This window comes from Chelon labrosus (genome assembly GCF_963514085.1).
Source record: "Chelon labrosus genome assembly, chromosome: 6".
In the NCBI taxonomy this organism is placed as follows: Eukaryota; Metazoa; Chordata; class Actinopteri; order Mugiliformes; family Mugilidae; genus Chelon; species Chelon labrosus.
Window position 1 is genome coordinate 22,474,857 of NC_140342.1, and position 72,089 is coordinate 22,546,945.

The window sequence follows — 72,089 nt, forward strand, 5'->3', positions numbered from 1 at the left end:
GCTAAACATACACTTCATACACATAAACCTCACTTATATTTTTGAGCAATGTCATATGACTGATTAAAGCCCAACTGAAATAGTTTTGCTTCACCTGTGTACATCTGCTCTGTGAAAGACTTCGACTCAAGTCATCCACACTTCCTGAAGTGCACAACCTGCACAGCTAAAATGTCGGTGTCTTTATTAAAGTATGTAAGCTAAGTGGACTCCTAATGAATTAACCTGTTTCCTCCAGCCTAGAGTAGCCTGACTTGATCTAAATACGAGTTTAGGGAGAGGGATAATCTTAAATATCTTTTCTATGTGCTGAAGTTACTGGACAACGAATTTCCCTTGGGATAAATAAATTAACTATCTATACATCTGTTTAACTTGATGTGTCTTTTTTTATGAGTTTAACTTATGAGGTTATCATGACTGTAGCCTGTTTTGCTCGTGAAGTGTAATAGTGGATCATCTCACCATTGTAGTTTGACAAACTAGAGGCCTGCAAACAGCATCTTTCATAGGGTAACCACGAAGCTAAAACACTTCTGCTCTCACTGACTGTTAACGCCTGTAGAATATATTAAACAGGAACCTCTTTTTTTTTTTCCATTCACTCTGATGACCTGACTTGTGCGCTTCCTTAAACTGGATCACAAGTGTTGAAATGGCACATGTATTTTTCTTATTGGCTGTTTTCGTGCTGTATTCAAGTCAAAGTCAAGGTAAAATCTTATTTTTGTACTAATAGTTGATGTTTTGTATTTTTTTTATTTATCTTTTTGTATTTTAAAATCTGCTTTACTATATTTCTGTACTATAGCGTGCAGAGGAGGAAGGAGGCTCAGTAAATGTTGAAATGTGAAAATTATGTAATATTAGATATTAAAGTACTATATGTCCATAGTACATTGTATCCTGTACCTTGAGAGACAGGAGACATGTTTCTGTTGGAGTTTGTCTTGTCTAAGAATTTAATATAAAATAACAGAGTGTAACCATTTCCCTGGTTCACGGCTTAAAATGGAGCCACAACAAATTTAGTTTTTCATGACAAAATTAAAGTTAGAACTTTATAACCATTATCACTTCATCTCCTGACTTACTGGCAGTACTATCATACACCTTAAATATTACATAGGTTTTATATAAAGCATTTTTGTGTGTGTGTCTGTGTCAGGCTGCATCCTGCTGGGGATGGCTGCTGCCATCAAGGAGTGTCATTGCTATGGGGTGGGGGTGCCTGGTCTGGTCTAGGTGGGTGGTACATGTCTAAGTAACATCCACATGAATGAATGCCAGGTCCAGAAGTTTCACAGCAGAACACTGAATTGTCACAAGATGGTCAATGTTATTCACTTCTCCTGTCAGTGGTCATAATGTTTTGCCTAATCGATATAAATAGTATTAGATTTTCTTCAAACAGTACTTTTCTTACACTTTTTTCTTTCCAATACTGTAATCAACATGTTGAGACAGTTTTAACTATGAGCTTACATTCCTTCACATTTATCTCTATAAAAATATATAATATATAATTAGGCTCAGGGCCACCACATTAAATAGTAAAACATCACTTCGGCGCTGCGTGAAGTGGCAGCCTGTCACGTATCTAATTCTTTATACAGAGTTATATTGTAATGAAGGAAGTACACAGACAGTCTACAATGTTCTTAGACATTTTAGCAATACACACCTGAAACATACAGATGAACCATGCTCTTCTATTTGTATTATATTGTAGTATGATTGCTGTTACTTAGAGACTCAATGCCGTAGAATTTTAATTTTAAACAACTTCCTTTTTTAATTTATTTTCCCAACCAGGGCCCTCAGTATGTCGTGTTATAACACTGTCATAAATAACAAGGCTTTACAATGTAACGAGCCAACCATACATGCAGTACTCACATGTCTGCTGTAAAGCAGAAGTTGAACAAACTGACATGGTTCCTGTTTGTTTGCATGTTTCTTTGTGGCTGACACATCAGTGGTTGTTGATGCTGAAGAGGTTTTCACTGAACTATTTCAGCTAAAAAAAGATAAACTGACAAAACTCTATAAAGAAGATTTTGATTATAATAAAGACATGGGATAATAATACACAGTACACTGAGACAACTTTAAGTTTGTCTTAGTCATTAAATTGCATAAATTTGAAGACTGAAGACTGTAGAAAGTCCAGAGGAGGTTTCCAGAAGAGAAAGAATGGACAGATGGAAAAAGTTAATTATATAAAGACTTTTACTGACCTCTTCATTTCACTGTCACTTGTTATAAATTCACACTGAGTCAAAGCAGGTAAAGACATTTTCAGCTAAAAATCATAATCATTAGCAAATCCAGATGACCTAAATGTACATAATCATTTTAACTGATCAAAATTCTGTTGGAAATTAGGTAGAGGAATACAGTATTTGTGATTGATCTTTAATTTCATTATCATGTATCTACTGTTTTACAGGGTCCAGTGCTGTGACTCCTGTGTTTGTGAAGAGAGGAGATGATGTACTTCTGGAAGTCATGGATAATGATCCAAAGGAATTTATACTTCTTGTCTGGAAATTTAATACAAGCAATGTTTTAGTAGCATATTCACCTGGTGGAAGACCAAGAGTTTATGAAGGTTACACTGGAAGGGTTGAGTTCTCTGTGGAAAATTACTCAGTGAAATTGAAGAATCTACAAGATGCAGACAGTGGAGTTTATACAGCACGAATGACAGGGAGTCAAGATGAACAAACATTAGCTGAATACAACGTCACAGTTCAAGGTAGGTTTCTTAACATTTCAGACACTGACAGAGAACATATGCTGTCATGTTTCTAAACCTCCTCATACAGTATCTTTGGTAAGATTAGTAGTTTTGCCTTTCAAGTTTGGCTGTTCTTATTAGGGTTCAATTGAGCAACTGAGATGCAAAAAAAGACACGTGTTCTCTAATTTTGTTTCCTAAAAATATAAATTTATATTAAACTCATTTTAAATTTAAATAAAGGTATCTGTCAAGACATTTAGACACAGAACCTGTCAGTAAATTGTCCACTGTCACTGTGTTTTGTTTGGGTTTTCTCCAAAAATATTCAGTCTTGTAATATAATACCCACTTGTAGTGAGTACAGACTTAAACTGTTCACCTCTGGACAAAAGATCTATGTTTCTGTTCATCACCACAGAGTAACTGGGAAAACAGTTTACTGTTTAAATCTAATTTCTAGGACATAGTTGGTTAAAGGTTTAATCCTCCAAGACACGATGCTACACTAGTACACGCTAAACTATGTTGAGTGACTGAAACCAGGCATCATTTTCGGATCTGTTTTTTGTTTTTCTGTACAGACTGTGAAACCAGCCGCCACCATATTTATGCCATTGTCTGTACTGTGATAGTTGTTGGCCTTATAGTTGCTGCATGTTGTTATCATCATAAGAGAGGAAAAAGTAAGTCCAAATATTTATTATATCTTGAATTACAAACTAGAAAGATGAGTCTGTTTTATCTCCTGCCTTACTCATTAATAATGCTGAACCCTTCTGCACAACGTATTCATGATAGTTGTGATCACCTACATTATAAAACATCACATATGGAGACTTTATACTGTGTTTGTGTGAGATTAGAATTATTATTTATACATACATACATTCATCTTCTGTGACCGCTTGGTCTTGTTAAGGGTCGCGGGGTCTGCTGGAGCCTATCCCAGCCATCATCAGGCGAGAGGCGGGGTACACCCTGGACAGGTCTCCAGTCTATCACAGGGCTAGCACAGAGAGACAGACACCCATTCACACATACAGCCAATTTAGAATCACCATTTAACCCAGCCAGCATGTCTTTGGACGGTGGGAGGAAGCTGGAGTACCTGGAGAGAACCCACGCAGACACAGGGAGAACATGCAAACTCCACAAAGAAAGGCCCAGAACCTGGGACCTCTCGCTGTGAGGCATCAGTGCTAACCACCTCCCCACTGTGCCACCCAGAATTATTTATACATGCAAGAAATTTGGACTCAATGTAGGAACAGCTTAAGAAAAAAAAAATACAGTAAAGTCACAGAAACGGCTGCAGTCTGAACAGAAAAAATACATATAAACCTAATCACCATTCATTTAATTTCTTCATCTCTGTCCAGCAGATGTCAGAAACAACACAGAAACTACAGTGTATGCAGTTCCTGAGGTAAGTGTCAGGTTTTATTGGCCAATTTTTACAGTTGAGCTTTGAGCATCTGTTGGATAATCCTCTGTACACAAGTCACTGATGAATTCCTGATTTTTCTGATTAGGTGGTCTGTTTGTTGTTTGTGGACATGACTTCTAATCAAATTGACCTCAGGTCCATAGACTGTATATTAAAGATGGATGACAGGACAGCTCCTCTAAAGTAAAGCCAAAGCAAGTAGTGCTCCCCTTGGTGGCTGGCTGCAGTATAGGACATAAGCTCCACCTCCTCCATGTTAGTGGATGGGACTTGGGCCAAACTAAAACACTTAAGTGCCCTTCAAATGAATGTTTTTCAAGAATGGTTTCTGTCATTTTGTGCATTTTTCTGATTTATTTTAGTTAATTATTTGATACTATCAAAACAGGATGTGACATTGTGATGACTACCAGTTGTCATCTTGTAATCATCGACCTTCAAGAAGTGTTTCCGTAGGACCACGAGAGCAGTCATTATAAGCACTCATTGTCTTTTATTGTCATGGTCACAGAAAAGTTTAATTTCTGAAGGATACAGATGATTGAACCCTTGCTGAATATGTCGACTATCTTTTTTTTTTTTTCTTTTTCAAGGTTGAAACCACCCAAAATCTGAATCAGCGTTCAGCAGGTGATGATTTCACCTACAGCTTGGTTGGGCCTCATACTGGACCCAAAGGATCCACTAAGACTAAAGACAAGAGTCCACCAGAGAGCCCATATGCAACAATAGAAAGGCCTTTCATGTCCTGAGAGAAATCATCAGGATATACTCTATATATTCTACATACTGGTGTTAACATAACCTTTGCCCTGACATGATCTGGGCTTCATAGTATTGTACATACAGTAGATGTTAAAGTTAGACTGATGCATCAAACCAAAGAAAAGAGTAGCAAACAGGATCATCACTGTAGTGAACAACTTTCAAAATGATTTCAAAAACAATGAAGGAATATGTTATGTTTACAATAATTAACAAAATGATTGTTCCACTTTGTGCACAAAACTGTTTACAGTACATGGATGTGGGTTTGAATTAACAAATCACATTTGATATTTTATATATTTTGTTTTTCATATTATTTAAGATACTTGAAGTTAAGCTCAAAGCTAAAGTTACTGCTACCAAAGATTATGTTTGAACTAAAAATAATATTTTAACACATACAATTTAAATTTAATTATGTTGTGATTTATAAGCACATTTTAACATGTAGTTGTGTTGAAATCTATTAAATGGAAGGTCCATAGTTCAAATTCAAGCTCCTCATAAACGTCCGTTAAATAAACTGATCTATACATTTCAAAGAACAAAAAGAATAAAGGAATGTGTTGTGTTGAGCACAACTGGACAAAATAAATGTCCTGAATTGTACAGAAAATAATTTACAGTATATAGATGTGGGCTTGAAGCCAACGCACTGTAAGATAGTAATATGCTGCAGTATTCTCATTTCCTATCACATTTCATATTTTACACCTTTTCATGGTATTTAAGATACTCAATGTTTGTGTGTCAACTTATATCGGTTATTTATACTGCTGCAAAAGAACATACAGCATATTTACCACATGCTGTTTTTTACTGTTGCACAGTTTTATTCCGAAGGTTGAATTAATTTATGATGTATGTGGAAGCTAGAGGAAAGATTTCTGTGATATTTGTAAGGAGATGGTGATGTGATATTCCGTGGAAATCTATTAAAAGACTGCCGAACCAGAAATTAAAGTTTTTAGAATCAAATCCATGCTTCTTATGAAGCAATGTTGTTGTCCTGATAGCAATGAACAAAGTGATGCTCCTACATGTGGATGAGGGTTAGAAAGCCTTGTACTGTTATTGTAATCAGAAGCAATGTATGTGCTGCTGTATTCTTATCATCTACTATATTTCAAGTGTTTTTTTTTTTGTTTAGTTTTTCATATTTTTTAAGATACTCGAAGTTTAGGTTACACCTAGCACGACTGCATTCAAAGAATATTGTATTTGAACAAAACTATTTTTCAGCGCAGTATTTTTCTAAAGACTGGATACTCCACTTAAAATTCAAGTTATTAGCTAGATAGACAACTTTATTGATCCCTTTGGGAGGTTCCCGCAGGGAAATTGACATCTCCATCGCACTGTCAGACATACATGTATACGAATTGGATAGAAAAACGGTGAATAAACCCCAAATATATAAATATTGTGACTGTACATACGTGGTTTGTTATTGCATAAATATTGCAATTGCACATGGTTTGTTTATTGCACATTCTTAGAGAGAAAAATACCAACTGCACATTATTATTGCACCCTATTATTGCAGATTATTCAGAAAGGTCAGAGAGTCAGAAAATCAGGAAATAAGGAAACTGGCTGCCCCCCAGAGTCAAATACTATGTAATGTTTATAAATATGTTATGCAATGTTGTTGCTGTAAAGGTTGAAAGTATTGCTTTGAGTTAAACTCGTGAATGTTCTTCATTAAAGTGTCATTAAACACTTTTGGAGAACATATTTTGTGGTGCCTTCACTGACTGTGTTGCTATAGATATATCATTGATTCCAAGCTGACAATGTAACACATGATGAACCTGACTTTTATTTTCTATAAAGTCACAGAATTACCAAAAATAAAAGCTGGATGCATAGCTGTAATACGTGTCTACTACGTAGCATGACATCTAATCCTGGATTATTTCCCTTTAACGTGGCTCTGCTCATCATGCTAACTTTGCACCTTCAACCTCTCTTGTAGAAATGTAGCTGTCACTTTGTGCTGCTTTCTTGTGACTTGCTTTGAACCAAAGAAGTGGCTATGATCCATCTGTTCTCAGGGAACAACAAGGTAAATTAATAATGACAAATATATTTTCCCAGCAAGATGTGTTAGATTTATTTATAGGTGGTCAACAGAGCTGCCAAGTTCAACTCCAGATCCTTCACAACCAACAGCTGACATGATAATTATTAATATCTGTGGAGTTACCATCAGCTTCTCAATCATGTGAGGTTGAGCTGCCACAAATATACTGTACAGTAGTTACTGTAGTTTATTATGAGACAAAGCTTTACTTTTCATGTCAGTTATTATCTTTAATTACGTTTAATTACAGTAGATACACTGATCAGGCATAACATTATGACCACCTTCCTAATATTGTGTAGGTCTCCCTTGTGCCTTTAAAACAGTTGTGAGTCATCAAAGAATGGACATGGGCCTTCTAAGGGTGTCCTGTGGCGTCTGGCGAAAGGATGTTGTCAGTGGGGGTCTTTGAGGGGAGGGGCCTCTGTGGATCATGCCACAGATACTTGATCAGTTTGGGATCTAATGAATTTGGAAGCCAGGCCAACACCTTGTGCTGTTCTTCATGTTTTGTTTTTTTAGTTGTTCCTACAGTGTTTTTGTGTGTGTGTCTGTGTCAGGCTGCATCCTGCTGGGGATGGCTGCTGCCATCAAGGAGTGTCATTGCTATGGGGTGGGGGTGCCTGGTCTGGTCTAGGTGGGTGGTACATGTTTAAGTAACATCCACACGAATGAATGCCAGGTCCAAAAGTCTCCCAACAGAACACTGAATGGTCACAAGATGGTCAATGTTATTAATTTCTCCTGTCAGTGGTTTTAATGTTGTGGCTGATCGGTGTATTCAAAAGTACTTGTGTAGAAGCTAAGCCAGTGCTTTGAGAAAATTGTCCACTGTCACTGTGTTTTGTTTGTGTTTTCTCCAAAAATATTCAGTCTTGTAATATAATACCCACTTGTAGTGAGTTCAGACTTAAACTGTTCACCTCTGGACAAAATCTATATTTCTGTTCATCACCACAGAGTAACTGGGAAAACAGTTTACTGTTTAAATCTAATTTCTAGGACATAGTTGGTTAAAGGTTTAATCCTCCAAGACACGATGCTACACTAGTACATGCTAAACTATGTTGAGTGACTGAAACCAGGCATCATTTTCTAATCTTTTTTTTTTCTGTACAGACTCTGAAACCAACCTCCTCCATGTTATTGCCATCGTCTGTGCAACAGTGATAGCTGTTGTTGTCATCTTTATAATTCTTGCTGCATGTTATTATCATCGTAAGAGAGTAAAAAGTAAGTCCAAATGTTTATAATATCTTGAATTACAAACTAGAAAGATGAGTCTGTTTTACCTCCTGCCTTACTCATTAATAATGCTGAACCCTTCTGTATATAGTATTCATGATAGTTTACAGCTGTTCTTTAGAAACAGCAAATGTTCAGACAAGCACCTGTGTTTTAGAGTCTCTAGTCTATGTGCTGCTTTAAGCTCATTCATTCTCAGAATCCTTCACTTGTGATCACCTACATTATAAAACATCACATATGGAGACTTTATAGTGTGTGTCTGTGTGAGATTAGAATTATTTATACTTGCAAGAAATTTGGACTCAATGTAGAAACAGCTTAAGAAATGTGAGGCAATTATTACAGTTGAGCTTTGAGCATCTGTTGGATAATCCTCTGTACACAAGTCACTGATGAATTCCTGATTTTTCTGATTAGGTGGTCTGTTTATTTTTAAAGACTGTATATTAAAGATGGATGACAGGACAGCTCCTCTAAAGTAAAGCCAAAGTAAGTAGAGCTCCCCTTGGTGGCTGGCTGCAGTATAGCTCATAAGCTCCAACTCCTCCGTGATGCCGTGTTAGTGGATGGGACTTGGGCCAAACACTTATTTATTTGAAGTAGCCTGCTGCACATTATTATTGCACCCTATTATTGCAGATTATTCAGAAAGGTCAGAGAGTCAAGAAATCAGGAAATCAGGAAACTGGCTGCCCCCACATTCAAATACTATGTAATGTTTATAAATATGCCATGCAATGTTGTTGCTGTAAAGCTTCAATTCAGTAATACACGGGATAAGATTTTACAATCCCTTGTGCCAAGATCTCAGGCAAAACACATTTAGAGGCCCTGTTCAACTCAGAAACCCTACCAAACCTACGGTCATGTGATATGACGATTAACCTACAATCTACATGAACTAAGTAAACGCTGCTGGCTTGTAAGCCCACAGAGCTGCAGAGGATAATTAAAACATTGTGAAACATAAGCTAACATAACGCTGCTGGCTTGTATGGCCCGCTCAGCAGCTAACCATAGCTACCAAGCAACATGAAGACATCAGGAACCTGGCCTAAACAACAGCAGTATGCAGCATGTCATTGGGGTTTTCAAGTGGGCACCTCCCTTCACCGATGTTTCGTTAAGTTAGGCCCACGACACCTCGAGAAGGCTTAACAGTGAATTCCAGCATCCTGGAGTCACCCCCCTCCACACTGCCACTGCACAACCCTGTTTCCCTCACCATTCAGTGTCTATCAACAACTAATATTTCAATCATTAGCCTAGTCCTTTTATGAACCACGAGCCAAACAAACAAATCTACCATGGTTCGCCCCGTTGATGCGGACTGAACCACGTAGCAAGCAAACAAATCTACCGTGATTCGCCCCGTTGATGCGGACTGAACCACAAACCAAACCGAGTTGTCCATTTAAATAACCAGTTGTCCATTTAAATCCACCCTCATCTCCCAGGCTCCTCCTACTCTTAGCTGTTCCGTGTTGTGCCTGATGCCTGCTGGTCCAGCCTTTTCTCCCTCCCGTACAAACTTAATGCATCTATTCTCTCTGTTAATTTACATGTACATGTACATTCACCCGTTTTTCCTCAGTTGCAGCTGCTAAACATTTCAGTACCTGATTTATGACGCCAGGTATAACATCCTTGGGAAAGACTAACCTTACAACCTGTCAGAATATGGCTAAGTGTGCAGACACAAGTGCACAGTGGGCAGGCAGCATCCTCAGCTACCCATTGGTTTAGGTTCTGGGGAGTTGGCAGCACATGATAAGTAGCCCCTGTCTCCACACTCTCCCAGTTCACCCACTGACCCTGCTTAGCCTGCGACACTGCCTTCGAGCATCTAACTGCTTCCTCTTGTTTCTGTACCTCTTCCACTACCATCTTTCTCTTTCTACTGCTGATGCCTTGCTCCACAGAGGTTTCCCTGCACACAGCCCTAGGCCTCCACGCCCTTGCTGTACATGACCTATGATATCCCTATGCTTAAGAGCTGCCTGTGCTTGCTGCACTGCCTCTTTTGGGTTCCGCTTCCTCCCTGTCTTAACAGTGGGCACTGCACTCCTAACCACTGGATCCTTCAACTGAGTGAGAGTCATTTCCAGTCTAACTTTAGCACACTTAAACTCCTCTGTTAGGCTGGTAACTGGGAGCTCCAGAATGCCTTTCCCATATAAGGCTGTACCGCTTAAGCAGCGTGGGACACCGAGCCACTTTCTGATAGATGAATTAATCATTCTTTCCAACTTTTCTACCTTTGAGAGGGCAACCTCATACACTGTCACACTGCATGAAAAGTGGGATTTTCGTCAGTATGTGGCACTGTAGATTGTCATGAAAGTTCAGGTTAATGGCAGGTCACGGCAATTTGCAGGCAATGCCAAAAACTGCCATGAATGGTCGGAAATTGACGTGGGTCATCCCCCATGACCCCCCTCCTCCTAATTCTAGGAGAGGGAGGCCACTTCAAATGCAAATCAGGGTTGCAGGGGGAGTTTTACCCCAGGTGACATTTTTCTAAAAGGTAAGAAAATCTCTGGTACAAATAGATCAGGCTCAGTATAGCCTAATTATAGTCTCTTAAATTTTAGCTTAAATTGATTTATTTAATGAAAGTATGCTAGATTACTGTATATGTCATTAGCAATGGCAAATGTTACACAACAGAAAAAAGAAAATGATACACAACAGAATTTATTTGAACAATGAGTTTTAATCAGCCTTTGCCACAAAGGTAAAATGTGCATTCCATGCAAACAACATTAGAATCAGAATGAGGTCTGCAGAGATCAGTCTCCTAGATCTCAACCACTGTGCATAGTGGCATGACTACAGTGACCTTTTCTTTGGTCTTACTTAGGGGGTGCGCGAGATGAAAAATGCAATGGCGGAGAAGAAGTTGTTATCTTCTCCTACGCACCGTATATGCGCAACTAACAGAGCCAGCTGCGCTGCACTTGAAAATCGTCAGATGGATCCTCATTTTTTATATCTGTTCCTGAGCCTATGCTCTTTGTTATTTATGTTGTGGGTCTTGTGTAACTTTATTACAATTTAGTTAAAATTACTGGCGTTCTAATTTTATTTCCAAAACCGCTGTGTTATGATGACGTCGTTGTGTTATCTCCACGGTCATTTACAGTTGCTGCAATTTTTTGTTCAATTCGGCTGAAAATATTATCCATATTTCCCCCAACTTATCTGCTTTCTGCCTCTGAGCCAGTCCTCATTGTCTTTGCTCTTAAAAGTGGAAGCTTGTGCGTAACTTTGTTTCATTATATTGTTATACCAAATCTGCTTACTACTCTGGTCTAATCAGCTCTAATGAAGGAAACTCCAAGACACTGTTCTCCCTGCTCAACAAAATTCTCCAACCCCCTGACTCTCTACCCACCCACATGTACTCAACTGATACCTGCAACTCCCTGTCACTCTTTTTCAACGAGAAAATCCACAAAATCCACCATCATTTAAACTCCAACTCTTCACTACTCTCCTCCCCTGAACTTTTTCCCCATTGTCATCTATTCTCCAGTTTCAAACTCCCGTCCGCTTCCGAAATCACAGACCTCATCCGGAAATCCAAGCCATCCACGTGCCAACTGGATCCCCTCCCCACAACTCTGGTCAAATCCTGCCTCTCCTTTCTGCTCCCCCTCATTACTGCCATCATCCACTCCTCACTTACCACTGGAATCGTTCCCCCACTCTTCAAGGTTGCTGCTGTCACCCCTGTACTGAAAAAGCTTGGCTCAGATCCTAATGACTACAATAACCTCCGCCCCATCTCCAATCTACCTTTCATATCCAAAATCCTTGAAAAAACTGTTGCCACTCAACTTCACTCCCACCTATCTCACAACCGCCTATATGAACAATTCCAGTCTGGTTTCCGCCCCCGCCACAGCACAGAAACCGCTCTCTTAAAGATCACTAACGACCTCCTCATGGAAGCTGATTCCGGTTTACTGACCATTCTCATCCTCCTTGATCTGACTGCAGCCTTCGACACCATCTCTCACACTATCCTCCTCAACAGATTATCCTCCATTGGCATCTCTCACACCCCCCTAGACTGGTTTCACTCCTATCTCTCAGGCCGTACCCAGTTCATCCAACTCAAGTCCTTCAGATCCCAGCCCTCTCCTGTTACTTCAGGTGTGCCCCAGGGCTCTGTCCTGGGGCCCCTCCTCTTCATCACCTACCTCCTCCCCCTTGGCAATATCTTCTGCAAATTCAATATTCACTTCCACTGCTTCGCGGATGACACCCAGCTCTACCTATCCACTAAACCAACTTCCACCCTCCCTCCCTCCTCCCTCATCACCTGTTTATCTGAAATAAAATCCTGGTTCACCTCAAACTTTCTAAAACTAAACAGTGATAAAACAGAACTCCTCCTCATAGGCACCAAATCCACACTTTCCAAAGCTGACAGTTTTTCCCTCACAATCGACAATTCCTTAATCTCCCCCTCCCCCCAAGTTAAGAGTCTGGGTGTCATCCTCGACAGCTCACTGTCATTTCAATCTCACATCAATAACGTTACCCGGTCTGCATATTTCCACCTACGCAATATAAATCGGCTCCGCCCCTCTCTCAGCCCCCATACCACTTCCATCCTTATCCACAGCCTTGTCACCTCCCGCCTCGACTACTGCAACTCTCTCCTTTTCGGCCTCCCCCACAAATCCCTCCATAAGCTCCAAATGGTCCAGAACTCAGCCGCTCGCATCATCACCAAAACCCCCTCATTTCACCACATTACCCCTGTGCTTCAGCATCTCCACTGGCTCCCAGTCAAATCCCGCATCAACTTCAAGATCCTTCTCCACACCTTCAAGGCCATCCATAACCTCGCCCCCCCTTATCTCCCGGATCTCCTCCATATTGTCACCCCCTCCCGCTCCCTCAGATCCTCCTCCTCTATCCACCTCTCTGTCCCCTCGGCTCGCCTCAGTACCATGGGGAGCAGAGCCTTCAGTTGCTCTGCTCCCCAACTCTGGAACTCACTCCCACCGGACATCAGAAACATTGACTCCTTCCCTCTCTTTAAATCCAGACTCAAAACCCACCTGTTCCAGATAGCCTATCCACCTTGATTGCACTGTTCCATTTGTTTATTCTGTCTTGTTTTGTGTCTTTATGTTTTTGTACAGTGACCTTGCGAGTCTTGAAAGGCGCTTATAAATAAAATGTATTATTATTATTATTATTATTATAAGAGTAGCGTGGCTCCTTTAAGGGGGTAGTGCAGTGCGCATGTGCGACCGTAACGTGTGTGTGTGGGTGGTAGAGCGAGAGTAGAGCGAGTGCGCCGGTGAATGGAAGTAACAGCGAGACTGGTTAGCACAGCTATTAGGGAATTTAGCAATAAATGTACAGTTTATGTCATAGTTGTTTGTGAATAAAGGCTGTCGCTTCCTGACCAATGGCTGGACGGCGTCTCGCGTTCAACTCGCCTTCAACTCCTCTTGGACGCGATCAACAACTTCCAGGCAGTCCGCAGACTGACGAGAAGAAACTGCTGGTTGCTATCAGTGGATTATCTCGTCAACTTCATCGAGTTGCTGCCGAGATGAATGAGCAGTTAACTCAACTCAGCGATACGGTAAACTCCAGGTTGCTGTCCATAGAGGATAAGTTGGCTGCTCTGGAGTCGAAACACTGTGCGGGAGGAACTCTAGGAAGAGAAGACGGGTGCACAATCCCAAGACTGCGGTAAGAATATGTTCGATGACTGCTAGCTAAGCTAAAAGTATCCTAGCCTAAAACCAAAGCTAAGAGTAGCCTATAGTAGCCTTGCAAAAGAACAAGTGAGCAGAACCAGTGAAAGTTGCTTTATTAAAGTGTATTTTTCTGTCTTGTAATTTACAGGAAGCAGTAGGCTACGCCGTCTTCACAACTCAGAGACCAATCGCATGCGCTACGAACCGGAGCAAGGGTAAGATTTAAGCTTAAATAATATGCTTATTAACTTACTGTTAACTTACTCTTAATTTACTGTTTCCCCTTCCTTGTTTAATGTTACTGTGGCTTACGTTTGATTTTTATTCATACCACTCTCATTTAATTGTTTTCCAGCCGCCTGTAAGACCTACTACGAGACAGTAGGGCCTACGCAGGAACTTCAAATATAACCAGCATGAATTTGCATCGCAGGCGGAGGCTGCGAAGAGTTCAGCTCGGGGTCGGTCGAGAAGAAAGAGGGTAAGACTTTTTTTGGTGACTATTTTTCTGGTGCATTGATAGATGTGTTGTGTTGATATGCAGTGCATCGCACAGTACTGATTGTCTTAATTGATTGTTTTTTACAGCTGTTGGAAGCGAGACAGAGTGTGCTAGCAGAGGACGAGGTTGAACTCTGGAAGTCCGCCACCGTAGACCTGATGTCTGATGAGGAAGACGGCGTTGTTGGCGGGGTGTCTGGATGGATTGTAAGAGATCCGTCCTTTTGCAGCCCGGAGCTCTCTGAACTCTGTGCCACGCCGCAGTCCCGTTTAGAGGCGACTCCGAAGTACAGAGTCACGCACCATAGGCGTCCGCAAAACGGGCCTCCCTCAGAGAGAACGCCGCCAGCAAACAGCCAGTTAACAGAGCTGTAACTTTTGGGCTGCTCTGAGCTACCCATATGTTGTGTGGGCACCTCACTTTGTACATAGTTGTGTGTTTGTTTTGATAAAGCTCTTCCTTTAATAAAGCTCTTTTTTTGCTTAAACATGTTCTTGGCAAATGTTATTTTCCTCAATAAATTCATTCATGTCCTTGATGGTAATAATAGTGTAGTAGCCTAGGATAACAATGACATGAATATACAGCATAATAACATATCATATAAATAAATTAATAAATAAATATATATAATATATTAATTATTTTATTATTGAGGTTTACATTTATTATGAGCCGGTGTGACCAATGTGACAGATCTGCCAACCAATCACGAGTGATTTTACTCGTTTGAAAGTTGTGGTTTCATCCAATACTGTGTAAGGACGTTCAAGCCTGGCCTGACCAGGCGCGGTTTCGCTACCAATCATGAGTGATTTTACTTGTTTGAAAGTAGTGGTTTCATCCAATACTGACTAAGGATACTCAAGCCAGACCTGGCCAGGCACGGTTTCGCTGCATTCATATGCTAATTAGAACCATTAGCGAGATCTCACGCGTCATGGTATGTTAACGACAATTTGTGGCACAGACAAACGCGACGTTCGCGGGTTGCAAATTGTCATTAACTGCCGAAAATTAGGGAGATCTCCGGGCGTTTACGGGGACGAAAATCACACTTTTCACCCAGTGTAGTAGCCACATTAACCGGGGCAGTAAACCAAATTGCATCACCACAATTTTAACTTCCCTGGTAGCCCTGACCGGTCTATGCTTGAAATGCCTTGAATCGTTTCCTGCCTCAACCCTTCAAACTGCGCCTCATCACTGAGACTTGCATCATACCATCTTCCCAAACTCTTCACTGGCTTCTCCGGCACTGTGGGAGCTACCTCGTCATTTATAACTTCTTATCTACTACCTTTCCTTTAACAATTGAAATACTCCTAGATTTAATAGGCTTCACTTTCATCCTAGCCCACTGCAGGTTGCTGTTTAGCTTATCCAGCAATCTTCTGGCACAAGGCGCGGTTGACGTTGCTGTCGTCATGTCGTCCATGAAGGCCCTAATTGGGGGGAGGCGAAGCCCTCCTTGCAGCCTTTCTCCACCTTCCACCCATTTGGAAGCCCTAATAATGACCTCCACTGCCATTGCAAAGGCTAGTGGAGAGATTGTACATCCTGCCATGACTCTCTTGCTTTGCTAACTGAATTTGGTGCCAAATCATACAGGTGTACTCTAAGCATCCAGAGAAGCCGGGGATCCCAGCTTTTTGGACCGACGTATCAATTAGTCTGTTTTTCACTAAGTAACTGGACAACCTCTGTGCCACAACACTGAAGAAAATCTTCCCCTCAACATTAAGTAGACTAATTGGTCTAAACTGGCTTATTTCCAATGAGTCCCTCTCTTTGGGAATAAAAATCCCCCCTGCCCTGCGCCATGACTTGGGAATAACCTGTTTCTTCCATACTACCTTCATCAATTTCCACAGGAACCTCAGCACATCTGGTGCACTCTTATACAGCCGGTAGGGGACCCCATTAGGTCCTGGGGCTGAAGAAGCTCTTGCACGTCTTACCACATATTGAACCTCTTTCCACCTTAGTGGGCTGTCATCACACTGGTTAACTATTTCACCAATAGGTGGAATATCAGAGGGTAGTTCCAACTTTCTAAACCTGTCCATATCTTTATGCACCTCCTCCAAATACTCCTCAAGCTTCTTTTCCTTGCTATCAATGCGGGGTCCCTGTGTTCCCTCCGCCAAACACTTTTCCCTCCCTTGAATCAGAATCAGAATCAGCATCAGAATAGACTTTATTGCCAAGCATGATCGTACATACAATAAAGTCTATTCTGATTGATGGATTCTGAGGCCCTTTACTGTTGTTATCTTTTGCCAGCCACACACACAACCTGCTGCTTCTTTCCACCTCCATCTGAACGAGTGGCTTCCAATAATGTGCCTTGCCTACTCAGTGTCAAATTCATTCCTGGGTCAAAAGCCGTGTCAGTCAAAACTGAGTCATCTTCCACCCCTGCTCTCGCTGACTCTAGGGGTAAACAAATCTACCGTGATAGGCCCCGTTGATGCGGACTGAACCACGTAGCAAACAAACAACCTTTTGCCAACACCGTCCGTTCACCTGTCAGTCAGCCAGAGTTACGTGAGTCACGTAGATGACTGCACAGATTATTTTTATTTTTTTTTTTATTTTTCACATAACCCAATTAATTACATGTAGGTATATGGGTCTATGTTAATTTTAGGAATGACATACAATTTATTTGGAAGCAGTTTGTGTTGTGTGGTCTGGGATCAGTCTATCCCTCGCCCCCCTCCCCCTTGCCAACCTCTGCAGTCGCAAGTTGATCCCCCGCCCCCCTCCTCCTTACCTCTGTGTCTCCATCCACCTGTGCGGATCAGCACAGTGCAGTGGATCAGCACTGTGCTGATCTTCTGTCTTCAGTGTTCACGGATATCTTCAACATCTTCCTGAAGTCGTGTCACGAGCCAGCTTACTTCAAGGTCTCCACCACCATCCCAGTCCCCAAAAAGCCAAGGACCACTGGACTCCATGACAATCACCCTGTTGCCCTGACATCGGTTGTGATGAAGTCTTTTGAGCGCCTTGTGCTTTCACACCTTAAGGACTTAACAGACCCAGTTCGCCTACAGATCAAACAGATCTGTGGATGATACCATCAACCTGTCCCTCCACCTCATCCTCCAGCACCTGGACTCCCCCAGATCATATGCCAGGGTCCTGTTTGTGGATTTCAGCTTGGCCTTCAACACGGTCGTTCCGTCTCTACTACAGGACAAACTCTCCCAGCTGACCGTGCCTGACTCCATCTGCAGGTGGATCACTGACTTCCTGTCTGACAGGAGGCAGCATGTGAGGCTGGGAAAACACGTCTCAGACCCCCGTACCACCAGCACGGATTCCCCTCAAGGCTGTGTCCTTTCACCTCTGCTCTTCTCCCTGTACACAAACAGCTGCACCTCCAGTCACGAGTCTTTTAAGCTCCTGAAATTTGCAGATGACACCTCCCTCATTAGGCTCATCTCAGGTGGAGATGAGAGCACCTACAGACTAGAGATTGACCGCCTGGTGACTTGGTGCAGCTGCCACAACCTGGAGCTGAACGCCTCCAAGACAGTTGAGATGATCGTGGACTACAGGAAGAACACAGCCCCACTCCTCCCCATCATCCTGTCTGATTCTACAATCAACACTGTGGACTCCTTCCATTTCCTGGGCGCCATCAACTCCCAGGACCTCAAATGGGACCTGAACATCAGTGCCCTAATTAAAAAAGCACAGCAGAGGATGTACTTCCTACAGTAGCTGAAGAAATTCAACCAGACAGTGATGGTTCACTTTTACACTGCCATCATTGAGTCCATCCTCTCCAACTCCATCACCATCTGGTATCTGAAGTTTACTGTACACTTCCAGGACTCTGAAGAATGCAGCTAAGATTGTGGCTGATCCCTCTCACCCTGGACACGGACTATTTAACAGACTCCCCTCTGGCAGACGGCTGCGATCCATCGAGTGTAGGCCCACTCGCATGGCAAACAGTTTTTTCCCATCCGCAGTGCGTCTGCTGAACAATGCCAAGCCCCACCCATGAACACATCAAACCCACTACCATCCCTGTGTAAATGTTCTGGTTGTTGTATATACTGTGTATATATTTTTTGTATTTTTGTATATTTGAGAGCCCAGTTTCTATATTTATATATCTATATTTCATTTTTTTATTTTTATTATTATTTTATTTTTTATGCGTAATGAGTGCAACAACGCCAAAGCAAATGCCTTGTATGTACAAACATGCTGGCAATACAGTCTTTTCTGATTCTGATTCTGATGGTGAAATGTATTCACGAAAATTCAAAACTAGTCCCACTGCCTTTGTTTTAGATATACTGTGATCTTCACAGACACATTGTTCTTCTGTGTACTGTATCTCTCAATGGTGTGGGTATTCCATGTTATGTGTAACTGTTAAATGTTTCATAATGTTAGCACTTCACATGAGCACATATTGTACATTGGCACATTAGGAAGTCATGTGTAAAACATGTAATACTGCTAAAGACACTTAAACAATGAAAATCACTGGATGTTCATCAACTAGAGCACTTCTAAAACAGATGATTCCTTTCTACAAAGCTAACTGTAAGCTAATTGTAATAGTATGTCTATGTCTAAGTACAATTAATTCGTTTTTAGTTATAATGGCTGTTTGAGGACCCAACGACTGGATATAGTTGTTTCTTTGTTTGATCTCTTTTTTCCATTATCACTTTTTAAACCTTAACCCATCATAGTGCACTGGTTCAAAACTCTCATATCATATTTTTATTTCCTCAGTTCCAGTGTCTCAAGTTGTGACCTCCATCAGCTCACATCCCTGTAATCTCGATGTGACCTGTAGTTCATTCAGCTCTGACATCAGCAAAACTGTCACTTGTGACCAACAAACCTGCACTCAGGAGGAAGAAGAGAGCTTGGAAGCCACAAAATATTCTTCCTCTCTCAATGTTACCCTGCAGCAAGGTTCCATCATCTGTAACCACAGCAATACAATCAGCTGGAAACAGGACAAGAAGGAGATCAAATCCTGCTGTAGGACAGGTAAGACGATGTAAAGAAAAGATGTAAAGATGTAAAATGTGCTCATTTTAAAGACCTTGGCATATATAGAATTATAGTGTAGGTGGGATATAATGTTTTCCATTAAGCATTGTAGTTTTTCCAAATGTCCCATTTGCTTTTCAGAGCATTTGGAACAGTTCTCATATGGTGCTTTTTTTTGGCAAATGTACTGCCTTTGCTAGCTAGTATGTTTGTGAGAAGTTTTCGGACACTCAGTGTCGTGAGTTTGCATGCAATGCTTTGGGGACAAAAAAAAGAAAAAGATTTGCTGCTGTTCTCCTGAAAAAAGCTTAAAATCTTAAAAATCTGTTTCCATGTGCGGAAGCCACACTGAACACTGAATTCCCCTCAGGATAAATAAATTATCTATTTATATATCTGCTTTACTTGACGTATAAAGGATTGTTTTTTTCCATGTATGTATTTCCATTGTAGTTTGACAAACTATAGGCCCGCAAACAGCATCTTTCATAGGGTAACGACAAAGCTAAAACACTTCTTCCGTCACTCACTGTCACGGCTGTAGGATATAATTCAACAGGAAGCTACATCTTTTCATTCACTCTCATGAACTGATTCGAGCACTTCCTTAAACTGGATCGCATGTCTTGAAATGGCACATATATTCTTCTTCTTGGCTGTTTTCGTGTTGTATTCAAGTCAAATTCAAGGTAAAATCTTATTTTTCTACTAATAGTTGATGTTTTGCATCTTTTTAATTTTAAAATCTGCTTTTCATACTATAGCATGCAGAGGAGGAAGAAGGCCCAGTAAATGTTGAAACAGATATTAAAGTACTACATGTGGGTGGCACAGTGGAGAGGTCAGAGGTGGTTAGCACTGATGCCTCACAGCGAGAAGGTCACCGGTTTGAATCCATGGGCCGGCTGGCCTTTCTGTGTGGAGTTTGCATGTTCTCCCTGTGTCTGCGTCGGTACTCCAGCTTCCTCCCATCATCCAAAAACATGCTCATTAGGTTAATTGGTGATTCTAAATTGGCCGTAGGTGTGCATGTAAGTGTGAATGGTTGTCTGTCTCTCTGTGTTAGCCCTGCAATGGACTGGCGATCTGTCCAGGGTGTACCCCCGCCTCTCACCCGATGACAGCTGGGATAGGCCCCAGCAGACCCCCGCGACCCTTAACAGGAATAAGCGGGTATAGAAGATGAATGAATGAATGAAAGTACTATATGTCCATAGTACATTGTAACCTTAACTGTTTCTTGGGAGAGAGAATTTCTGTTTGAGTTTGTCTTGCCTAAGAATTTAACATAAAATTACAGGGTGTGTAACCATTTCCTGGATTCACGGCATAAAATGGCGCCACAACAAATTAATTTTTTTATGACAAAGTTAAAGTTAGAACTTTATAACCATTGTCACTTCATCTCCTGACTTACTGGCAGTATCATACACCTAAAACAATACGTAGGTTTTAGCCTATAGATTTTCTAGTAAAATCAGTAAAACATGTCGAGCAATTACATCCGATCTTTCAGGCATGATATCTTTAACGTATATAAAACATCCTGTATCAGACGGTCTCTGCTTGACTGAACTTCCTCAAAATAAGAGTTTAAAATTGAACAGAATACCAGTGGGAAAAGACTATGTTCAGTGCTACTTTATGATAAAATACAGTTTGAAATTAAATCCTACAATTCCTTTTATATGTACAGCATACACTTGAAACCAGATGTTTACATACACTGTGTTAAAAGACACATAAACATTTTTTCCTCACTGTCTGAAGTTAAATCAGACTAAACCTCTCCTGTTTTAGGTCAGTTAGGATTACTAAAATTATTTCTAGTTGCTAAATGCCACAATAAAGAGAGAATTTCTTAGAGAATTTTTTATTACTTTCTTCAAAGTCAGAAGTTTACATACACAAAGATTACTATGTCTTTAAACAATGAAGGAAAGCCCTGATGATGATGTCATGGCTTTGGAAGCTTCTGATAGGTTAACAGACAACATCTGAGTTAATTGGAAGCACACCTGTGGATGTATTTTAAGGCTACACCTCAAACACACTGCTTCCTTGTTTGACATCATGGGAAAATCAAAAGAAATCAGCCAAGATATCAGGAAGAGAATTGCGGAGCTCCACAAGACTGGTTCATCCTTGGGGACAATGTCCAGCCACCATGCCGCTCAGGAAGGAGACAGGTTCTGTGTCCCAGAGATGAACGTGTTTTGGTCCGAAACATGTGAATCAACCCCAGAATGAAAGCTAAAGACCTTGTCAAGATGCTGGCTGAAGCTGGTAAGAGAGTGTCATTCTCCACAGTGAAAGGAGTCCTGTACCGACATGGACTGAAAGGCCACTCAGCGAGGAAGAAGCCATTACTCCAAAAGCAATATAAAAAAGCCAGATTACAGTTTGCAAATGCACACAGGGACAAAGGCCTTACTTTCTGGAGACATGTCCTGTGGTCTGATGAAACTAAAGTGGAACTGTTTGGCCATGATGACCATCGTGTGGGCAGATCTGAAAAGGCTTGTGCGAGCGAGGTGGCCTACAACCCTGACTCAATTACACAAGTTCTGTCAGGATCAATGGACCAGAATTCCAGCAGACTATTGCGAGAAGCTTGTGGAAGGATACCCAAAGCATTTGACCCAAGTCATACAGTTTAAAGGCAATGCTACCAAATACTAAGGAAATGTATGTAAACTTCTGACTTTGAAGAAAGAAATAAAAAATTCTCTAAGAAATTTTCTCTCATTATTGTGGCATTTAGCAAATGGAAATAATTTTAGTAATCCTAACTGACCTAAAACAGGAGAGGTTTAGTCTGATCTAACTTCAGACAGTGAGGAAAAAAGGTTTATGCGTCTTTTAACACAGTGTATGTAAACATCTGTAAAATATAACAGCCTAAGATGAGTTCATCTTCTAGTGATCTAGAAAACTCAAGTGAGATCAGAACTAATATGAGAATTACTATAGTTCATAAACAAAATGATATACAATGCTGTGTATATATAACATGTTTAATGTGTAGATTGTATAAATAAAAGACATCATCGAGAAGCAGGAGAGAAGCTCCTAGAAACCAGGTGTGAGCTCTTTGATGCTGTGAACTGCTACTATTGACTAAATAGCTCTCATACACTGATAGCATTATGACCACCTTCCTAATATCGTGCAGATCTCCCTTGTTCCTCCAAAACAGTTGTGACTCATCAGAGAATGGACATGGTCCTTCTGAGGGTGTCCTGTGGTGTCTGGAAACACAATGTTGTTAGTGGGGGTCTTTGAGGGGAGGGGCCTCTGTGGATCATCCCACAGATACTTGATCAGTTTGGGATCTAGTGAATTTGGAGGCCAGGTCAACACCTTGTGGTGTTCTTCGTGTTTTTTTTGTTTTTTTTTTAGTTGTTCCTAAAGTGTTTTTTTTGTGTGTGTGTGTTTGTGTCAGGCTGCATCCTGATGGGGATGGCTGCTGCCATCAAGGAGTGTCATTGCTATGGGGTGGGGGTGCCTGGTCTGGTCTAGGTGGGTGCTACATGTCTAAGTAACATCCACATGAATGAATGTCAGGTCCAAAAGTTCACCAGCAGAACATTGAATTGTCACAACATGGTCAATGTTATTCACTTCTCCTGTCAGTGGTCATAATGTTTTGCCTGATCGATATAAATAGTATTAGATTTCCTTTGAACTATACTTTTCTTACACTTGTACTATAATCAACATGTTTGGACAGTTTTACCATATCAGCTTACATTCCTTCACATTTAACACTATAAAAATATATAATATATAATTAAGCTTGGGGCTACCACAGTAATTAGTAAAAACATCACGTATCCAAATCTTTATACAGAGTTATATTATAATGAAGTAAGTACACAGACAGTCTACAATGTTCTTAGACATTTTAGCCATACAAACTATGCTCTTCTATTTGTATTATATCGTAGTATGATTGCTGTTAGTCAGAGACTCAGGGCTGTAGAATTTTATTTTTTATCAACTTCCTTTTTTTAATTTCGTTTTCCATCACCCTCAGTATGTCATGGTATAACAGTGTCATAAATAACAAGGCTATGCAAGGCTATTATGAGCCAACCATACATGCAGTACTCACATGTCTGCTGTAAAGCAGAAGTTGGACAAACTGACATGGTTACTGTTTGTTTGCATGTTTGTATGTTTCTTTGTGACTGACACATAATTTAAAGATAAACAAGTCGTATATCTGTGAGCTCTGTTTTAAGAAATGGTGGAACCAAAAGGAAGAAAATAAAAGCAACAGACACATCAGTGGTTGTTGATGCTGAAGAGGTTTTCACTGAACTATTTCAGCTAAAAAAATAAATCGACTCTATGAAGAAGATTCTGATAACAAAAGAAACGTGATAATAACACACTGCAAGATAATAACACATAGTGCACTGAGACAAATTTAAGTTTGTCTTAGTCATTCGATCTTTTTTTTTTTTTTCCTGTGGTGACTTGTAGAAAGGGAGTGAAAGACTCAGAGACAGAAAAGACTGTAGAAAGTCCAGAGGTTTTCAGAAGAGAAAGAATGGACAGATGGAAAAGACTCATTATATAATTTCATGAATGACAATTTCATCAATGAGAATCCACCTGTTAGTAAATTCAGATGACCTAAATGTACATAATCATTTTTTACTGATCAGAATTCTTTTGGAAATTAGGTAGAGGAATACAGTATTTGTGATTGATCTTTATTTTCATTATTATGTATCTACTGTTTTACAGGGTCCAGTGCTGTGACTCCTGTGTTTGTGAAGAGAGGAGATGATGAACTTCTGGAAGTCATGGATAATGCTCCAAAGGAATTTCTACTTCTTGTCTGGAAATTTAATACAAGCAATGTTTTAGTAGCATATTCACCTGGTGGAAGACCAAGAGTTTATGAAGGTTACACTGGAAGGGTTGAGTTCTCTGTGGAAAATTACTTAGTGAAACTGAAGAATCTACAAGATGCAGACAGTGGAGTTTATACAGCACGAATGACAGGGGCTAAAGAACAAACAATAGCTGAATACATGGTCACAGTTCAAGGTAGGTTTCTTAACGTTTCAGACACTGACAGAGAACATCTGCTGTCATGTTTCTAAACCTCCTCCACCTACTTTCCTCCATCAGGTCCAGTGTCTCCAGTTGATCTGAATCCAGACTCTGTGTCCATCAGCTCAGACTCCTGTAACCTCACTGTGACCTGCAGCACAGAGGACTCAGACATCAGCAGCACTTTCAGATGTGACACCAAAACCTGCTCTCAGGAGGGAGGAGAGCAATCAAAGGTCACCAACTCTGGAGCTTCCCTCCGTGTCCACCTGTCGAATGATGCAATCATCTGTAACCATAGCAACCAAGTCAGCTGGACGGAGAATACAACAAAGATTCAGGATTTCTGCCCCCTACATGCTGGTAAGACTCATTGACTGAATAAATAAATAAATTAATTTAATAACTGGTTTTATAGTATGCTTGGGAAGATTAGTAGTTTTACACTTTTACACTTTTACACTTTATTCTTATTAGGGTTTAATTGAGGAACTGAGACGCAAGAAAAGTGTGTTCTCTAATTTTGTCTCCTAAAGATGTAAATTTATACTAAACTCATTTTAAATTTAAATAAAGTCTATCTGTCAAGAAATTTAGACACAGAACCTATCAGTAAATTGTCCACTGTCACTGTGTTTTGTTTGGGTTTTCTCCAAAAATATTCAGTCTTGTAATATAATACCCACTTGTAGTGAGTACAGACTTAAACTGTTCACCTCTGGACAAAAGATCTATGTTTCTGTTCATCACCACAGAGTAACTGGGAAAACAGTTTACTGTTTAAATCTAATTTCTAGGACATAGTTGGTTAAAGGTTTAATCCTCCAAGACACGATGCTACACTAGTACATGCTAAACAATGTTGAGTGACTGAAACCAGGCATCACTTTCTAATCTGTTTTTTGTTTTTCTGTACAGACTCTGAAACCAACCACCTGCATATTATTGCCATTGTCTGTACTGTGATAGTTGTTGTTGTCATCTTTGTAATTCCTGCTGCATGTTATTATCATCGTAAGAGAGGAAAAAGTAAGTCTAAATGTTTATTATATCTTGAATTACAAACTAGAAAGATGAGTCTGTTTTATCTCCTGCCTTACTCATTAATAATGCTGAACCCTTCTGTATATAGTATTCATGATAGTTTACAGCTGTTCTTTAGAAACAGCAAATGTTCAGACAAGCACCTGTGTTTTAGAGTCTCTAGTCTATGTGCTGCTTTAAGCTCATTCATTCTCAGAATCCTTCACTTGTGATCACCTACATTATAGAACACCACATGTGGAGACTTTATAGTGTGTGTCTGTGTGAGATTAGAATTATTTACAAATTAAATTTCTGTAGAAACAGCATAAAAAATGTGTGAACAGAAAAAATACATTTAAATCTAATCACCATTCATTTCTTTATCTCTGACCTGCAGATGACAGCAAGAACATGGAAAACACAGTGTATGTCGTTCCTGAGGTAAGTGTCAGGTTTTGTTGGCCAATTTTTACAGCAGAGCTTTGAGCATCTGTTGGATAATCCTCTGTACACAAGTCACTGATGAATTCCTGATTTTTCTGATGAGGTGGTCTGTTTATTGTTAAAAACTGTATATTAAAGATGGGTGACAGGACAGCTCCTCAAAAGTGAAGACAAAGCAAGTAGAGCTCCCCCTGGTGTCTGGCTGCAGTATAGGTCATAAGCTCCACCTCCTCCATGTTAGTGGATGGGACTTGGGCCAAACTTAAACATTTATTTATTTGAACTACCCTTCAAATAAATGTTTTTCAAGAATGGTTTCTGTCATTTTAGGTAGTTAATATAATGTTGATGTGTCCATTATTTGACACTATGTCTGTGAAGGTTCTTAGTCATCCAGGTCATGATATATCCAAAAAAGGTTCAAAAAAGGCAACTGGACTTGGAGAGTTTTTATTTGAGAAAAAGGGAATACACTTAGGTAAGGACTGGTCCACCCTAAAGACAAAACACAAACAAAGAGTAATGTGGTGTACGCTGTTCAGTGCAGTGAGGAGTGTACAGATTTATACATTGGGGAAACCAAACAACCCATCCATAAACGCATGTACCAGCACAGGAGAGCCAGCTCATCAGGAAACGATTCAGCGGTCCACCTATACCTGAAGGACAAAGGACACTCATTTGAAGATAATAATGTCCAAATCTTAGCCAGAGAAGACTGATGGTTTGAAAGAGGAGTAAAGGAAGCCATCTATGTCAGACTGGAAAAACCTAAGCTAAACAGAGGAGGTGGACTGAGATTAATCTGCCATCTATTTACAATACAGTTTTAACTTCTGTCCCCAAAAAGTTTCAACCCCATTCACACCTTGACACTGGAGCCTCTGACGGACAAGAGTCGTTAGAGAACCATTCATAGGGAAGAGGAGGGGGACAAAACAGTCCCCCCTCAAGATTAAGATTAAGGTCTGTCGGCCAAGTATACTTGTGTATACAAGGAATTTGGTCTCTGCATTTATCCCATCCGTGAACACAAAGCACACAGTGAGGTGAAGCACACACTAACCCGGAGCAGTGAGCTGCCATACTACAGCGGCACTCGGGGAGCAGTGAGGGGTTAGGTGCCTTGCTCAAGGGCACTTCAGCCGCTTTCTACCAGTCGGGGGTTCGAACCGGCAACCGGCAACCGGCCCTTAGGTTTAGTCTCCCCGTCGGGGAATCGAACCCCGGTCTTCCGCGTGACAGGCGGAGATACTGTCCACTATACTAACGAGGAGTGATAGTACTCAACAGGTAAGTACTCAGTCGTTAATGGAAATTAGCTGCACTGGTTTCTGGTTGTTAACATAACAAGCAAGTTCGAGTAGGAGTTCCTATTTAAACCTCAGACTTCCCACCAGTCCCCTAGAAATGAAGAAGCTACTTGGATGAGTGGTGAAACGTGTTCTCAAAAAAATAAAAAATCTACACGTCCACTTGCCTTTTTTGAATCTTTTTTTTGGATATTTGACACTATCAAACCAGGATGTGACATCATGATAACTACCAGTTGCCATCTAGTAATCATCGACCTTCATGAAATGGTCCCATAGGATCGTGAGAGTAGGAAAATAATAAGTACAGTGTATAATCCAACATTTCTTTATAACTGGTGGAGGTAGAACAGAGCGTAGTATTAACCAAACAAAACATCCACCAGTGAGTCTAGAGGAAGTGTGGGTGGGTCATTGATAATGTGGCTCCACTATTGGACAGTACTACTCAGACTCTTACAAGATGGCACCGCCTGTATCCTCTGGATTTTAGCCTCAGTTTGACCACCGGGATGAAGTGGAGACGTATTGTCCATATTTATATACAGTCTTCTGTCTTTTTTAGCTCACACCATGTAACCTAAACTACTGGTTTCATACTAGTTCAGAAGTTTGTACTGCTGCATAATCTCAGATAATGAAAAACAGAAATAAATTACTGTTCATTGGTATCAAAAGAATAATGTGGCCATAAGACTCAGGTCAAATCTGCATTTATTGTCTTTTGTTGTCGTGCTCACAGAAAAGTTTCTGAAGGATACAGATGATCATACCATTGCTAAAAATGTCAACTGTCTTTTTTGTTTTTCTTCAAGGTTGATCTGAATCAGCGTTCAGCAGATGATGATTCAGGTCTTTCTCCAACCTCCACCTACAGTTTGGTTGGGCCTCATACTGGAGGATCCACTAAGACTAAAGATAAGAATTCACCAGAGAACCTGTATGCAACGATAGAAAAGCCTTTTAGATCCTGAGAGAAATCATCAGGATATACTGTATATATTCTACATACTGGTGTTAACATAACCTTTGCCCTGACATGATCTGGGCTTCAAATCACATTTGATATTTTATGTATTTTGTTTTTCATATTATCTAAGACACTTTGGCTTCCTCCCACCATCCAAAGACATGCTTGTTCGATTAATAGGTGATTTTAAATTGGCCGTAGGTGTGAATGTGAGTGTGAATGGTTGTCTGTCTCTCTGTGTTAGCCCTGTGATAGACTGGAGACTTGTCCAGGGTGTAGCCCTGCCTCTCGCCCGATGACAGCTGGGATAGGCTCCAGCAGACCCCCGTGACCCTTAACAGGACAAAGCGGTTACAGAAGATGAATGAATGAATATTATCTAAGATAAGCTCAAACCTAAACTTACTGCTACCAAAGAACATTATATTTGAACTAAAAATCATCTTAACACATCCAATTTAATTGTGTTGTGATTTTAACATTAAATCAATTAAATGAATGGTCCATAGTCCAAATTCAAGCACACTCCTCATAAACGTCCTTTAAATAAACTGATGTATACATTTCAAAGAACAAAAAGAGTAAAGGAATGTGTTGTGTTGAGCACAACTGGACAAAATGAATGTCCTGAATTGTACGGAAAATAATTTACAGTATATAGATGTGGGTTTGAAGCCAATGCACTGTAAGATAGCAATATGCTGCAGTATTCTCATTTCCTACCACATTTCATATTTTACACCTTTTCATAGTATTTAAGATACTCAATGTTTGTGTGTGTCAGCTTATATCACAGCTAATTATACTGCTGCAAAAGAACATATAACACAGCATATTTACCACATGCAGTTTTATACTGTTGCACAGTTTGAATTAATTTGTGATGTGTGTGGAAGCTGGAGGAAAGGATTTCTGTGATATTTACGTGGAAATCTATTAAAAGACTCCTGCACCAGAAATTAAAGTTCTTATCGTCTACTACGTTTTATATTTTATATGTTTAATAATTTTTCAGCACTGTATTTTACTAAAGAGTTGAATTGTGATAGGTAGATAGATGGATAGATGGATGTCCAGTAGCTTCATCACATAGGATATGTTGGTGATTTAATGAATTCTGACGTGATGAAATTGTGTAAAAGTCTGTTTAAAGGGATACTCCACTTTAAATTCAAATTATTAGAATCAATTACTGTGTAATGTTTAAAAAATATACCATGCATGATTTGACCCTTCTCAAACAGACTAACATCTTTTCACCAGACTACGAGATGTATCTTTAGACATGGTTGTTTAAAAAAAATAAGAAGCTACTCATTGCATCAGTTGGTGTTAAATAATTTGTTGCCAGCTGAAAGATAATCACCCATGAAGTAATTATCCAATAGGAGGCTCGTACCTATTTGCTTAGTTAAATCCAGGTGGAGACTTTTTTGTACTACGTAATGTTTATAAATATGCCATGCAATGTTGTTGCAAAGTATTGCTTTGAGTTAAACTTCTGAATATTCTTCATTAAAGTGTCATTAAAAGTTTTTGAATAACATACTTTGTGGTGCCTTCACTGACTGTGTTGCTATAGATATATCACTGATTCCAAGCTGAAAATGTTACACATGATGAACATGACTTTTATTTTCTATAAAGTCACCAAAAGTACAAGCTGGATGTATAGCTGTAATACGTGTCTACTATGTAGCATGACATCTAATCCTGGATTATTTCCCTTTAACGTGGCTCTGCTCATCATGCTAACTTTGCACCTTCAACCTCTCTTGTAGAAATGTAGCTGTCACTTTGTGCTGCTTTCTTGTGACTTGCTTTGAACCAAAGTGGCTATGATCCATCTGTTCTCAGGGAACAACAAGGTAAATTAATAATGACAAATCTATTTTCCCAGCAAGATGTTTTAGATTTATTTATAGGTGGTCAACAGAGCTGCCAAGTTCAACTCCAGATCCTTCACAACCAACAGCTGACATGTTAATTTTTAATATCTGTGGAGTTACCATCAGCTTCTCAATCATGTGAGGTTGAGCTGCCACAAATATACTGTACAGTAGTTACTGTAGTTCATTATGAGACAGAGCTTTCCTTTTCATGCCACTTATTATCTTTAATTACCTTTATCTAAGTTGTCATTTGGATCTAGTTCAAAGTTCTGGAGAACAGGGGGACTCTGGTCATAACTTACAGTACATACACTGATCAGGCATAACATTATGATGACATTTTAATGTTGTGGCTGATCGGTGTATTCAAAAGTACTCGTGTAGAAGCTAAGCCAATGCTTTGAGCCACTGAAGTGCTACCACGCTGGAACTCTAAGTGACAAGAATTTAACTTCTTCTCTTCTTGTCCACCAGATGACACCCGCTACACCCCTTCCTCTCTCAGCTCCTCCCCTCAGAAAGTTTGCCACTCTCAGACACAGACAGATGTTTTAACCCTTACTAGGGGGTGACCTATCCGGCGGGGGCAGGACTCTGAGGAAGAGGAGGCGCACATTGACCGTATCAGCCGACAAAGTGCCCTGTACATGCGTTTCTTAATGTGCAGTGACATTACAAGTTCTTCCTATTCACTGCCACTTTTGCGGGGACCTGGTTTCTGTTAAGAAAACTCTAAACTAACATTTAGAGAGCTGGCAGAAGCACACAAGGAGAAAAAGAAACCAAACAGGGTCACAGAAAGCATTCAGAAGATAAAACCATGACACAATGTCAGGGATGCAAACCCACAGATGATGTAAATACACATCAATACTTACTAATACACGATGAGGTAGTAGTAGTACAGATCAAATACAGTAAAGTAAATACAGGTATCACCGCACCGATGCTGAAATCAATACTTGGATTATTAATCAGTTAAAATCCAGTACAGAATTTGGGCAAAGTTTATAAGTAAATAGAAAATATTTTATTATCGTAATAAAAAAAAAATCTGTTCCGAAACAACACAAAATTGTCACTTGAGAACAAATGAACACAAACTCTTCTTGAGGCAGAGTGTTTAGAAAAGAGAAACTATAATATAACAATTATAAAACTAAATCCCTCCCTTCATTGCACTTCTTTCTTTTTTTTTTCTTAAATAAAAGTATACAAAATTATCGTTCCACAACAAATATAAAAAATGTAAAAGAAATTCTTTTTTCAAGTAGCATGTACAGGAAGTACAATACAATACAAAAATAAGACAACATTTCTCCCCCTCCTGTGATAGCAGCCGCATTTGGATAAAAAACAGTCAGATCTCCTCTTTAATGAAACCGCTGCAGTCGTACAAGAGAGAAACTGAAACTTCAGTGCCGATCTCATTACACTGATATCGGTCAATATCGATCCACCCACTACGCAGGCTCAAGTGTCAGAACAATGACTCGTGTTCTTCTGTTTATCTCTTTTTTGCTGTCATTCCCTCTACTACAAGGTAAACACCTTTTGTTTTTCCTCATAAATATTGTTTTCTTGTTGTACTGTAGCACTGCCATGAGGGTGACAACTTCACTGAGCTTCACCACTGTTCTTTAGGAATAAATAATACTGGCGACGTTTCACAGGTTTCGTCCATCTTTTTATTTATTCACATGAAAACATGGGCAGGGCTTGTTCTATCAAGGAGAACAGGACACTCTGAGATCCCTTTTAAACGATGACTACAGTTCTGCTAGGAATTACAGTTAGAGTCACTGTTGTTAAACTAGTCGTATTAAACAACAATCCAGACGTGAGACACTCATAAATGGGGTCTCGGTCTGAGACAAAAACTTCAATCGTCTTCAGTGTGTGTGTGCAGCAGTTGGTAGGTATGTTGTAGGGGAGAGTGCATTTATCACATACATGTCAAATTCAAGGCAGACGGCAGCAAGATAATATTTGATATATTTATTTATATATATTATTTATAATTTTTGCAATAGCTGAATTTGTGGTTTCATGCAGGTACGTCATTAGTTTCTTCTAACAACTTTAGTGACAAACCTAGAATACACTGGCCAGGTCAACACCTTGTGCTGTTCTTCATGTAACATCCACAAGAATGAATGCCAGGTCCAAAAGTTTCCCAGCAGAACACTGTATTGTCACAAGGTGGTCAATGTTATTAACTTCTCCTGTCTGCGTTTCTACACATTTAACTGTAAAGTAGATCTTGGACAAACTGACATGGTTACTGTTTGTTTGCATGTTTCTTTGTGGCTGACACATAATTTAAAGATGAGTCGTACGTCTGTGAGCTTTGTTGTAAAAAAAAGGGGAAATGAAAAGGAAGAAAATAAAAGCAACAGACACATCAGTGGTTGTTGATGCTTTAGAGGTTTTCACTGAACTATTTCAGCTAAAAAAGATAAACTGACAAAACTCTATAAAGAAATTTTTGATTATAATAAAGACATGGGATAATAATACACAATACACTGAGACAAATTTAAGTTTGTCTTAGTCGTTCAGTTGCATCAATTTGTTTTTTCCTGTGGTGACTTGTAGAAAGAAAGAATGAAAGATTCACAGATAGAGAAGAAGACTGTAGAAAGTCCAGAGGTTTTCAGAAGAGAAAGAATGGACAGATGGAAAAGACTCATTATATAAAGACTTTTACCGACCTCTTCCTTTCACTGTCACTTCTCAGAAATACACACTGAGTCAAAGCAAGTAAAGACATTTTCAGCTAAAAATGAGAATCGACCCCTTAGCAAATCCAGATGATCTAAATGTACATAATCATTTTTAACTGATTAAAATTTTGCTGGAAATTAGGTAAAGGAATTCAATGTTTGGGATCTTTAATTTCATTATTATGTATCTGTTTTACAGGGTCCAGTGCTGTGACTCCTGTGTTTGTGAAGAGAGGAGATGATGTACTTCTGGAAGTCATGGAGAAAAGCTCCAAAGAGATTTCTGTTTCTTGTCTGGAAATTTAATACAAGCAATGTTTTAGTAGCATATTCACCTGGTGGGAGACCAAGAGTCTCTGAAGGTTACACTGGATGGGTTGAGTTCTCTGTGGAAAATTACTCAGTGAAATTGAAGAATCTACAAGATGCAGACAGTGGAGTTTATACAGCACGAATGACAGGGGATCAAGAACAAACAATAGCTGAATACGACGTCACAGTTCAAGGTAGGTTTCTTAACATTTCAGACACTGACAGAGAACATCTGCTGTCATGTTTCTAAACCTCCTCCACCTACTTTCCTCCATCAGGTCCAGTGTCTCCAGTTGATCTGAATCCAGACTCTGTGTCCATCAGCTCAGACTCCTGTAACCTCACTGTGACCTGCAGCACAGAGGACTCAGACATCAGCAGCACTTTCAGATGTGACACCAAAACCTGCTCTCAGGAGGGAGGAGAGCAATCAAAGGTCACCAACTCTGGAGCTTCCCTCCGTGTCTACCTGTTGAATGAAACAATCATCTGTAACCATAGCAACCAAGTCAGCTGGACGGAGAAAATGACAAAGATTCAGGATTTCTGTCCCCTACGTGCTGGTAAGACTCACGGACTGAATAACTATATTAATTTTTCTGGAATTTCTTTGAATGAATTATTAATTTAATAACTGGTTTTATAGTATGCTTGGGAAGGTTAGTCGTTTTACACTTTTACACTTTGTTCTTATTAGGGTTTAATCGAGCAACTGAGATGCAAAAAAGACATGTGTTCTCTAATTTTGTCTCCTAAAAATTTAAATTTATATTAAACTCATTTTAAATTTAAATAAAGGTATCTGTCAAGACATTTAGACACATAACCTATCAGTAAATTGTCCACTGTCACTGTGTTTTGTTTGGGTTTTCTCTAAAAATTTTCAGTCTTGCAATATAATACCCACTTGTAGTGAGTACAGACTTAAACTGTTCACCTCTGGACAAAAGATCTATGTTTCTGTTCATCACCACAGAGTAACTGGCTGGGGTGCTGAAAAGGGGGTTGTAAAGGAGACGGATTCTAGGGGCCCAAGGAGACGGATTCTAGGGGCCCATGATTGAGGGGGGCCCAGAGAGGCCCCTAATGATGATGAAATTATAATACAGAAAAAATAATGACACTAAGTTATTAACTAACATATAATCACAAATGTTTTATTTTCAATGTCCTGGTAACAATAACTTTATTTGTTTTGGAAACATCAACGCCTGCAGGGCCCCCCCTCTATTTATGTAAAATGGTTCAGTCCGACTGGATCAGCTGCAGGTAGCGCACCGGTGGTTTGTCACACAGCGCCACAGCCTGCCAGTTATTGTTGCTGGTGGTGAGAGAGCGTTCAGTAAACTAAAAATGAGAAAAAACTATTTGAGTTCCACAATGTCTCAGGAAAGACTTTGCAGTCTTGCCATGCTGTCAATTGAGAGTCAGTTGGCTAGAAAGCTGGACTTCAAAGACCTGATAAGTGATTTTGCACGTGAGAAGGCTCGGCATTGGGCTTTTGGTGAGAAAAGTTGAGCAAGGACCAGTGATTGAAAGGTTGCAAAAGGAAGCTTGACTCAGTCGGCAACGTTATATATTTGCCATTCTTTCATATATTAAGTTTTACTTAAATGATGAGAAATCATATATGGCCATTTTGTATTTTGATGGTGTTTTTGTTTTTGCTGAGATTTTTTTCTCTCCACTGATTATAATTGCTATTTTTTCATGGAAGAGTTTATTTCCAATTTAATAATCAGTGTTGCAGCAAATAAATGAATCAAAATGAATTCCATTGTATTCAGAGTGCTCAGTTCTTCCCATACTGTACATGTCAACTGTCATGTTGTTCTTCTTTCACAAATATGGTAATGATAGTCAAAAATACCATTAAAATGCATAATTGTATGTAAAATAGCATCAAAAAATGTCGCCACTGTGTTGGGGGGCCCTGTAAAGATTCTTTTCATGGGGCCCAAAATCCATAGCGGCGCCCCTGGTAACTGGGAAAACAGTTTAGTGTTTAAATCTAATTTCTAGGACATAGTTGGTTAAAGGTTTAGTCCTCCAAGACACGATGCTACACTAGTACACGCTAAACTATGTTGAGTGACTGAAACCAGGTATCATTTTCTAATCTGTTTTTTGTTTTTCTGTACAGGGCTTGAACACCCCCGCCACCATATTATTGTCATCGTTTGTGCAATAGTGATAGCTGTTGTTGTCGTATAATTGTTGCTGGATGTTATTATCATCATAAGACAAGAAAAAGTAAGTCCAAATGTTTATTATATCTTGAATTACAAACTAGAAAGATGAGTCTGTTTTATCTCCTGCCTTACTCATTAATAATGCTGAACCCTTCTGTATATAGTATTCATGATAGTTTACAGCTGTTCTTTAGAAACAGCAAATGTTCAGACAAGCACCTGTGTTTTAGAGTCTCTAGTCTATGTGCTGCTTTAAGCTCATTCATTCTCAGAATCCTTCACTTGTGATCACCTTCATTATAAAACATCACATATGGAGACTTTATAGTGTGTGTCTGAGTGATATTAGAATTATTAATACATGCATGAAATTTGGACTCAATGTAGAAACAGTTTAAGAAATGTGAGGCAATTTTTACAGTTGAGCTTTGAGCATCTGTTGGATAATTCTCTGTACACAAGTCACCGATGAATTCCTGATTTTTCTGATGAGGTGGTCTGTTTATTGGTAAAGACTGTATATTAAAGATGGATGACAGGACAGTCCCCCAAAAGTGAAGCCAAAGCAAGTAGTGCTCCCCCTGGTGTCTGGCTGCAGTATAGGTCATAAGCTCCACCTCCTCCATGTTAGTGGATGGGACTTGGGCCAAACTAAAACACTTATTTATTTGAAATACCCTTCAAATAAATGTTTTTCAAGAATGGTTTCTGTCATTTTAGGTAGTTAATATAATGTTGATGAATGTTCAAGTGTCCATTTTTTGTTTTGGTTAATTATTTGACACTATCAAAACAAGATGTGACATCATGAGGACTACCAGTTGCCTTCATGAAATGGTCCCATTGAACCATGAGAGTAGGAAAATAATAAGTACAGTGTATAATACAACACATCTTTGTAACTGGTGGAGGTAGAGCAGAGCGTAGTATTAACCAAACAAATCATCCACCAGTGAGTCTAGAGGAAGTGTGGGTGGGTCATTGATAACGTGGCTCCACTCTTGGACAGTACTACTGAGACTCTTACAAGATGGCGCCGCCCGTACCCTCTGGACCTTCTACAGGTGAAGGTTTCCAGCCTCAGATGCTGGTTGGCCGAGTACACTGGTGGCGCGGACACCCAGGATTGGAGACTCGTTTATTTAAGTGGTCCATCCAACAACAACCGAGAGGGTCGTGCTGTGCTGCCGGAGCCGTGTTTCATTTCCCCCTTCGCCTAATGATGAACTTTGATCTTGTGAATTGTGTTCCGTGGTGTTAGCCAGTTGGTGATTTTTGTTAGTTTGTTAGTTTTCGTTGAGAATTAGAACAAAGCAGTAGGGGTGAACTGCCATTTTCTTTCAATCACTGTTTTCTCCTGTTTTTTATTAGATTATGCAGTTCGGTTTATTAACCTTTTTGTTTCTTTTCTTTTCTTTGCACTTAGGGTTTAGCTAGTGGTTTTGAGAATAAGATAACTGGGTTACATTTGTTATTTTGGAATGAGTTTACCCTGAAGCAGAACTTCAGCTTGTATATAGACTTGTATATATGGGGCGGTGGTGGCTCAATAGGTAGAGCGGTTCGATCCCCGGAATGTGCGACATGCCGAAGTGTCCTTGAGCAAGACACTGAACCCCCAGATGTGTGAGTGCTTGTGTGAGCAAATGGGTAGATGTGTCTGTGACTGTAAAACGCTTTGTGTACCAATAGGTAGATTGGTACACAACGTGGTATATAAAAGCAAGGCCATTTATATAATTCACTTGTCACAAGTTGTGTGTTGTGGTGTAAATGAAAGGTTCACTTTGTTTACACGTCGCATTCCTCATATTTGTTTGTGTTTTTTATGTTACGTCCTTCAACCCCTAGACCTGGGGGCGAAACAACCCCATTGAGAATCTTTGGGATGTGCTGGAGAAGGCTTTGTGCAGTGGTCAGACTCTACCATCATCAATACAAGATCTTGGTGAAAAATTAATGCAACTCTGGATGGAAATAAATCTGGTGACATTGCAGAAGCTCATGATTTCGAAACAATGTGTGTTGTAATCAAAGCTAAAGCCAGGCAGTGTGTGTGGGTGTGTGTATGTATGTGTGTATATATATATATATATACACACATACATACTACACACTACATACTCTTTAGCTTCTTCTGAAGCTACTAGACACAGAATTTCTCTCGGGATAAATAAATTATCTATTTATATATCTGTTTTATTTATTGACGTGTAAAGGATTGTTGTTTTCCATGTATTATCATTTTTATGAGTTTAGCCTGTTTTGCTTTGCTTGAAGTGTAATAGTGGATCATCTCACAATTGTAGTTTGACAAACTAGAGGTCCGCAGACAGCATCATGCATAGGGTCCCCACAAAGCTAAAACGCCCCTGCTCTCACTGACTGTAACTCCTGTAGGATATAATGAACAGGAAGCTAAATTTTTTTCATTCACTCTCATGAACTGGCTCACACACTTCCTTAAACTGGATGGCATGTGTTGAAATGGCACATATATTCGTCTTATTGGCTGTTTTTGTGCTGTATTCAAGTCAACTTCAAGGTAAAACCCTATTTTTGTACTAATAGTAGATGTTTTGTATCTGTTCAATTTTAAAATCTGCTTTTCATACTATTGCTCTGAAATGTCTTCATAAAAAATAGACAGTATTGGAAAAAAAATGGATCTGTGCAGAGGATGAAGAAGGCCCAGTAAATGTTGATAGATATTAAAGTGCTATATGTCCATAGAGAGAGGAGACATGTTTCTGTCGGAGTTAGGCTTGTCTAAGAATTTAAGCCTCCTGTTATCTTCAGGTAAATTTGACTCGATTTCAAAATGTAAACTGTCATAACTTTGTTCTTCCATATAATTGCGCCACAACAAATCTAGTTTTTCATGACAAAGTTAAAGTTAGAACTTTATAACCATTGTCACTTCATCTCCTGATTACCTCCTGTTGTTTTTTTAAAGCTGAGACTTTGTGGCAGTACTACTGTACGCCTTAAATAATACGTAGATTTTAGCTATATAGATTGTACTTGTAAGTGGGATCAGTAAAACATGTCCAATCTTTCAGGCATGATATCTTTAACATCCCGTCAGACAGGCTCTGCTTGACTGAACTTCCTCAAAATAAGGGTTTAAAACTCAACAGAATACCAGTGAAAAAAGCCACAAACCAGGGCTCTCAAGTTTTAAACTTAGCTTGGAGTGAGATTTTTTTTTAAATTTTATTTATGCTTGCTCTCTAAGACACATCTTCTGGATGCACTGGGACGCATCATCAGTGTTGTTTCCTGGGGTCAACAGGTGTTTCGGGTCTTGCAACAGACACCCTTGCCCGGGCGACCCAGCCGGGGCTGATCAGACCCCGACTTGCGTCCCAGTAGCAACCCACGGATCAGCCCTCTTGATCCAAAGTCACCTCGTGGCTCTCTCTGCAGCTTCAGTGGCGGAATGGATGGCCCTCTTCTTGGCTGCCCTTGTAATGCCCAAGCGGCCGAGTGCTTTACATAATGAATGTCCTGCAAAGCCCCTACTGCCAACTTCTACTCATAAAAAGTCCTCCAGCCCCAGCCCCTGCACTCCTCCACCAGCTCGTGGTGCTTGGCGCGTTTCCTTTCGTTGGCTTCCTCCATCCACTCTTCCCAAGGCACTGTCAGTTCCAGCATGATCGGGTGTTTTGTGACCTCGGAGGTGATGATAGTGTCTGGCCGGAGGGATGTGGTTGCGATATGGGTTGGGATGTGGCTGGGGGAACCTCAGCTGTTTTCCCAGGTCAACCTGCAGCTGCCAGTCTGGGGCTGTGTGGAGGAGGCCTGTTGTTGTCTGAGGGCATGCTCTGGGTTTCTCTCCAGCTTTGATGAAGGGTGTGGTCTTCTTTGGCACATGATGGTGTTTACAGGTGCTGATGGCTGAGGCTATACTCCCAGCAACTGCTTTTAGCATTTGGTCATGGTGCCAGCGAGAGCGGCCTTCAGCCAGGGCTTTTGGGCAGCTGCTGACCAGATGTTCTAAAGAGCCTCTTCCAGAGCAAAGGGGACAGGTAGGTGTCTCCCTCTTCCCTGAGACATGGAGGTTTGCAGGACTTGGAAGGGCATCGTAGACAGCCTGCACAAGGAACCAGACGCGGTGGAAGTCTGCCTGCATGATGTTTGCCCAGGTGACTTTGCGCTGCAACGTACTCTCCCACGTTGTCCATGCTCCCTCCTGCCGGCGTGCCACTGCCCTGCTCACTCGTTCTTCTTCAGCGCCTGCTCGGACCTCATCCTGGAGTAGCTGGTGTCTCTCCTTGCCCTGGGCCTTGCTGACCTGGGTCTTTGGGAAGTAGCCCAAGCCTGCTTCCCCTGTTTCCAAGGTCCCCACCAGTTCCTTCTGTCTCAGGCCACCTCCACTGCATTCTCTGCCTTCCATTTCCTTCCTGTCCTCACTTCAATCCCGGCTGATGACACCTTGCTGTCCCTGGAATCCCTATACTGTAGGGCTTCTCTCGTGCGTGCCACCTTGAATTCTTTGGTAAGCCCACTGAAGGGTAGCTGCAGGGTGTTTGTGGTCCCATACAATGCGTTACTGGTGAGGCTGCGGGGGAGGCCCAGCCACTTCCTAATGAAGGCACTGATCTTTCTTTCAAGGGATTCCACTGTTGATATAGGGATTGCATAGATGAGAAGCGGCCTCAAGACTCGGGCAGGATGGATTGCTGGTAGATCCAGGCTTTGAATCTATCAGGCAGGCCAGACTTGTCCACCTTCGTGAGCCATACTCCAAGTTCTTCCTTCAACCTCTGGATGGCAGCAGAGTCTTTCAGGCTGGAATCAAAGAGCTTCCCCAAGCTCTTGACCGGTTGCTCTGAGATGGATGGGATTGCTGTTCCTGAGATGGAGAATCTGAACTTATCTATCACCTTCCCCCTCTTCAGCACCATAGATCTTGACTTGGAGGGCTTGAAACTCAGCCTTGCCCATGTGATGAGTCTCTCCAGCCATTGTAAGATCCACCATGGTTCCCTGGGACTGATGACGTTGTGATGGTAAGGTCATCCATATAGGCTCTGATAGGGGGCTATCGGACTCCTGACTTAGATAGGGGTCCTCTGCATTCCACCTCAGCAGCCTTGACCACCATGTTCATCGCTAGGGCAAAAAGGGTAACAGAGACTGTGCAGCCTGTTATTATTCCTTTCCCAAGGCGATGCCAGTCTGATGTTACTGACCCAGAAGTGAACCTGAGCCTGAAGTTGTTGTAATAATCCAGGATCAGGTCCTTGATCTTGCTGGGAACATGGTGGAGGTGTAGAGCAAGCTCAACCAGCTTGTGCGGAATGGACCCGTAGGCGTTGGTCAGGTCCAACCACAGCACAGCTAGGTCGCCTCTGTACTTGTGGGCTTCTCTGATGAGCTGTGTGACTACACCAATATGCTCTAGGCAACCAGGAGCTCCAGGTATCCCGCCCTTCTGCACTGACGGGTCGATGTAGTTGTTCTTGAGGAGGAACTTGGTCAGTCTTCGGGAGATGATGCTGAAAAACACCTTCCCTTCCACGTTCAGTAATGAGATTGTCCAAAACTGGTTGATGTTTTTTGAGTCCTCCTCCTTGGGAATCCAGACTCCTTCTGCACACCTCCATTGGTTGGCCACTCTCTCCCTTCGCCAAATCACCTTCACAATCTTCCACTGGTACCGGAGAAGCTGTGGGCAACGCTTGTAGACAAGGTAGGGTACTCCACTTGAGCCTGGGGAGGATGCTGAGCGGGCTGCCTTGATGACCTCTTCAACCTCCTTCATGCTGGGCTCTGTTAGCTTGAACTCTGATGTTGGTAGGGCAGGGCTGATGAGGGATTTGTTGGGTCCCAGATCTTTCTCCCTTAGCGGATCACTTATGGTGTCCTGGAGGAAACGATTTACTTCCTCTGCTGAACACTTGAGCCGGCCACTGCGCTTGTCCCCAAGCAGCTGTTTAGTGAAGCGGAAGGGATTGGCTATGAAAGCCGTTCGCTTCCTGGCTCTCTCTCTTCCACGCCTCCTGTGCCACTCTGCTCTGCTGAGGGTTATCAGTCTCTTCCGCAGGATGTTACGCAGTTCTTCTAAAGGTAGCTTCTCATCCTCAGTAGCTCTCTTGAAATGCTTTTTGAGGGTTCGAAGCTCCTGGTGCAGGTTGTGTATCTTGGTGGCCCTGCGGTTCATGGTGTAGGAGGCGAATATAATGTATTAGTATATTAATCTAATAAAGGACACATTACTTTAAACCAAAACAATTGTTTTATTTTTGACTTTCAGGACAAAGAAAGACAACTAGAAAAAAGACAATTGGCCAAAAGGGGCCCCTTGAACAGCACTGCTCATTGGCTGCATTTTTTAGCTCCTGTTTTTCTAGGACGTTCAACCTGAACTTGCAGACAGCATACGTGTGTGTGTACATTTATATGGCAGTTAAAAACGGAAACTCAATTAATTTAAGCCTTCTTAAATAGCCCCATCTAAACATAATCGTCCAAAGCTGTTTAATTAAGGTAAATAATGATCCATAAACCAAATATCCTGCCTAGTTCCTTGACTTTAATAAGCAGCTATTGTAAAAATCAAATTAAGTGATAAAGTTATTACGTGATCGCGGGCTTCCACTTCTAGCTCTTCTTTAAAATGTGTGTGATTACTATTATTGTGTAGGTCTCTCTTGTGCCTCCAAAACAGTTGTGACTCATCAGAGAATGGACATGGGCCTTCTGAGGGTGTCCTGTGGTGTCTGGCAACAGGATGTTGTTAGTGGGGGGGTCTTTGAGGGGAGGGGCCTCTGTGGATCATCCCACAGATACTGGATCAGTTTGGGATCTAGTGAATTTGGAGGCCAGGTCAACACCTTGTGCTGTTCTTCATGTTTTTTTTTAGTTGTTCCGGAAGTGTTTTTGTGTGTGTGCCTGTGTCAGGCTGCATCCTGCTGGGGATGGCTGCGGCCATCAAGGAGTGTCATTGCTATGGGGTGGGGGTGCCTGGTCTGGTCTAGGTGGGTGCTACATGTCTAAGTAACATCCACATGAATGAATACCAGGTCCAAAAGTTTCCCAGCAGAACAATGAATTGTCACAAGATGGTCAATGTTATTCACTTCTCCTGTCTGCATTTCTTCACATTTAACTGTAAATCAGAAGTTGGACAAACTGACGTGGTTACTGTTCGTTTGCATGTTTCTTTGTAGCTGACACATAATTTAAAGATGAGTCATACGTCTGTGAACTCTGTTGTAACAAATGGGGAAACGAAAATGAAGAAAATAAAAGCAACAGACACATCAGTGGTTGTTGATGCTGAAGAATTTTTCACTGAACTATTTCAGCTAAAAAAGATAAAACTCTATAAAGAAGATTTTGATTATAATGAAGACATGGGATATAATACACTGTAAGATGATAATACATAGTACACTGAGACAAATTTAAGTTTGTCTTAGTCGTTCAGTTGCATAAATTTGGTTTTTCCCATGGTGACTTGCAGAAAGAAACAAAAAAGATTCACAGACAGAGAAGAAGACTGTAGAAAGTCCAGAGGTTTTCAGAAGAGAAAGAATGGACAGATGGAAAAGACTCATTATATAAAGACTTTTACTGACCTCTTCCTTACACACAAAATACACACTGAGTCAAAGCAAGTAAAGACATTTTCTGCTAAAAATGAGAATCCTTAGTAAATCCAGATGACTTAAATGTACATAACCATTTTTAACTGATCAGAATTCTGTTGGAAATTAGGTAGAGGAATACAGTATTTGTGATTGATCTTTATTTTCATTATTATGTATCTACTGTTTTACAGGGTCCAGTGCTGTGACTCCTGTGTTTGTGAAGAGAGGAGATGATGTACTTCTGGAAGTCATGGATAATGCTCCAAAGAAATTTCTACTTCTTGTCTGGAAATTTAATACAAGCAATGTTTTAGTAGGATATTCACCTGAGTCTATGAAGGTTACACTGAAAGGGTTGAGTTCTCTGTGGAAAATTACTCAGTAAAGTTGAAGAATCTACAAGATGCAGACAGTGGAGTTTATACAGCACGAGTGACAGGGGATAAAGAACAAACATTAGCTGAATACATGGTCACAGTTCAAGGTAGGTTTCTTAACATTTCAGACTCTGACAGAGAACATCTACTGTCATGTTTCTAAACCTCCTCACACAGCATCTCTTGGAAGGTTAGTAGTTTTACATTTCAAGTTTGGCTATTCTTATTAGGGTTTAATCGAGCAACTGAGATGCAAAAAAGACATGTGTTCTCTAATTGTGTCTCCTAAAAATGTAAATTTATATTTAACTCATTTTAAATTCAAATTAAGGTATCTGTCAAGACATTTAGACACAGAACCTATCAGTAAATTGTCCACTGTCACTGTGTTTTGTTTGGGTTTTCTCCAAAAATATTCAGTCTTGTAATATAATACCCACTTGTAGTGAGTACAGACTTAAACTGCTCACCTCTGGACAAAAGATCTATGTTTCTGTTCATCACCACAGAATAACTGGGAAAACAGTTTACTGTTTAAATCTAATTTCTAGGACATAGTTGGTTAAAGGTTTAATCCTCCAATACACGATGCTACACTAGTACATGCTAAACTATGTTGAGTGACTGAAACCAGGCATCATTTTCTAATCTGTTTGTTTGTTTTTCTGTACAGACCCTGTACCCGGCCGCCACCATATTATTGTCATTGTCATTCGTGTGATAGTTGTTGTTGTCATCTTTTTAATTCTTGCTGCATATTATTATCATAAGAGAGGAAAAAGTAAGTCCAAATGTTTATTATATCTTGAATTACAAACTAGAAAGATGAGTCTGTTTTATCTCCTGCCTTACTCATTAATATGCTGAACCCTTCTGTATATAGTATTCATGATAGTTTACAGCTGTTCTTTAGAAACAGCAAATGTTCAGACAAGCACCTGTGTTTTAGAGTCCCTAGTCTATGTGCTGCTTTAAGCTCATTCATTCTCAGAATCCTTCACTTGTGATCACCTACATCATAAAACATCACATATGGAGACTTTATAGTGTGTGTCTGTGTGAGAGTAGAATTATTTATAAATTAAAATTGGACTGTAGAAATAGCTTAAGAAATGTGAGGGTGAAAAAAAATGGCTGCAGTCTGAAAAGAAAAAATACTTTTAACCTGATCACCATTCATTTAATTTCTTCATCTCTGTCCTGCAGATGGCAGAGAGAACGTAGAAAATACAAAAAATACAGTGTATGTGGTTCCTGAGGTAAGTGTCAAGTTTTCAGAATTCAAGATGCTGGTCATTTTTTACAGTTGAGCTTTGATTTGAGGGTATCTGTTGGATAATCCTCTGCACACAAGTCACTGATGAATTCCTGATTTTTTTGGTGAGGATTGTATATTAATGCTGGATAAAAGGACATTTCCTCTAAAGTGAAGCCAAAGCAAGTAGAGCTCCCCCTGCTGACTGGCTGCAGTATAGGTCATAAGCTCCATCTTCTCCATGTTAGTGGATGGGACTAGAGGAAGTGTGAGTGGGTCATTGATAACATGGCTCTACTTTCGGACACTACTTCCAAACTTAGAAGATGGCGCCACCCGTATCCTCAGGATTCTAGCTCAGTTTGACCACCGGGATGAAGTGGAGACGCATCGTTCATATTTACAGTATATACTGTTTTTTTGGCTCACACCATCAAACCTAAACTACTGCATACTATTACATAATGAAAACAAAAACAGAAATAAATTACTGCTCATTGGTATCAAAACCAAGAATAATGTGAGCATAAGACTCGGGTCAAATCTGCACTCATTGTCTTTTGTTGCACTGATGCCTCACAGCGAGAAGCTCCCGGGCTCGAATCCATGGGCCGACTGGGCCTTTCTATGTGGAGTTTGCATGTTCTCCCTGTGTCTGCGTGGGTTCTCTCCGGGTACTCCAGCTTCCTCCCACCATCCAAAGACATGCTCATTAAGTTCATTGGTATTTCTAAATTGGCCGTAGGTGTGCATGTGAGTGTGAATGGTTGTCTGTCTCTCTGTGTTAGTCCTGTGATAGACTGGCGACCTGTGCAGGGTGTACCCGGCCTCTCGCCCGATGACAGCTGGGATAGGCTCCAGCAGACCCCGCGAACAGGAATAAGTGGTTACAGAAGATGAATGAGTGAATGAATGTCTTTTGTTGTCATACTCACAGAAACGTTTAGTTTCTGAAGGATGCAGATGATTGAAAAAAAATGTTTGTCATTTTTTTTCTTCAAGGATGAAACCACCATCTGAATCAGCGTTCAGCAGATGATGGTTGGGCCTCATACTGGACCCAAAGGATCCATGAAGGCTAAAGACAAGAATCTGCCAGAGAGCCTGTATGCAAAAGGCCAGGGCCCTCATGTACAGAGGCCGCTCCTGTTATTGCTTCCTGTTCAACCCCGGAGTTGGAACATTCCCTTTCCAGTTGATGGATGATATTTGTAAATTTGTTTTGGGAATTGCAAAAGTGTTTCGCTACTTGTAAATTTGTGTCAGAGTTTGTAAAAGTGTTTTGCATCTTGTTCATTTGTTTTCTGAAATGTAAATTTGTTTCAGGACTTGTATTATGGCAATGTAATGTTTTATGATATGTAGAAATGTTTTCTAAAATGTAAATTTGTCTCAAGCGTTGCAAAAGTGTTTCACATTTTGTAATGTTAGTTTGCACTTCTCAGCCACCGCTCAGAGCCATTAGCACATTTCCTTTGTATATCCCAATCAACTTGGAACTGGGCGCACATGTACCCCCTCCCTGTCCACACCCCTTTTAAATATGCAAAATATATTTAAATTGACCTGCACCTGAGATTCCCCTCTCTCCATAATCAGAAAATGAAAACGTAAGAATGAGTAAGACGGGAAAAAGAACTTCACAGAAAGCGAATTGGAGACTCTACTCACTGGAGTGGAGGTGCGCAAAAATGTCCTCCATGCACCACAATGTTGGTTAATTGCATTTGCGCATCACATCTGTACATTGTTCGAATGAAAATGTTTACTGTTGATAAATTCATCATGTCATGGCACTTTTATAGCAATGTGTGTACAGTCAATAGCTCCGATTACATTCGGAAAACCGTCTCTTGCTGCAAATTGCGCTTTAATGTTGACCTGACGTTTATGACCCAGCATCACCTCTAAGTGTCGCCAAAGGATCAACAGCTGTAGAAGCCAAGTACATGGACATGTTCGCGGTCATTTTACTCCTGATACATCTGAACTTTTCCGCGAACAATTACGTACGGAACATTTTTGTGCGCACGCACCCTTCATTCATGAGGCCCCAGGTCCTGAGGGAAATCATCAGGATATACTGTATATATTCTACATACTGGTGTTAACATAACCCTTGCCCTGACATGATCTGGGCTTCATAGTATTGTACATACAGTAGATATTAAAGTTAGACTGATGCATAAAACCAAAGAAAAGTGTAACAAACAGGATCATCACTGTAGTGAACACCTTTTAAAATGATTTATACATTTCTAACATACAAAAGCAATGAATGATTATGTTGTATTGACAACAATGGACAAAATGATTGTTCCACTTTGTGCACAAAACAATTTACAGTACATGGATGTGGGTTTGAATCAAAAGATCACATTTGATATTTTAAATATATTGTTTTTCATATTATCTAAGATACTGGAAGTTAAGCTCAAAGCTAAAGTTACTGCTACCAAAGATTGTATTTTAACTAAAAATTTTAACACATACAATTTCATTTTAAAGGATTAAATTAAATTGTTGTAAGCAGATTTTAATGTGTAGAATCAAATGCTCGCTCCTCATAAACGTCTGTTAAATAAACTGATCTCCACATTTAAAAGAACAAAAAATAATGAAGGAATGTATTGTGTTGAAAACAGTTGGACAAAATGATTGTCCTGACGTGTACAGAAAATAATTTATAGTTTAAAGATATGGGCTTGAAGGCAATGCACTGTAAGATAGCTGAGATGATAGATGCTACAGTGTACATTTCATATACAACTTTTTATAGTATTTAAAATACTCAATGTTTGTGTGTGTCAACTTATATACTTACTTAAAGCACTTACAGTGGAACTTACTTTCTTTTTCTGCTGTTTTGAATTGAAATGCAATTAAATGCATTTATCCAGACTTAAAAAGTGCTTGAGTTTACAATATTAATGTCTGTGTCTATTATTTGATTCAGTCATCCAATCCATTTAATAAAAAAAAAAAAAAAAAAATGTTGCTTTTTGGGGCATATATTATTATTCGATTAAAATGTGATTAATCGAGATAAATTCATCAGAAAGCCTCTAATTAATTAGATTATTGTTTTTTAGTCAGTCCTATCCCTGTAATTTACATGTTTTTATTTCATCACATCTAGACTACTTCAGCAGTCCAAAAACTAAGCGACCAGGATTTTAACCAGAACCAGGAAAAGAGATCATACCGCTCCAGCTTTAGCAAATCTCCACTGGCTCCCAGTATGTTTTAGAATCGATTTTAAGATCTTATTGATCACTTTTAAAGCTATTCACGGTTGTGCCCCGGACTACATCGCTGACCTTTTAGCACCATATAGGCCAGCACGTACTTCGAGATCCTCAGGCAGAGGTCTTCTGTCTGTTCCAGGGGCCCGGCTGAAAACTAAAGGTGACATGGCGTTCACAATCAGGGCTCCACGGCGGTGGAATGATCTGCCTGAGGAAATCAGGTCAGCTGACTTTGTGAACTCTTTTAAATCACTACTTAAAACATACTTTTATCGTAGAGCCTTTCTTGGTCTTACTTGAGTTTTAAGTGAGTTTTAACTGTTCTTGGTGTTGTATTTTTCTTTTAACAGTTCTAACTTTGTCATTAGAATGTTTTTGTGAAGCACTTTGTAATGTTATTGTTAGGTGACGGCTGACGTGAGTGCAGGCAAAGAACAATGTATTGGAACAAAACTATTTTTCACCACAGTATTTTTCTAAATACTTGAATTGTGTTATATGTGACAGCTTATAGTCAAGTTATTAGAATCAAACACTACGTTGTGTTTAAAAATGTGCCAGGCAGTGTTGTTGCAAGTATTGCTTTGTGGTGCCATCACTGACTGTGTTGCTATAGATATACCACTGATTCCAAGCTGAAAATATATGATGAACATGATTTTTAATAAAGTCACAGAATTACCAAAAATACAAGCTGGATGCATAGCTGTAATATGTGTCTAATACGTAGCATGACATCTAATCCTGGATTATTTCCCTTGTGGCTCTGCTCATCATGCTAACTTTGCATCTTCAACCGCTCTTGTAGAAATGTAGCTGTCACTTTGTGCTGCTTTCTTGTGACTTGAAATGACTATGATCCATCTGTTCAAACTTGCTGTTTGAGTTTTCAGGGAACAACAAATCAATAATGGCAAATACACTGCCTGGCCAAAAAAAAGTCACTACATAAAAAAAAGATCACACATTCTAATATTTTGTTGGACCACCTTTAGCTTTGATTAAAGCACGCATTCGCTGTGGCATTGTTTCGATAAGCTTCTGCAGTGTCACAAAATTTATTTCCATCCAGTTATTCCCCAAAGATTCTCAATGGGGTTAAGGGCTGGACTCTGTGGTGGCCAATCCATGTGTGAACCACTCTTTCACAATCTGAGCCCCATGAATCCTGGCATTGTCATCTTGGAATATGACCGTGAACATCAGGGAAGAAAAAATCCATTGATGGAATAACCTGGTCATTCAGTATATTCAGGTAGTCAGCTGACCTCATTCTTTCAATTTCAATTCAATTTTATTTATATAGCGTCAATAACAATACAAATCATCTCAAGACGCTCTACAAAAACCCGGCCTGAAACCCCCAGAGCAAGCCTGAAGGCAACGGTGGCAAGGAAAAACTCCCTTTTAACAGGAAGAAACCTTGAGCAGAACCCAGCTCATATGGAGGGACCCATCTGCAGGCAGGTTGGAGATTCTTTGGACACATAATGTTGCTGAAACTAGACCTGAGCAACTGCAGCAACCCCAGATCATAGCACTGCCCCCACAGGCTTGTACAGTAGACACACGATGGGTGCATCTGTCTCTATTCTTACACAGATGAACCATCACTTTGGAACAGGGTGAATCTGGACTCATCAGACCACATGACCTTCTTCCATTGCTCCAGATATTTAGATCTGCATATATCCATGTAGTGGGAGTGACTGGGGCACTGAAACGCAGCCTCTAAATAACGCATTTTCTGCCATGAAACTCATTAATTTCACCACTATTTTGTTATTGTACGCTAGTGCTATTCCCCGTTGAGGCCGGAGCTGAATATTTTTCCGACTCTGAGGTTGTGGACGAACTATAGCAGTAGCAAATTACAGATAAATTTGCCACTGTCATCCTTGACACCACTCTTTCTTTCCATTCTCATATTAACAACATCACCCGTTCAGCCTATTTTCACCTACACAATATCTCCCGTCTCCGTCCATCCCTCTCACCTGAAAATACTGCCACTCTTGTCCATAGCCTGGTCATGTCCCGTCTGGACTATTGTAACTCCCTTTTATTTGGTTTACCTGACAAATCCATCCATAAGCTACAACTGGTTCAAAACTACGCCGCACGAATCATCACTAGAACCCCCTCCATGAGTCACATAACACCGGTCCTGCAGCAACTCCACTTTCTTCTTGTCAAATTCCGTATCATCTACAAAGTCCTACTTCTCACCTTCAAGGCATTAAACAACCTCGCCCCTCACTACCTCACTAACCTGCTCCACATAAACATTCCTGCCCGCACTCTTAGGTCATCCTCATCACAACAACTCACCATCCCACCTGCTCTCTTGACCACCATGGGGTTCAGAGCTTTCTCCCATTCAGCCCCCTGCCTGTGGAACGCCCTCCCGGAACACTTAAAAAATTCAGACTCAGTCACCACCTTCAAATCTCAGCTCAAAACTTATTTATTCAGACAGGCCTACTCCATTCCATAGTCTCACTTCTATCTCCCATTCTATCTGTCATTTGTATGTAACTATATGTTCTATATTATGCTTGTGTGTACTTTAATTGTGTTTTATTTTAACTATTTCGTGTATTGAATTGTGTTTTATTTTAAACAGTTTGTACGGTGACCTTGAGTGTCGTGGAAGGCGCCTATAAATAAAATGTATTATTATTATTTATTATTATTATAAACAAATCGTCCGTTGCGCGTGCGCACGGTGGTCAGAGACAACATCATCCAGGTCAGAAGACATCATCCGGGGTCTGTAGGTCAATCTACAGACCCCAGATGATAATAACAGGGAACTCCGGACTCAACAGGGAATAGCACTAGCGTATAACAAAATATTAGTGAAATGAATGAATTCTGCAGCAAATAATGCAATATTTAGAGGCCGCGTTTCGGTGCCCCAGTCACTACCACAGTATGGATATACGCTGATCTAATTATCTCCTGAAGGAATATGAATTACACAAAAGTTATATGGATGAGTAAATGGTTGTGAAAAACAGTAGTTCCCCTTTAAGGCTACACAGCTGTTCAGTCCCAATCCCTTGAGTTCCCTTCTCGTTGTACGTATGCTCTTACTTTCTCTATTAAACAAAGCCCTGAGTTCTACTGTTGTTTTTCTTCGATTTGATTTCACCAAATGTTTAAGTGATCACAGATCACGATCAGTCGGGATTTTTTTTCTGACCACATTTCTTCCTCGAAGACAATGGTTTCTTCCAATCTATTCTTCCAGTTTATAATAATGCGTTGGACAGTTCTTAACCCAATTTCAGTAGTTTCTAAAATCTCCTTAAATGTTTATGGATTGTCATGCATTAGGAGGCTCGTACCTGTTTGCTTCTTTTTTTGGCCAGGCAGTGTAAAAACACAGGAGAAAGTAATGCTTAGCAACAATGAAATCTAATATTCTTGACCTGAATAGATCACAGAAAAAGAAGCTATGGAGTCTTTTCTGCAACTTTATTGAAGCTTGAACACAAACTACTGTCGGACGACCACGCCAACACCATAAACACCGTCAGCCTAACACTTCTTACAAAAAAACACTCTACAACCACAGCAACAATGTCAACAGAACTGAACATAAATACATGAGCTTATCAATACTGTGCGTTGCAGACGAGTTTAGCCTATGTTATATAGTACTTCAGAGTAGCTGCGAAAATAAAATGAAAATAAATTCCTGCTTAAAGCATCATGGCACAGCAGTAAAGTTGACTAGACGGTACAACCCCTATTGCACAAACAGTTTTTTGAGAACTGGAAAACTTTCAAGATCAGGAAGCTGAGTTAGAGTAAGAAGTGTGAAGTTTCAGTTTGCGTCAGCTTACTGAACAAAACTCCTTCTGGCTGACATTACGTACTTTTGTTAACAGTTATTTATTTTATTTATAAAATAGAGAAACTTGAATATTTGCTTGACTAACACCACTTCAGTAAAATTTAATTAGACACTTCTCAATGCAGAGCATCAGTTCCGTGGGACAAAGCCTCTTGCCTTGTTGACTGCATACTGCAATGGTGTGAACCACAAGTTACAACAGGTCACAGCTTACGGTTGAAGTTAGAGTTTCACATTGTTGTCATGCACATATTCAAGCCACATTCACTGCCACACCAAGTGTCATGGTGAACTTTTACAGGAACTTTTGAATGATTATCTTATCTCTTATCTCTTCTGTTTGTCCAGCTACATTCCGTACACATGCTTTTAACACACATTACAAAAAAAGAAACACACCCATTCAAATTAGAAATGAACACTGCTCATTTATGCTGCAAGTGGAAACACACTGCACCATTTTATTAATCAGAGAGTGATTTACACTGATCAGGCACAACATTAGTATTCCTATTATTGTGTAGGTCTCCCTTGTGACTCCAAAACAAACATGACTCATCAGAGAATGGAAATGGGCCTTCTGAGGGTGTCCTGTGGTGCCTGGCAACAGGATGTTGTTAGTGGGGGCCTTTGTGTCCTATGGGTTGAGGGGAGGGGCCTCTGTGGATCATCCCACAGTTACTTGATCAGTTTGGCATCTAGTGAATCTGGAGGCCAGGTCAACACCTTGTTCTGTTTTTTTAGATGTTCCTAAAGCGTTTTTGTGTGTGTGTCTGTGTCAGGCTGCATCCTGCTGGGGATGGCTGCTGCCATCAAGGAGTGTCATTGCTTTGGGGTGGGGGGTGCCTGGTCTGGTCTAGGTGGGTGCTACATGTCTAAGTAACATCCACATCAATGAATGCCAGGTCCAAAAGCTTCCCAGCAGAACATTGTATTGTCCCAAGATGGTCAATGTGATTCACTTTTCCTGTTAGTGGTCTGCTCTAACATGCAATATGTTGCATTTGGTGAACTATTTCTACTTCCTGACCTTCTCCATGAGGTGGACACTGATGACTGCGGACACCATGATCATCAGACTGACGGAAAGGACAATTGTCTTCACCAAACAGATGGAGATACCTGCAGTAGAAAAACAGGGTTGTTCTGTATGTATGCATGTTCTGAATTCAATAATACCAACAACATGTCAAACATTAATTGCAGCCTGATAGATAGATAGATAGATAGATAGATAGATAGATAGATACTTTATGGATCCCGAGGGAAATTCAAGCATCCAGTAGCAGTAACATACATTGAACATACAATACACACACTATATAAAAAATGAGCCTGTGCAGTATTGTCAACAAATGTTGTGTTTTTCAGCCTTACTGGTGTGTACGGTACAGAAATCCAGAATCTTTGTCTTATTCTGAGTCCAGCTGACTTGGTTGCTATGGTTACAGATGATTGTTTCATTCAACAGGTGGACACGGAGGGAAGCTCCAGAGTTGGTGACCTTTGATTGCTCTCCTCCCTCCTGAGAGCAGGTTTTGGTGTCACATCTGAAAGTGCTGCTGATGTCTGAGTCCTCTGTGCTGCAGGTCACAGTGAGGTTACAGGAGTCTGAGCTGTTGGACACAGAGTCTGGATTCAGATCAACTGGAGACACTGGATCTGATGGAGGAAAGTAGGTGGAGGAGGTTTAGAAACATGACAGCAGATGTTCTCTGTCGGTGTCTGAAATGTTAAGAAACCTACCTTGAACTGTGACGTCGTATTCAGCTATTGTTTGGTCTTTATCCCCTGTCATTCGTGCTGTATAAACTCCACTGTCTGCATCTTGTAGATTCTTCAATTTCACTGAGTAATTTTCCACAGAGAACTCAACCCTTCCAGTGTAACGTTCAGAGACTCTTGGTTTTCCACCAGGTGAATATCTAACTAAAGGTTTGCTTATATTAAATTTCCAGACAAGAAAGTCAAATTCCTTTGGATCATTATCCATGACTTCCAGAAGTACATCATCTCCTCTCTTCACAAACACAGGAGTCACAGCACTGGACCCTGTAAAACAGTGGATACATAATAATGAAAAATAAAATTCTAACTCAATATACAGCATACTTTTTAATGTCAATATTTTGTCTTACATGTTTGCTCTTCATCCTTCATATTTAACCATGTGACACCTTTTCAGATGTGTCTGGTTGAGGAAATCAAGCTCATGTACCACCTAAAGACACTTGCACTGCCACTGCAAGGACAGCAGAGGGGCTGCAAGGGGACGGAACGTTTTGTCTTGTTCCTGCTGACAACTATTCAATGTGTTCAAAGCTTTACTTGAAAATCAAAGAGGCAAACCTCTTTCTACAGTATATTAATAACTCTTGTCACATTTAGCCCCATGACAGAGAACTCTTTACATTTCTTTACACCTCTGCACAGTCTCTACTGAAAAAAGGAGACTTTTTTCCATGTTATTTCTCTCTCTCCCCTCTTGTTCCATCTTTGATTCTTTGCTCCATCTGTCCATGTCTCAAAATAACCTCAAGCAGCCTCAGATATTTCTTCATGGTTGTACATGTATTCAGAAAACTTCACTTTGTTATAATCAATCAATCTTTAATAAACCAGTAATGTGAAATATGTTTAATTAAAGGTGTGTGTTGACATTTTGCTTAATTTTATATACATATATTGTGACATTGACTTGTAAGACTGAGTACTGAAGATTTTTAGTTGGTGCATTTTATTTTCTCAGAACAGGAACAGGACGCTGAGTTATCGTTTGCAGAGAGAAGTGAGAAGTGTCTATTTAAATCAATTCACTTAAAATAAAAACCTTTATATGCCTCCTTCATAACATTATTAAGTATTGGCACTTGAACTTTTTTCAGTCTTGATCAGTTTATTTGAACGTAAACATGAATGAACAGTTACTGTCACTTTCCTTCATCTTCTGTTCTTCTGAATCTTTTCCTCGTTTTAGGTCATACATACAAAGGAAGACTCTCACGCTCTGAAAAGGTACTGTCTTCTTTCATACTGCTCTGATAAGACAACATACTCTTTCAGGTTTCATAATACAGAAACTAAAGAAATGATATGGATTACTGTTTAGTTCAGTCTCTCCTGCTACATTTATTAATCCAAATAAAGAAGCTGGTATCATTGCTGTTCCTCTTATCAACATTTACACTACTCACAATAAGTTAGGGATATTGTGAGAGACTCAGTGGATGTCATACATACAGTGTTTGTTTCACTTCAGAGATTTTTGGGATAGGGAGGCAATTGTATTGGGGTGATAGACACACCTCATTTTGTGTTTTCCACGTAATGGTCTCACTGTGTACAGTGTGCCTTACATATTGGGGCCAATACCAAAAAATACTAAAAGACAACCCTTTTCAGTGTGGCATCAATTTCAACATTCTGTGGGTATAAAAAGCTGGTATTGTCAGTAAGTCATTCCAAGTTCATCATTGAAACAGCCATGAACACACGACGTCACTTAATGGACGAGCAGCGCCACCTGGCCATAGCGCGCCTTCGGGTCGGTGGCAGGCAGTCAGATGTTGCTCGTGAACTTGGTGTGTCTCAAAGTGTCATCAGCAGACTTCCATCAAGACACAGAACTACTGGCAGAGTTTGTGACAGACCCAGGAGTGGAGCCCCACGAGTGACAGACCGCAACGATGACCAGTACCTAAGGACCTATGCACTCAGACATCGTTATGCAACTGCCACACAGCTGCAGGCCCGTTTATGAGATGTGAGGGGTACTAGGGTTTCCAGACAAACCATTCACAACCGACTCCACCGCTTTGGCTTGAATGCCAGACGACCGTTGCAGGTGATTCCACTGACACCAAGACACCGCCGTGAACGTTTGCCGTGGGCACAAGATCATGTGACCTGGACAATGCAGCAGTGGTCTACCGTCCTGTTCACTGATGAGTGTCGGGTCACCTTGCACAGAAATGATGGTCGTCAGCGTTGCTGGAGAAGGCGAGGTGAGCGATACGCCGAGGTCAACATGGTCCCCAGGGTTCGCTTTGGTGGAGGAGGTGCAACAGTCTGGGCAGGCATCACCAGTCAGCGCAGAACAGATTTGGTTATTGTAGATGGCTCAGTCACTGCACATCCATCCCCCAATTTCGTCAGCACACCCCCAACTTTCTGTTCATGGATGATAATGCTCCACCACATCGTGCCAGAATTGTCACAGCTCGACTTCAGGAAGTCAGAGTGCCTCATGTGGTATGGCCAGCAATGTCCCCTGACCTGAACCCCATAGAGCACATCTGGGACCAGCTGAAGCAGAGACTGGATGATCGTACCCCACCCCCACGTGACCTGGCAGAACTGCGTGTAGCACTTGTGGTAGAGTGGAACGCATTGCCTCAGAACAACATCATGAGGCTAGTGAGGAGCATGAGACGTCGGTGTCAAGCTGTCATTGCGGCAAACGGAAACATCCGCTACTGACATTGTCAATTTTTGTTATTTGGGGCTATCCTTGTTACTGTCTAAATTTTTGGGGTAATAAATATTAAAATAATGAAAATGGTGTTTCTTCTCATTCATTATCAGTAATATCAAAGGGAACTTTTACTTATTTCATTAAAATTCAGACCAAATAGGAAAAGCACTCATGTAAAAAACAATATCCCTAACTTATGGTGAGTAGTGTATATAGACTTGTATATAATTCACTTGTCACAAGTTGTGTTGTGGTGTAAATAAAAGGTTCACTTTGTTTGCACGTCGCATTCCTCATGTTTTTTTTTTTGTTTTTTTTTTATGTTATGTCCTTCAACCCCTCGACCTGGTGGGGGGGAACAACCCCATTGAGAATCTTTGGGATGTGCTGGAGAAGGCTTTGTGCAGTGGTCAGACTCTCCCATCATCAATACAAGATCTTGGTGAAAAAATGAATGCAACACTGGATGGAAATAAATCTCGTGACACTTTCGAAACTCATGACTATTTTGAAACAATGCCACAGTGAATGTGTGCCGTAATCAAAACTAAAGCCAGGCAGTGTGTGTGTGTATATATATATTTATTTAGCTTCTTCTGAAGCTACTGTACACTGAATTTCTCTCAGGATAAATAAATTATCTATCTATATATCTCTTTTACTTGACGTATAAAGGATTGTTGTTTTCCATGTATTATAATTTTTTTATGAGTTTAACTTATGAGCTTATCATGACTGTAGCCTGTTTTGATTGTGAAGCGTAATAGTGGATCATCTCGCCGTTGTACTTTAACAAACAGCATCTTGCATAGGGTCCCCACAAAGCTAAAACGCCCCTGCTCTCACTGACTGTAACTCCTGTAGGATATAATTAAACAGGAAGCTACATTTTTTTCATTCACTCTCATGAACTGGCTCGCACACTTCCTTAAACTGGATCACATGTCTTGAAATGGCACATATATTCTTCTTATTGGCTGTTTTTGTGCTGTATTCAAGTCAAATTCAAGGTAAAATCTTATTTTTGTACTAATAGTTGATGTTTAATTTTAAAATCTGCTTTTCATACTATAGCTCTGAAATGTCTTCGTAAATGATAGACAGTATTGGAAAAAAACAGGATCTGTGCAGAGGATGAAGAAGGCACAGGAAATGTTGATAGATATTAAAGTGCTATATGTCCATAGAGAGAGGAGACATGTTTCTGTCGGAGTTAGGCTTGTCTAAGAATTTAACCCTCCTGTTGTCTTCGGGTAAATTTGACTCGATTTCAGAATGTAAACTGTCATAACTTTGGTTTTCTTCCATATAATTGCGCCACAACAAATCTGGTTTTTCATGAACTTCACAAAGTTAAAGTTAGAACTTTATAACCATTGTCAATTCATCTCCTGATTACCTCCTGTTGTTTATTAAAGCTGAGACTTTGTGGCAGTACTACTGTACGCCTTAAATAATACGTAGGTTTTAGCTACATAGATCGTAATTTTTAGTGGGATCAGTAAAACATGTCCAATCTTTCAGGCATGATATCTTTAACATCCCGTCAGGCGGTCTCTGCTTGACTGAACTTCCTCAAAATAAGAGTTTAAAACTATTTTATATTTATTTTTTGGGGGGTGAACTGTGCTTGAATATAATGTATTAGCATATTCATCTAATAAAGGACAAATTCCTTTAAACCAAAACAATTGTTTATTTTCGACTTTCATTAGCTCCCGTGTTTCTAGGACATTCAACCTGGACATGTAGACAGCATACGTGTGTGTGTACATTTCTATGGCAGTTAAAAACGGAAACTCAATTAATTTAAGCCAGTCTACAATGTTCTTAGAGATTTTAGCCATACAAACCTGAGACATACAGATGAACCATGCTCTTCTATTTGTATTTATTTTTAAACAACTTCCTTTTTTAATTTCTTTTCCCTATCCTCAGTATGTCGTGGTATAACAGTGTCGTAATTAACTAGGCTATACAATGTAATGAGCCAACCATATGTGCAGTACTCACATGTCTGCTGTAAAGTAGATCTTGGACAAACTGACATGGATACTGTTTCTTTGCATGTTTCTTTGTGGCTGACACATAATTTAAAGATGAGTCATATGTCTGTGAGCTCTATTGTAACAAATGGGGAAACGAAAAGGAAGAAAATAAAAGCACCAGACACATCAGTGGTTGTTGATGCTGAAGAGCTTTTCACTGAACTATTTCAGCTAAAAAAAATAAACTGACAAAACTCTATAAAGAAAATGTTGTCATTAAATTGCATCAGTTTTTTCCCCCCGTGGTGACTTGTAGAAAGAAGAAGTGAAAGATTCACATATAGAGAAGAAGACTGTAGAAAGTCCAGAGGTTTTCAGAAGAGAAAGAATGGACAGATGGAAAAGACTCATTATATAAAGACTTTTACTGACCTCTTCATTTCACTGTCACTTCTCATAAATACACACTGAGTCAAAGCAAGTAAAGACATTTTCAAATAAAAATGAGATTGATTGATTGATCTTTAATTTGATTATTATGTATCTATTGTTTTACAGGGTCCAGTGCTGTGACTCCTCTGTTTGTGAAGAGAGGAGATGATGTACTTCTGGAAGTCATGGATAATGATCCAAAGGAATTTTTACTTCTTGTCTGGAAATTTAATACAAGCAAAGTTTTAGTAGGATATTCACCTGGTGGAGGACAAACAGTCTATGAAGGTTACACTGGAAGGGTTGAGTTCTCTGTGGAAAACTATTCAGTGAAATTGAAGAATCTACAAGATGCAGACAGTGGAGTTTATGCAGCACAAGTGACAGGAGATCAACAACAAATAATAGCTGAATACATGGTCACAGTTCAAGGTAGGTTTCTTAACATTTCAGACACTGACAGAGAACATCTGCTGTCATGTTTCTAAACCTCCTCCACCTACTTTCCTCCATCAGATCCAGTGTCTCCAGTTGATCTGAATCCAGACTCTGTGCCCATCAGCTCAGACTCCTGTAACCTCACTGTGACCTGCAGCACAGAGGACTCAGACATCAGCAGCACTTTCAGATGTGACACCAAAACCTGCTCTCAGGAGGGAGGAGAGCAATCAAAGGTCACCAACTCTGGAGCTTCCCTCCATGTCCACCTGTTGAATGACACAATCATCTGTAACCATAGCAACCAAGTCAGCTGGACTAAGAATACCACAAAGATTCAGGATTTCTGTTCCCTACATGCTGGTAATTGACTGAATAACTAAATTAATTTAATAACTGGTTTTATAGTATGCTTGGGAAGGTTAGTCGTTTTACACTTTTACACTTTGTTCTTATTAGGGTTTAATTGAGGAACTGAGATGCAAAAAAGACATGTGTTCTCTAATTTTGTCTCCTAAAAATTAAAATTTATATTAAACTCATTTTAAATTTATATAAAGGTATCTGTCAAGACATTTAGACACAGAACCTATCAGTAAATTGTCCACTGTCACTGTGTTTTGTTTGGGTTTTCTCCAAAAATATTCAGTCTTGTAATATAATACCCACTTGTAGTGAGTACAGACTTAAACTGTTCACCTCTGGACAAAAGATCTATGTTTCTGTTCATCACCACAGAGTAACTGGGAAAACAGTTTACTGTTTAAATGTAATTTCTAGGACATAGTTGGTTAAAGGTTTAATCCTCCAAGACACGATGCTACACTAGTACACCCTAAACAATGTTGAGTGACTGAAACCAGGCATCATTTTCTAATCTGTTTTTATGTATTTCTGTACAGACTCTGAAACCAACCACCTCCATATTATTGCCAATGTCTCTCCTGTGATAGTTGTTGTTGTTGTTGGCCTTATAGTTGCTGCATGTTGTTATCATCATAAGAGAGGAAAAAGTAAGTCTAAATGTTTATTATATCTTGAATTACAAACTAGAAAGATGAGTCTGTTTTATCTCCTGCCTTACTCATTAATAATGCTGAACCCTTCTGTATATAGTATTCATGATAGTTTACAGCTGTTCTTTAGAAACAGCAAATGTTCAGACAAGCACCTGTGTTTTAGAGTCTCTAGTCTATGTGCTGCTTTAAGCTCATTCATTCTCAGAATCCTTCACTTGTGATCATCTACATTATAAAACATCACATATGGAGACTTTATAGTGTGTGTCTGTGTGAGATTAGAATTATTTATACATGCAAGAAATTTGGACTCAATGTAGAAACAGCTTAATAAATGTAAATATGAATAAAAATACAGTAAACTAATAGAAATGGCAGCAGTCTGAACAGAAAAAAAAATACATTTAAACCTAATCACCATTCATTTCTTTATCTCTGACCTGCAGATGACAGAGAGAACATAGAAATTATAGAGAATACATTGTATGCGGTTCCTGAGGTAAGTGTCAGGTTTTGTTGGCCAATTTTTACAGTTGAGGTTTGAGCATCTGTTGGATAATCCTCTGTGCACAAGTCACTGATGAATTCCTGATTTTTCTGATGAGGTGGTCTGTTTATTGTTAAAGACTGTATATTAAAGATGGGTGACAGTACAGCTCCTCTAAAGTCAAGCCAAAGCAAGTAGAGCTCCCCCTGGTGTCTGGCTGCAGTATAGGTCATAAGCTCCACCTCCTCCATGTTAGTGGATGGGACTTGGGCCAAACTAAAACACTTATGTATTTGAAGTACCCTTCAAATAAATGTTTTTCAAGGATCGTTTCTGTCATTTTAGGTAGTTAATATAATGTTGATGAATGTTCAAGTGTCCATTTTTCTGATAAATTTTGTTTTAGTTAATTATTTGACACTATCAAAACAAGATGTGACATTGTGATGACTACTAGTTGCCATCTGGTAATCATCGACCTTCATGAAATGGTCATGTAGGACCGTGAGAGTAGGAAAATAACAAGTACAGTTTATAATACAACATTTCTTTGTAACTGGTGGAGGTAGAGCAGAGCGTAGTATTAACCAAACAAAACATCCACCAGTGAGTCAAGAGGAAGTGTGAGTGGGTCATTGATAATGTGGCTCAGGACAGTACTACTCAGACTCTTACAAGATGGCGCCGCCTGTATCCTCTGGATTTTAGCCTCAGTTTGACCACCGGGATGAAGTGGAGATATTTATACACAGTCTTCTATCTTTTTTAGCTCACACCATGTAACCTAAACTACTGGTTTCATACTAGTGAAGAAGTTTGTACTGCTGCATATTCGTAGATAATGAAAAACTGAAATAAATTACTGCTCATTGGTATCAAAACTAAGAATAATGTGAGCATAAGCCTGAGGTCAAATCTGCGATCATTGTCTTTTATTGTCATGGTCACAGAAAAGTTTAGTTTCTGAAGGATACAGAAAATCTCAACTGTCTTTTTTTTTCTTCAAGGTTGATCTGAATCAGCGTTCTGCAGATGATGATTCAGGTCTTTCTCCAACCTCCACCTACTGCTTAGTTGGGCCTCATACTGGACCCAAAGGATCCAGTAAGGCTAAAGACAAGAATCTGCCAGAGAGCCTGTATACAACGGTAGAAAAGCTTGTCGGGTCCTGAGAGAAATCATCAGGATATACTGTATATATTCTACATACTGGTGTTAACATAACCCTTGCCCTGACATGATCTGGGCTTCATAGTATTGTACATACAGTAGATATTAAAGTTAGACTGATGCATAAAACCAAAGAAAAGTGTAACAAACAGGATCATCACTGTAGTGAACACCTTTTAAAATGATTTACACATTTCCAAAAACAAAAACAATGAAGGAATACGTTGTATTGACAATAATGGACAAAACTGCTACCAAAGATTCTATTTGAACTAAAAATTATATTTTAACACATACAAGTTAAATTTAATTATGTTATGATTTATAAGCAGGCTTTAACATGTAGTTGTGTTGAAATCTATTAAATGAATGGTCCATAGTTCAAATTCCAGGTCCTCATAAATGTCCTTTAAATAAACTGATCTATACATTTCAAAGAACAAAAAGAAATAAAGGAATGTGTTGTGTTGAGCACAACTGGACAAAATAAATGTCCTGAATTGTACAGAAAATTATTTACATTATATAGATGTGATCTTGAGGCCAATGCACTGTAAGATAGCAATATGCTGCAGTATTCTCATTTCCTATGACATTTCATATTTTACACCTTTTCATAGTATTTAAGATACTCAATGTTTGTGTGTCAACTTATATCACAGCTTATTATACTGCTGCAAAAGAACATATAGCATATTTACCACATGCTGTGTTATACTGCTGCACAGTTTTATTCTGATGGTTGAATTAATTTATGACGTGTGCGGAAGCTAGAGGAAGGATTTCTGTGATATTTGTTAGGAGATGGTGACGTGTTCTTGCGTGGAAATCTGTTAAAAGACTGCTGCACCAGAAATTAAAGATTTTAGAATCAAATCCATGCTCCTTTTGAAGCAATGTGTTGTCCTGATAGTAATGAACAAAGTGATGCTCCTACATGTGGATGTGGGTTAGAAGGCCTTGTACTGTTATTGTAATCAGAAGCAATGTATGTGCTGCTGTATTCTTATCTACTACATTTCATGTTTTTTTATGTTTATCAATTTTTCAGCACAGTATTTTAGAGAGTTGAATTGTGACGGATGGATGGATGGAAAGCAATTCAGTGTCCAGTAGCCTCATCACGTAGGACACGGATTCCCAAGATGAAAAATGTAATGGCGTAGAAGAAGTTATCTTCTTTGTTTAAAAATGTTATCACTGTAAAGCTTCAGAGTATTGCTTTGAGTTAAACTCGTGAATGTTCTTCATTAAATTGTCATTAATCGTTTTTTAATAATATATTTTGTGGTGCCTTCACTGACTGTGTTCCTATAGATATATCACTGATTCCAAGCTGAAAATGTTACACATGATGAACATGACTTTTATTTTCTTTAAAGTCACAGAATCACCAAAACTACAAGCTGGATGCATACAAGATAAGATAAGACAGGACTATTCTTGTCCCTCTCTGTGATTCCGCCACACCAGCAGACCACAGCGTAGAAGGTTGCCGATGCAATCACAGTGTCATAAAAAGTCCCAAGCAGTGTCCTACACACTCCAAAGGACCTCAGTCTCCTCAACAGATGGAGGCGACTTTGTCCCTTCTTGTATAGGACATTGGTGTTGTCTGACCAGTCCAGTTTATTGTTCAGGTGAACACCCAGGTACTTATAGCCATCCACAATGTCGATATCAAATCCCTGGATGTTCACCGGTGTTGTGTGTGCTGCCTTCCTTTGGAAGTTAATCACCATCTCCTTTGTCTTGGTGGCGTTGATGTAAAGATGGCTGCGATCGCACCAGTTGACAAAGTCCTCGACCACCTTCCTGTATTCCAGGTCATTCCTGTCTGTTACCCGTCCAACGATGGCTGTATCGTCAGAGAACTTCTGGATGTGGCAGCTGTCTGTGTTGTAACGGAAGTCTGAGGTGTAGATGGAGAAGAGGAATGGAGAGAGTACTGTTCCTTGTGGAGCTCCTGTGCTGCAGAGCACCTCATCAGACACACAGCCATGAAGCCTCACATACTGAGGTCTGATAGTCAATGGTCCAATGGTTGGTGAGATAGTCGATGGTCCAGCAGCGAGGGTTGTATTGTGTTAAAGGCACTGGAGAAGTCAAAAAACATGACTCTCACAGTACCTCTGGGTTCCTCAAGGTGCAAAAGGGATTTGTGCAGCAAGTAGATGACAGCGTCATCCACCCCAGTGCTCGGTTTGTAGGCAAACTGCAGGGGGTCCAGCTTCGGGCTCACAAGGGGTCGGAGGTGGTTCAGGATCAGCCTCTCCATGGTCTTCATCAGGTGAGATGTTATAGCCACAGGTCTGAAGTGGTTGGGCTCCCTGGCGTGTGTGATCTTTGGTACTGGGATCATATGCTGTAGTACGTGTCTACTATGTAGCATAACATCTAATCCTGGATTATTTCCCTTTAACGTGGCTCTGCTCATCATGCTAACTTTGCACCTTCAACCTCTCTTGTAGAAATGTAGCTGTCACTTTGTGCTGCTTTCTTGTGACTTGCTTTGAACCAAAGAAGTGGCTATGATCCGTCCGTTCTCAGGGAACAATAAGGTAAATTAATAATGACAAATATATTTTCCCAGCAAGATGTTTTAGATTTATTTATAGGTGGTCAATAGAGCTGCCAAGTTCAACTCCAGATCCTTCACAACCAACAGCTGACATGATAATTATTAATATCTGTGGAGTTACCATCAGCTTCTCAATCATGTGAGGTCGAGCTGCCACAAATATACTGTACAGTAGTTACTGTAGTTTATTATGAGACAGCTTTCCTTTTCATGCCACTTATTATCTTTAATTACCTTTATCTAAGTTGTCATTTGGATCTGAGGGGAGGGGCCTCTGTGGATCATCCCACAGATACTTGATCAGTTTGGGATCTAGTGAATTTGGAGGCCAGGTCAACACCTTTTTTCAGTTGTTCCTAAAGTGTTTTTGTGTGTGTGCCTGTGTCAGGCTGCATCCTGCTGGGGGCTGCTGCCATCAAGGAGTGTCATTGCTATGGGGTGGGGGTGCCTGGTCTGGTCTAGGTGGGTGCTACATGTCTAAGTAACATCCACATGAATGAATGCCAGGTCCAAAAGTTTCCCAGCAGAACATTGAATTGTCACAAGATGGTCAATGTTATTTACTTCTCCTGTCAGTGGTCATAATGTTAAGCCTGATCAATGTATTCAAAAGTACTTGTGTAGAAGCTAAGCCAGTGCTTTGAGCCACTGAAGTGCTACCACGCTGGAACTCTAAGTGACGAGAGTTTAACTTCTTTTCTTCTTGACCACCAGATGACATCCGCTACACCCCTTCCTCTCTCAGCTCCTCCCCTCAGAAAGTTTGACACTCTCAGACACAGACAGATGTTTTAAAACCCTTATTAGGGGGTAGCCTGTCCGGCGGGGGAGGGACTCTAAGGAAGAGGAGGCGCACATCGAACACATCAGCTGAAGGAGTGCTCTGTACATGCATGACCTCTGGACCACATTTCTTGAGATGCAGTGACGTTACAAGTTCTTCCTGTTCACTGCCACTTTTGCAGGGACCTGCTTTCTGTTGAGAAAACACTAAACTAACATGTAGAGAGCTGGCAGAAGCACACAAGGAGAAAGAAAAACCAAACAGGGTTACAGAAAGCATTCAGAGATCATACCATGACACAATGTCAGGGATGCAAACCCACAGATGATGTAAATACACATTGGTACTTATACTAATACACAATGAGGTAGTAGTACAGAACAAAAACATAGAGCGAATAGTGCAGTTCAGAGTGACGTAGAGGCGTTGATATGTGGAAATGATTTCCACCCACAGGACGTTTTACTTCAGTTCCTGCTTCTCATTTTTTGTACCCAAGTGTCAGAACAATGACTCATGTTCTTCTGTTTATCGCTTTTTTGCTGTCATTCCCTCTACTACAAGGTAAAAACGTTTTTGTCCTCATAAATATTGTTTTCTTTTTGTACTGTAGCACTCTTTCAGTGATTGAAAGTAAACAACTACAAATTAGTTGCTGTATTTGCTTTTCGTGTTTATCTTGAGCCTTGCATGCATTCTTGAGTGAATTGACTAAAATTTAGTATATTGTAACATGAAGGTATTAGCGGCATTTTAAATTACTCTTTGTACTGCCAGGAGTACGACCGTATTTTCCGGACTATAAGGCGCACCTGAATATAAGCCGCACCAGCTAAATCTTGGGGAAACTACAGATTGTGCCATATAGGCCTATAAGCCGCACCCGACTATAAACCGCTGTTGTTTTAATGTTTAATTACCGTAAGGGTTTCTTCTACCACGGAGGGGATTGTCGGGACAGAACCCTGCAAACATTTCATCAACCTGGGGGTTGACGGTAGGTCTAAGGGGCGACCTCTAGCGTGAAACGAGTTTAAAATAGGTCTAGGTTGCACTCGACCACAAACCAACTAGATGAAAAAAATAAATGTATACAACCAATCGGGTGAGAGCCCTTCTAGCCAATCAGAGGCGAAAAGGGCGGGACCTTCTATTTCAAAACTCAACAGAAGAAGAAGACTGCAGGGAAGGCGGTAATGCACAAGCAATAGTTGCCAACCGCCAATAAAACGAGAAGAAGAAGAAGAAGAAGACTGCAGGGAAGCAAGCACGGCACGTATCGAACAGTTTTTTCGGTAAGTTCGTTGACATAAAACATTAGAGACGGTTTATATGTGTTCATATCATAGACTGTAGGTTCATATGCAACTTTCTGTGTTTTACAAAGTGGCATTGACCGACCGTGCGTTATGTGTTTAACTGTCGAGTGGATTTCAAGCTAGCTGCTCACTCGGCTAACATAAACAGGGCTCTTCAGTGTGCTTTCTGTCTAATATTCTGATATTTTTGGACTATTGGAGTTTAGAAATCCAGACATAAATCAGTGAAGCACTTATGCAGACGAGCTGACATGGAGGTGTCCAGAAAATGCAGCATGACGCGCGTCGAGGATTTTTGGGAGGTGCACGTCTGGCCCTTGCGTAGGACGCACGGGGGTCCGCAAGGACGTAATAGGTCCGTAATAGGTCCGTAATAGGTCCGTACGCCCCCTCGCGCTGTGTCAACGCGTCTATGACATGATAGTGCGCCCCAGGTGACCGTTAGCTGTAAAAGTCCATCCGCCGTTGTATAAACCGCAGGGTCCAAAGCAAGTGACAAAAGTAGCGGCTTATAGTCCGGAATTTACGGTATATTATATACTTAACTTTTGAATTAGCCAGGACCAAGGTGGAGTCAGGCACTGCCATGATGACAACGGCCTCTTTAGGAATAATACGGGCGACGTTTCACAGGTTTCGTCCATCTTTTTATTTATTCACAAGATAACATGGGTAGGGCTAGCTCTGTCTAGAAGAACAGGACACTCTGAGATCCCTTTTAAACGATGACTACAGTTCTGCTAGGAATTACAGTTAGAGTCACTGTTGTTAAACGAATCGTATTAAACAACAATCCAGACGTGAAACACTCATAAATGAGGTCTCAGTCTGAGACGAAAACTTCAATCGTCTTCTGTGTGTGTGTGCAGCAGTTGGTATTTTGTGGGGGAGAGTGCATTTATCTCATACATGTCAAACTCAAGGCAGGCGGCAGCAAGATAATATTTGATATATTTGTTTATATTATTTATATATTTATTATTTTTGCAATAGCTGAACTTTTGGTGTCATGCAGGTACATCAATTAGCTCCTTCTCCCAACTTTATTGACAAACCTATCAGAGTATATTGGTAGAATACGCTTGTTAGGGAGGAATTTGTGGTGATGCCGATGAAGAAGAAGAAGAAGTACCAGAGTCCTGTATGTCTTATGCTGAAGGAGTTTATTTAGGCTCGTACGAGGAGAACAGAAGATTCGTCATCACAACATAAGTGCATGAGTCCACCTCAGTTCTGAGGGACAAACAGTAAAGCTCAGATTCTTATACTAGCAAGCAAGGCCGAGGCAGCAAAGGGGAGATGTGTTAACATCCAATTGGCTATAGTACATAAACATGAAGATAAGGATTCACACCAGCTAGGAAATACAAAGGGTCCTCCAGTGACGGAGGGCGTTATCATCTAACTCTACAGCTATGTTTGTAATGCAAAGTGTCCTCCAGAGAGTGAGACTGAAGACGCCAAAGAGGGACCTTGGTCTTAGCATGTTCCTCAGAGAGAAAATAGGGCAGATAACTGACGCCAGCAGTAATCTAACATTAACTACACAAACTATCTATAGGGAAGTCAAATTATTCTCTAACAACGTTGGCCAGGTCAACACTTGCACTGTTCTTCAAGTGTTTTTGTGTGTGTGTCTGTGTCATTGCTATGGGGTGGGGGTGCCTGGTCTGGTCTAGGTGGGTGCTACATCTCTAAGTAACATCCACATGAATGAATGCCAGGTCCAAAAGTTTCACAGCAGAACATTGAATTGTCACAAGATGGTCAATGTAATTTACTTCTCCTGTCTGCATTTCTTCACATGTCTGCTGTAAAGCAGAAGTTGGGCAAACTGACATGGTTACTGTTTGTTTGTATGTTTCTTTGTGGCTGACACATAATTTAAGGATGAGTCATACGTGTGTGAGCTCTGTTGTAACAAATGGGGATGCGAAAAGGAAGAAAATAAAAGCAACAGACACATCAGTGGTTGTTGATGCTGAAGAATTTTTCACTGAACTATTTCAGCTAAAAATAAACTGACAAAACTCTATAAAGAAGATTTTGATTATAATAAAGACATGGGATAATAATATACAGTACACTGAGACAATTTTAAGTTTGTCTTAGTTGTTCAGTTGCATCAATTTGGTTTTTCCCGTGGTGACTTGTAGAAAGAAAGAATGAAAGATTCACAGATAGAGAAGAAGACTGTAGAAAGTCCAGAGGTTTTCAGAAGAGAAAGAATGGACAGATGGAAAAGACTCATTATATGAAGACTTTTACTGACCTCTTCATTTCACTGTCACTTCTCATAAATACACACTGAGTCAAAGCAAGTAAAGACATTTCAGTTAAATATATTAAATACAGATGACCTAAATGTACATAATCATTTTTAACTGATCAGAATTCTGTTGGATTTTAGGTAGAGGAATACAGTATTTATGATTGATCTTTAATTTCATCATTATGTGTCTACTGTTTTACAGGGTCCAGTGATGTGACTCCTGTGTTTGTGAAGAGAGGAGATGATGTACTTCTGGAAGTCATGGATAATGCTCCAAAGGAATTTGACTTTCTTGTCTGGAAATTTAATACAAGCAATGTTTTAGTAACATATTCACCTGGTGGAAGACCAACAGTCTATAAAGGTTACACTAGAAGGGTTGAGTTCTCTGTGGGAAATTATTCAGTGAAATTGAAGAATCTAGAAGATGCAGACAGTGGAGTTTATACAGCACAAGTGACAGATTTTCGAGTTGAACGAACAATAGCTGAACACATGGTCACAGTTCAAGGTAGGTTTCTTAACATTTCAGACACTGACAGAGAACATCTGCTGTCATGTTTCTAAACCTCCTCCCCCTACTTTCCTCCATCAGATCCAGTGTCTCCAGTTGATCTGAATCCAGACTCTGTGTCCAACAGCTCAGACTCCTGTAACCTCACTGTGACCTGCAGCACAGAGGACTCAGACATCAGCAGCACTTTCAGATGTGACACCAAAACCTGCTCTCAGGAGGGAGGAGAGCAATCAAAGGTCACCAGCTCTGGAGCTTCCCTCTGTGTCCACCTGTTGAATGAAGCAATCATCTGTAACCATAGCAACCAAGTCAGCTGGACGAAGAATACGACACAGATTCAGGATTTCTGCCCCCTACGTGCTGGTAAGACTGAAAGACCGAATTACTAAATTAATTAAATAACTGGTTTTACAGTATTTTTATCTTCTGGAAGGTTAGTAGTTTTACATTTCAAGTTTGGCTATTCTTATTAGAGTCCAATCCAGCAATTGAGATGCGAGAAAGACATTTGTTCTCTAATTCTGTCTCCTAAAAATGTAAGTTTATATTAAACTAATTTTTAAATTTAAATAAAGGTATCTGCCAAGACATTTAGACACAGAACCTATCAGTAAATTGTCCACTGTCACTGTGTTTTGTTTGGGTTTTCTGCAAAAATATTCAGGCTTGTAATATAATACCCACTTGTAGTGAGTACAGACTTAAACTGTTCACCTCTGGACAAAAGATCTATGTTTCTGTTCATCACCACAGAGTAACTGGGAAAACAGTTTACTGTTTAAATGTAATTTCTACGACATAGTTGGTTAAAGGTTTAATCCTCCAAGACACGATGCTACACTAGTACACACTAAACTATGTTGAGTGATTGAAACCAGGCATCATTTTCTAATCTGCTTTTTGTTTTTCTGTACAGACTCTGAACCCAACCACCACCATATTATTGTCATCAGTCGTGTGATAGTTGTTGTTATCATCTTTATAATTCTTGCTGCATGTTGTTATCATCATAAGAGAGGGAAATGTAAGTCCAAATGTTTATTATATTTTGAATTCCAAACTAGAAAGATGAGTCTGTTTTATCTCCTGCCTTATTCATTAATAATGCTGAACCCTTCTGTATATAGTATTCATGATAGTTTACAGCTGTTCTTTAGAAACAGCAAATGTTCAGACAAGCACCTGTGTTTTAGAGTCCCTAGTCTATGTGCTGCTTTAAGCTCATTCATTCTCAGAATCCTTCACTTGTGATCACCTACATTATAAAACATCACATATGGAGACTTTATAGTGTGTGTCTGTGTGAGATTAGAATTATTTATACATTAAACAGACTCAATGTAGGAATAGTTTAAGAAATGTGAGGGTGAAAAAAAATGCAGTAAACTAATTGAAATGGCTGCAGTGTGTAAAGAAAAAATACATTTAAACCTAATCACCATTCATTTAATTTCTTCATCTCTGTCCTGCAGATGGCAGAGAGAACGTAGAAAATACAAAAAATACAGTGTATGTGGTTCCTGAGGTAAGTGTCAAGTTTTCAGAATTCAAGATGTTGGTCATTTTTTACAGTTGAGCTTTGATTTGAGGGTATCTGTTGGATAATCCTCTGCACACAATTTTTTTGGTGAGGATTGTATGCAGCTCCTCTAAAGTGAAGCCAAATCAAATAGAGCTCCCCCTGCTGACTGGCTGCAGTATAGGTCAAGCTTCATCTCCTCCATGTTAGTGGATGGGACTTGGGACAAACACTAAAATATACCTCAGATAATTTTTTCAAGGATGATTTCTGTCATTTCATTATATTTTAATATAATGTTGATGAAAGGACAAGTGTCAATTTTTTGACAAGTTTAATTTTAGTTGGTTATTCGATGCTATAAAAACAGGGTGTGACATGATGAATACCAGTTGCCATGCCAACTGCTTCATGAAAGGGTCCCGTAGAACCGTGAGAGTAGGAAAATAATAAGTACAGTGTATAATACAATATTTCTTTGTAACTGGTGGAGGTAGAGCAGAGCGTAGTATTAGCCAAACAAATCATCCATCAGTGAGTCTAGAGGAAGTGTGGGTAGACTCTTACAAGATGGCGCCGCCTGTATCCTCAGGATTCTAGCTTCAGTTTACCACCAGGATGAAGTGAAGACGCATCGTTCATATACTGTTTGTTTTTTTCGCTCACACCATGTAACCTAAACTACTGCATACTATTACACAATGAAAACAAAAACAGAATTAAATTACTGCTCACTGGTATCAAAACCAAGAATAATGTGAGCATAAGACTCAGGTCAAATCTGCATTCATTGTCTTTTGTTGCACTGATGCCTCACAGCGAGAAGGTCCCGGGTCGAATCCATCGGCTGACTGGGCCTTTCTGTGTGGAGTTTGCATGTTCTCCCTGTGTCTGCGTGAGTTCTCTCCAGGTACTCCAGCTTCCAGGGTGTACCCCGCCTCTCGTCCAATGATAGCTGGGATAGGCTCCAGCAGACCCCGCGAAAAGGAGTAAGGGGTTACGGAAGATGAATGAATGAATGAATGTCTTTTGTTGTCATGCTCACAGAAAAGTTTAGTTGCTGAAGGATGCAGATGATTGAACCCTTGCTAAAAATGTTTGTCATTTTTTTTTCTTCAAGGATGAAACCACCATCTGAATCAGCGTTCAGCAGATGATGGCTGGGCCTCATACTGGACCCAAAGGATCCATGAAGGCTAAAGACAAGAATCTGCCAGAGAGCCTGTATGCAA

General features: G+C 40.1%; 4 protein-coding genes and 1 pseudogene across 5 annotated transcripts; all 5 read left to right on the forward strand.

Moving 5' to 3' along the window:
• Positions 1 to 650: 650 nt before the first annotated feature.
• Positions 651 to 5,245, forward strand: LOC311489023 (uncharacterized protein). The gene is made up of 4 exons (XM_084545917.1): positions 651 to 713; positions 2,453 to 2,761; positions 4,129 to 4,172; positions 4,787 to 5,245. Exons 1-4 carry the CDS (start codon positions 656 to 658, stop codon positions 4,943 to 4,945), a joined length of 570 nt encoding a protein of 189 aa, XP_084402043.1. The 5' UTR covers positions 651 to 655; the 3' UTR covers positions 4,946 to 5,245.
• Positions 5,246 to 20,197: 14,952 nt separating this feature from the next.
• On the forward strand, positions 20,198 to 28,393 carry LOC311489922 (uncharacterized protein; the record flags this gene model as incomplete). The annotated part of the gene is made up of 5 exons (XM_084547233.1): positions 20,198 to 20,255; positions 24,325 to 24,630; positions 24,715 to 24,999; positions 26,060 to 26,103; positions 28,235 to 28,393. The coding sequence occupies 5 exons, from the start codon at positions 20,198 to 20,200 to the stop codon at positions 28,391 to 28,393; spliced, it is 852 nt and encodes a 283-aa protein (XP_084403359.1).
• Positions 28,394 to 32,609: 4,216 nt separating this feature from the next.
• LOC311489923 (SLAM family member 6-like) lies at positions 32,610 to 35,533 on the forward strand (annotated as a pseudogene). The gene is made up of 4 exons: positions 32,610 to 32,616; positions 33,207 to 33,513; positions 33,598 to 33,882; positions 35,463 to 35,533. The product of its transcript is annotated as an SLAM family member 6-like (transcript).
• Positions 35,534 to 57,283: 21,750 nt separating this feature from the next.
• LOC311489924 (CD48 antigen-like) lies at positions 57,284 to 59,560 on the forward strand (the record flags this gene model as incomplete). The annotated part of the gene is made up of 3 exons (XM_084547234.1): positions 57,284 to 57,341; positions 58,878 to 59,183; positions 59,268 to 59,560. 3 exons carry the CDS (start codon positions 57,284 to 57,286, stop codon positions 59,558 to 59,560), a joined length of 657 nt encoding a protein of 218 aa, XP_084403360.1.
• Positions 59,561 to 67,217: 7,657 nt separating this feature from the next.
• Positions 67,218 to 69,844, forward strand: LOC311488875 (CD48 antigen-like; the record flags this gene model as incomplete). The annotated part of the gene is made up of 3 exons (XM_084545737.1): positions 67,218 to 67,221; positions 69,024 to 69,332; positions 69,417 to 69,844. 3 exons carry the CDS (start codon positions 67,218 to 67,220, stop codon positions 69,725 to 69,727), a joined length of 624 nt encoding a protein of 207 aa, XP_084401863.1. The 3' UTR covers positions 69,728 to 69,844.
• Positions 69,845 to 72,089: the final 2,245 nt, after the last annotated feature.

Excerpts from the sequence above, each read along its gene's own strand:
- LOC311489023 (XM_084545917.1), top strand. The coding sequence starts at position 656 with ATGGCACATGTATTTTTCTTATTGGCTGTTTTCGTGCTGTATTCAAGT. Across the intron at positions 714-2,452 it reads GTATTCAAGTCAAAGTCAAG|GGTCCAGTGCTGTGACTCCT; the intron begins GTAAAATCTTAT and ends ACTGTTTTACAG. Across the intron at positions 4,173-4,786 it reads CAGTGTATGCAGTTCCTGAG|GTTGAAACCACCCAAAATCT; the intron begins GTAAGTGTCAGG and ends TTCTTTTTCAAG.